At 33.5% G+C, this 59,568-nt stretch overlaps 1 protein-coding gene across 1 annotated transcript; it reads right to left on the reverse strand.

The window, feature by feature from the left end:
- Positions 1 to 3,234: 3,234 nt before the first annotated feature.
- Positions 3,235 to 53,519, reverse strand: LOC142355409 (uncharacterized). The gene is made up of 7 exons (XM_075407598.1): positions 52,971 to 53,519; positions 23,592 to 23,986; positions 23,128 to 23,257; positions 16,966 to 17,223; positions 9,720 to 9,850; positions 3,756 to 4,040; positions 3,235 to 3,444 (listed from the first exon to the last, which is right to left on the reverse strand). The coding sequence occupies exons 1-7, from the start codon at positions 53,002 to 53,004 to the stop codon at positions 3,268 to 3,270; spliced, it is 1,410 nt and encodes a 469-aa protein (XP_075263713.1). The 5' UTR covers positions 53,005 to 53,519; the 3' UTR covers positions 3,235 to 3,267.
- Positions 53,520 to 59,568: the final 6,049 nt, after the last annotated feature.

The raw sequence follows: 59,568 nt of genomic DNA on the forward strand, positions 1-59,568 counted from the left end.
CATAGAAAGCCGCTAAGGTCTGCTAGTATCTACAATTTATATTACGACTTTAAAAAGAACAACAAACAAATTAACAAATCCATTAAAATCTTCTAGAAGACGGCGTCAAAGCAGTTAAAAACCATAACATATTAACTGAGAAATTGATGCCAACAATTATGCCTCATCTTGAACGCCAATAGTGTAACATCTCATGTGTCAATAATGTGACAAGACCAGAAACAGAAACTGAAAGAGAGAAATGTCCAAATATCAAAAAATTTTTGTGTGAAGATTCGTAGTATCTAAGCAGAAAAAACTATTAATTAAAAAGTAAAACCAACAAAACCATCAAATTGAGAATAAAAAAATCAAAACAGTACCAAAGCTCAATAATTCAAAATTTATTTGGAAAATATGTATTTTGAAAATCAAAAACGACCATCAGATTTCGACCGAAAAACTAGATAGGTTTCCCTGCAACTCCTTAGCAAGCTAATTGGATTGGAAATTAGTACGTTTTGATTTGAATTGTTCATTTCTTTAAATAACGTACAAAAAAACAAGAAAGTAAATATTTTAATGAAAAAACTTTGACTGATTACAATCCGAATATTTCGGACTCTCGAAAAACAACGATTACAGCAAAAATAGCCTGGCTATTGCTGTTCGACCTTTAGGAAGATGTACTTTTTTTGAATTTTATGGATATGGATCATTTGAAAACAAAAGGTCAATATATCAATTATGAATGGGATATTTTGAATACTTATAGTGTTAAATCAGCAAAAACCGGGAAAAAAGTATCCAGGAACACTCAAAGAATTAAAAACGTGCCATCTTTGGAGGTAAGGAAGATTTCGCCAGCAGTTTTTAGGTGTGTTAATCCGGCAAATTTAAACAAAGTGGACAGAAAAGATAATTTTGTGCAATTTTTGATAAAAAAAGACTAAATTTTGAAAAATTTGGAACTAATTTTAGCCAAAAATTAGATCAAACTGTCCAACAGCACTATTCTGCTTGTAGCGGTAAACACAAAATTACTATTTGCGCATTTTTTTTCGGCAAAATTGGTGAAAAAAAATTGCATAAGAATACCGTAATTACATATAAAAGTTTTTTTTTATAAGAGTTCTTGAAAGATCTTAAATGATTTTAAAAGTAAGTGAATTAAATTGCAAAATTGCTGCCAGCTTAATTCTTGTTTAAGTTAGAATAACTAATTAGTTCGCTGGAAAACATTCAAATTTTCGATGATTCTTTGTTTTTATTTAGCATAACGACTTACTCTCTGGTTTGCAATCAGGTTTTTACCAAACAAAATTCTTTAAATGAAATTGTACGAGCTATTTAAGGCAGAATTACAGGTCTTCATTATTCTGCACTCTGTTTCCGAGATCAAAACCCGATCCATAGCTTCAACCTAATCTCGGCACCGTTTTTCTTCTTGTAAATGTTCAAGAGAGTTTTTTAGAGAAAATAATTATGTTCACTTTACAAGATGTTCCAAAATGCTTATCTTGTTATATCATGTAAGACGTGTAATACTGTGAGAGTGAACAACTTGAAAAAATAGTCCTGCGTTTTTCCAAGATTTTTGAAAATCAAATATTTAAGTCTTGTAATATAAAATAAATCAGGGATAAAATGATTTGATAAGATGACCAGAAAAGTTTTAGATAGAATTTAATCGAGTTCAACTCCTAAGTTCAATTAAAAAAACTACTGAAGTAATTTTGAATATTGCCAAATAATAACATTTATTTTACAAGATTCAAGCACAATCTTATCAAGACAAAAGCGAATTGGATAAAAGACAGAGTCTAAGATTCTGGCAATCAAGTAGGTCTTTCCACTTTTTCATTTGTTGTCCTAAAATACAGAGGCGAAAGTTTTTATCTACTTAAAAGACTCAAAAAATCTGCTTAATTTTTTGCGGGATATAACGACTTATCATTTAAAGTAATTTTAAGGAGATTTTTTAGAAGAGAAATTACGTTTAATTAGGAAATTCTCATTTTTGACGAATTCTGGAAAAATGAAATTATAATGAAAAATGGTCACATTCTATTAACCACCACGTATATTCGTTAGTGAAAAGATGATCAGATAATTTTCGCCAAAAATAACAGTCTTTTTGAGAGCATTTAATTTGAACAATAAAAGGCAATTTAATGGCGTTGGAAGCCGAACAAGGTCAACGTTATTTTGATTTTCATAACCAGATGGAAAAATTGTTGATAGTTTTGCAGGAAAAAGCCCTTTCGACGCTGGTTTTAGTTTTTGAAACAGTAAAAAATTATGGACAATTAGGGTTAGCGATAAATTTTGCTGGGGAAGCGCTGAATAAATTATGAGGTATTTAGGTAACTATTGGAGAGCGCTAAACTGGTAGTTGACAAATGGCTTGAAAACGATTATTTTTAGCGCTTTTAACGCTTAGGTATGATACGATCCTCTCATTAAGGAACGTGCCTCGGTCGAATCGTTTATCTCGAAAGTTAGCTTAATGAAACGTCAAACCGATATACGACACTGGGGAAGGTCAGGAAATTTCAAAATTTTTACTAGTCGCCTACATGCTGGACACAACAAGAGAACAAATCAACTTATTATATAAAAGAGAAAGCAAACGAAGTTGATTAACAAATCTTAGATCCTGAAAAGCGTCCAAAAGCTCTTCAGTAAAAACGTTAGTCAGTAAAACTTGTTTTAGAAACGTTTTAACAGAGTTTTCGCTCAATCTGATCAACATAAGAACATAAGAAAATACCCGTTAACAGACAAGTAGGAGAGTTCAAATCCTCTTTCTACCTATGAGAACGAGCATCAACAATTTTAAGATTATCATAATAAGAACAATACTGATACGGCGATTAATTTTTAAGTATTTGCATGCAAGTACATATTTAACCTGAGGGTTATAATCAGAACAACTTACATTATTCATCCAAAAAAATCCTTCAGTTAGCGCCAGCATTTCACCCCGCGCGAGGATGAACTTTCGTCCATTTGAAACCGAGGTCTCAATTTTTCAATAACTTTAACTGACAAAATAATGTCGAAGCTCTAGAATGTTTTGAGATCACCAAAAACATCAACAGCGGATGAAAAAAGTTATTTATATTTGTCAATGCAAAATCGATGAGTTGATTATAGGGTGGTTTTGGTGTATAGCCAACCTGAGGATAAAACTGACGGCTAGCACAAGTTAGCACTGTGCTTGCGTTTTAATATGATCGTGTGTGTTAATATATGTTCTACAAACTAGAGATGAGAAGGGAATTTTCAAGTGTGAAGTGTTATTACTTCACCATTTTCCGTCATGTAGACTCCTCCTTGGGGGGCAGCTGATGGAAGAGATGATCCGGGGGTGCTCACCCCAAATTTACCCGCTTGCTGGAATTGGGTTCCGGGAGGGGGTGTTGGACATACCATGTTTGGGGGGACACCTCCTGCTACTATCTAAAATATCAGACAAATTTCGGTAGAAAAAAGATGCCCAATTTCGTGAAATAATAAAAACAAAGTTTAAGTTTGGAAACTAAAAAGTTTCCTAAAACAAACCTAAAAAATAAAAAAATAATAAACTTAGATTACTAATACGCGTTTAATCAATGTTTCGGAAACTTAGAAAGAAAACAATTCTACTTAAATTTGACTATTTTCAAAATAAGATATTTATACAAGTGAAAATGTTTATTGGGGGGTTATTTTAGTCAGTTGGTTTCTTAAAAAGATTTTTAAATATATCCTGAATATCGGATCAACTCCACCTGTGAGACTGGCATAGTGTTCACAAATATGCCAGATGTTGAAGACGGAAGTCCAGAACTGAGCGGCAGGTACTTAATGGATGTTGCCCGCGACAATTGACCAGGACCACCGTAGCTCAAAGCAGTCGTGGCCGAGATGCTGTCTGGGAAGTCCCGACCCCCTCCGTTCATGAGGGGGGATTTTCCATGTTTGTGTTTGGGAGGGAGATGTTTGAAGATGAGGGACAACCAGAGGATGGTCAGATTCAAGGGTTGTGTGAAGAAAATGAGGGAATCGCACGTCGCCTGAAATATGCAAAATAATTTCTCCAAACGAAAAAATCGGGGTTTCAAAATTCGATTTTATTTGAGGAGGCGCGCATACTTATACCGGAAAATCATAAATTTAGGAAAAGTTTGATTATTTCAGCATTATCGTTGATTAAACGTCTGAAATGACATCACTCACATCTATCTCTAAGAAATCGACTAAAACTAAAACACTTTCAAAGCCACATATTTTTGGAAATCAGTGGTACTGCAACCGCGAAGAGTTAAAAGGAGGCGTACTGAGTGGAAGGGGATGCGGTGGGGTGGGGAGGGGAGGGGGGGGGGTAGATAACTGAGGGGAAGTAGGTGGGGGTTCTGTAGTTTAAATAAGTACGGGTTACTTTTAAAGATTCAAAATATCTCAAAATGACGTCTACACTTTGATTAATACCAGCACCTCCTATTAACTATACATTACAAACTACGCTACTGCTAAAGTCCAAAATTCAAAAACAGAAGGCAAGGCAAACAATCAAAAACAGAGGTAATGTTTCGAACAAAAGATGTCAAAATTCAAGACAAGAACGAAATTGATCTGGCTATAAAGCTTAAAAAAGCCCGTAGAGTACCAATACTACTCTTCCATTCGTAAAAACGATTAGACAATCCTTTTAGTTGCACAAATTGAATATCGGGAAAATATTATCGCTTTTATTGTCTCCTCTTTTTTGTTTTTTTTTAAGTTGATTGAAAAGTTAGATTGAATGTCTCTTAGATCTGATAAGGTTATATTTAATCAGCAGAACTAATCTAAAGAAAAATGGGAACAATTATTTTTTCTGCTTTTATGAAAAATGCAAAGCGAAACACGGTTACCCTATTCAAAATTCTACAGAAAAGAAATACGATCTTGCAATGTTTTCGATCACATTTTCACAAAAATTAGGATTTATTCTGTTTCGGCCCCCCAGTGTTCTTTATGACCCCCCGTTACCATTTATATGTTGTTATGTAGCAAATTACTAATCTCTCTCTCTTTAAACGTTTGATCTCTCTCTCTCTCTCTAACACACACACACACACACGCACACACACACACACACACACACACACACACACCGCACACCCAACCACACACCTCACCCTAAGAGCATTTTTCTTTCATAATTCAAAAATTTAGCGAAAATTAATTACAGAGAGGAACGAATCATTTAACAGAGCAAGTAAGCAATTGAGACCGATTTGTTCTCATGGAGAAACATTTCATGCCAGTAGACGATTAGTTGAATTAATTGAGAGAGATAGTTTAAATAAGCACGGGTTAGTTTTCAAGGATCAAAAAATCTAAAAATGACCGCTACACCTTGGCTATTACCAGCAGTTCCTATTAACTATACGTTACAAACTACGCTACTGCTAAATTTCAAAATTCAAAAACAGAAGGCAAACAATTAAAAACAGAGGTATTATTCGAAACAAAGGAAGTCGAAATTCCCGATAAGAACAAAATTGCTCGTGGTAAAAATCTAAAATAATCCCGTAGAGTACCAATACTCCCCTTCACTTCGTAAGAACGATTAAACAATTTTTTCAATTGCACAAAATGAAAGTCAGGAATATATTATCGCTTTATTGTCTTCTTTTTTGGTTTTTAGGCTGATCGAAAAACAGAGGTTAGACTGAATGTCTCTAAGAATTCATAAGGCTTTAATGAATCAACAGTACTAATCTAGGGAAAAAATGGAACAATTTTATTTCAGCTTATATAAATAATGCAATGTGAATAACGGTTAACCTGTGAATTTTCTACAGACAATAAATCTGATCTTGCAATGTTTTCGATGACATTTTGAAATAAATAAATGATAAATAAACCCCAAAGATCTGAAATTAAATACTTTTATCAATTTGCTTAGATTTGCTCATTGTTTTTAGCGTTTTGATTAATTGTAAGCGTGTAGTTGCCATTGTTAACGATACTTTAGACATTGCCCCCCTGTCGTCCGCTTGCTGCCTTCAGGCGGTTTTTTTCGGCTCGCTTCTAATGTTATCATTGATTTAGAACCGACCAACTTGCTGGTTATGAGAGGGAAATTGAATCAATTCGAACGTAAAAAGTTTTAAAATGTATCATCCTGAAGCGACAAAACTTCATGTTATTTTGGTACACACTGTAAATTTGAGATTCAGTTGTTGGGCCGCTTGCAAAATAATACTAAACAAAATTGGATCCATAACCTACCCTACAAGTACATTTTCACGGAAAAAATTTAACATGAATAATTATCTTGTTATGATGTACAATACTCTTTCCACATTTTTGCCCTGTTGTTGAAACACTTGATCTCTCTCTCTCTCTCTCTCTCTCACAGACACACACACACACACAAACACACACCGAACACCCACACACACCTCACTCTGAGAGCATTTTGATTTCATAACTCAAAAATTTAGCAAAAATTAATTACAGAGAGGAACGAATCATTTAACAGAGCAGGTAAGCAATTGAGACCGATTTATTCTCATGGAGAGATTTTTCATGCCAGTAGACGATTAGTTGAATTAATTGAGTGAGATAGTTTAAATAAGTCAAAATTTAAATAATAAATCAAAGTTAAATAATAAATCAAAATTCCCGACAAGAACATAATTGCTCATGGTAAAAATCTAAAAAAAGCCCGTAGAGTACCAATACTCCTCTTCAATTCGTAAAAACGATTAAACAATTTTTTCAATTGCACAAAAAATGAAAATCAGGAATATATTATCGCTTTATTGTCTGCTTTTTTGGTTTTTTAAGCTGATCGAAAAACAGAAGTTAGATTGAATGTCTCTACGAATTCATAAGGCTCTAAGGAATCAAAAGTACTAATCTAGAGAAAAAATGGAACCATTTTTTTTCTTCTTATATAAATACTGCAATGTGAATAACGGTTAACCTGTGAAATTTCTACAGACATTAAATCTGATATTGCAATGTTTTCGATCACATTTTGAAATAAATAAATGATAAATAAACCCCAAAGATCTGAAATTAAATACTTTTATCAATTTGCTTAGATTTGCTCATTGTTTTTAGCGTTTTGATTAATTGTAAGCGTGTAGTTGCCATTGTTAACGATACTTTAGACATTGCCCTCCTGTCAACCGCTTGCTGCCTTCAGGCGGTTTTTTTCGGCTCGCTTCTAATGTTATCATTGATTTAGAACCGACCAACTTGCTTGTTATGAGAGGGAAATTGAATCAATTCGAACGTAAAAAGTTTCAAAATGTATCATGTATCATCCTGAAGCGACAAAACGTCATGTTATTTTGGTACACACTGTAAATTTGAGATTCAGTTTTTCAGCCGCTTGCTAAATAATACTAAAAAAAATAATACACACACACACACACCGCAAACCCACACACACCTCACTCTGAGAGCATTTTGCTTTCATAACTCAAAAAGGTAGCGAAAATTAATTACAGAGAGGAACGAATCATTTAACAGAGCAGGTAAGCAATTGAGACCCATATGTTCTCATGGAGAGATTTTTCATGCCAGTAGACGATTAGTTGAATTAATTGAGGGAGATAGTTTAAATAAGTACGGGTTACTTTTCAAGGATCAAAAAATCTGAAAATAACCACTGCACCTTGATTAGTACCAGCAGTTCCCATTAACTATACATTACAAACTACGCTACTGCTAAAGTCCAAAACTCATAAACAGAAGGCAAACAATCAAAAACAGAGGTAATATTCGAAACAAAGGAAAACAGTTTTTTTTCTGTTTATATAAATAATGCAGTGTGATAAACGGTTAGCATTGTAAAATTTCTACAGACATTAAATCTAATCTTTCAATGTTTTCGATCACATTTTGAAACAAATAAAGGATTAATAAACGCCAAAGATTTGAAATTAAATACATTTACCAATTTGCTTAGATTTCCTCATTGTTTTTAGCGTTTTGATTAATTGTAAGCGTGTGGCTGCTATTGTTAATGATACTTTAGGCATTGCCCCATGTCGCCAGCTTGCTGCCTTGAGGCGGTTTTTTTCGGCTCGCTTGTACTGTTATCATTGATTTAGAACCGACCAACTTCCTGGTAGTGATGGTGAAATTGAAGCAATTCGAACGAAAAAAGTTTTAAAATGTATCATCCTGAAGCGACAAAATTTCATGTTGTTTTGGTACACACTGCAAATTTGAGATTCAGTTGTTTAGCCGCTTGCTAAAAAAATGGGTTCCATAACCGTTCCTACAAGTACATTTTCACGGCAAAAATTTAACATGAACAATTATCTCGTTATGCTGTACAATACTCTTTCCACATTTTTGCCCTGTTTTTGAAACGTTTGATCTCTCTCTCTCTCTCTCTCACACACACACACCGCACACCCACACACAGACACACTCTCTCACCCGCTCCCCCCCCCCCCCAAACACACACCCGCACTCGAACACAAACACACACACACACACAAACAAACACACATACACACACACGCGCGCACACACACGCACAAACAACACAAACACACACACACACCACCACCGCTCCCCCCCCAAACACACACACGCACACAAACACAAGCACACACACAAACACACACACACACAAACACATACATACACACACACGCATACACACACACCTCACTCTGGGAGCATTTTTCTTTCATAACTCAAATTTTAGCAAAAATAATTACAGAGAGGAACGAAACATGTAACAGAGCAGGCAAGCAATTGAGGCTGATATGCTCTCATGGATAGATTTTTCAAGGCTGTAGACGATTAGTTGGATTAGTTGAGGGAGATTGATAAGGCGAGGGCTAAAGTGGGGAGAGTTGAGATAATTGTATGTCACTGGGTGTCATAGAAGTCAACATGTGAAGTCCAGTCTAGAGGTAAAGTCAAGTAGTTGAGTGTAAGTAGTGGCGATGGGCCACCAATTGAGGAGGAGAAGTATTTGAAGGGTTGGTGGAGTTGATTTGAAGACTAAATTGTCAATAAATGTCAATTAATATGCCCTGATAATGCTTTACAGAGATAAAGCAAGAGCAATAAGTTGAGGCGTTGTGAATTAAGGGCGCAGAAGTTATCAAAACTCTGGAGAAACGTCCTCGAAATTGTCACGTCAGGGTATTCGAAGTCTCTTTATCTAGTAAGAATCTCGTAAGAATTCAAATAGTCCATTTGGTTGTTGGCGTTTATACAAACACAAGTTTCAACGTTTACATTTCAGTTCAGATCATTTCATTTCTTGGTAATCATCTCATATTTTTTAAAAGAGAATATGTTCTTTTTTTAATATTAATCTTGTGTTTTATTTTGAAAACTCAGCAAGTGTGAAAATTCAGCTTTTAATCTTGCGCAGAAATTTTGAAAATTCAGCTATTTTATTCGTAAAAGCTTGCCGTAGAGAAAAGTGATAGGAACAAATTCTCAAATTTGTTCACATCAATTGTACATTTGCAAGCTATGAGAAAAAATTTACAAGACAATGTATCCTCCAGCAAAATCTTTTGGATAATCGTTTGTTCCTACAGCGATGTGCTTTGATGTTGTGTTGAATTTATAATTGCACATCCGACGCTCAATTTACAAGACTCACTGCAGGTTTCTTGCAAATAACGCTTAGCTTGCAAGAGTCTTGGAAGATCAACGTTTATCTCGTATGATTTGCAGCAACAGAAATAGATTTGTGTTTTTATTACGTATACCTGGAAGTATCCGCAGTAGTGTGGAGTCTTTGATCCCTTCAGGAAGAGACAGAAGGAGAGGAGGGAGATGAAGAAAGAAGGGAACACCACAACTGCTGTCATCCAACTCCATCTGATGAAATAGCTCCTCACTTAAAAACAATAACACGCATACACTTGCACTTACCTATTTACACTACAGAATCATTTCACGCGTGGGGCCAACTCACCTTAGTTGTGTTGCAATTTTGCCCCAAAAAGGTATAATTGATGGTTTTTGAACAAAATTTTTTTGCGGGAAAACTTCCAAAGATCTTGTCTATTTTGACCGGAATGATTATTTTGACAGTTTATAAAGTAATCAAATGAAATAATCACTTGTGACAAAAACTTGCTGGAAATGACGCCCAGACATTTGATGAAAAAGTTTGGGCATCATGTCAATTCCAACAGAGAGCCAAACATCAACAGCTAAAGTAGAGGCAGTTCTAGCAGCCTATATGAAAACAAAAACTTAGACAATAATGATTTGAGAAAGAGGAACATTATTATTATTCGACACAAACTGAATCTGAGGAAAAAATATCATAAAATACATTTATATTAATTTCCTAAATCTTTCAAATTACTTTGATGCCTCTCATGATTCAGTTTTACTCTTCACATACCTCTCTTTGATAAATGTGTTATTTTTGTTACTTTTTTGCAAACCTCCCAGAGTGAAAGTATTTTCTATCGTTCATTGCACACCATGTAAATTTTTTTAAATTCAATTATCGGAGTTTTTAATCTGCAGTGTCTCGACTCATGTTTATGATAGGTTCAAAAATCAGTTTCCGCGATACATTTATTAAATGAGTCAGCATAAAACTATCAAACACTCTCTCTTGCAGGATCTTTTTCTTGTAATGAATATTGACACAATTTTTCTCGCGGCTGAAATTCTAGTTTGCATAAAAATACCCGGCTGCCAGTTGATTTTCTTTTAATTTTCACACATTTTTGTGTGAATCGTACAGAAATCATATAATTAAGCCCGAGAAAATGCGATGTTTTCGTGTGTATGATTTCTTACCCGTTATTCAACAATAATATTTCAAAGTGAAGTCACCGAGAATTATTTATATCAATAATAAATTGTCTTGGAACCCGATTTACGGGGATAACTTAGTTCACTGACTCAAACATGACCAATTTGTCGGATATTGACAATGATAAAAAAAATTAGATGTTGTTTTTTGAAGCGTATTCAGCTGTTTCTTAAATAAATGGTTATGGAGACTATAATGTTTTTGCATAATCGCATTTACGTGCTCTACAATTCTCACCGCAAAAAATTTGCCCAATTTTTTCATTGAGACCATTCGATATTTGTTGCTATGAAAAGTTTTCCAGCAGAACCGTTTCGATTACAACTTTTGTAAGACTTCCAACGATCTGTAAATTTCAACAAACGCACTTGCAAGATTGTAACTTCTATTCGCCATTTTTAGACAATTTCTAACGAGTAAAAAAACTAATTGAGAGCAAATTGTGATGAATAATGCTATCTTTATTTTGATAATCAGAGAACGTTTTTTTTGTTCAACCCCCATCTCAGGGCACGTCTTTGAGTTTGTTTCCAAATCCCTGCCATTTGGCCGATGCAAAAACTATACAAGAATTGCCATTGTTCTTTTCCTGCATCGGACTCCTATTATCAACTGGGTCTTTGGATTAGGGAGACCTGATTTTTCGGCCAACTGAATTGCTCAACTTATGAAAAGATAACTCCTAGCCAAAGGATGGTATCGGAAAATTTCTTTTGAAAACACCTCTTTTAGTTATTTTCAGCATTTATTATTTGCTTCGCATCGTTTCTTTATTCTTCATTTCTATCGATCTCGCGTTTCATGTAAATCCGTTAATGATTACATATTGACTTCCCTGGTCAAGCTCACATGTATTCTTACAAAAATCATGCCATCAAAAACTGGCAAAAATCCAATCAATATCTTTGAAGCGCTAAAGGTAAGCGAAGAGACTAGAACCAGATTTATCCACTTTTTCCTTGATGATTTGTCATAATACAGTATTGAGTGCGATGCTGGTAATAAATACCATCCTCTTCCTTAATTATACCGGTCGAATAACTCACTAGTTACAACTAGTTATAAGAAGGCCTCAGTCCAATCTGGTGCCTCTAGCCAATATGCAGCACGCAGTCGGTGTGAAATTATCAACCGGACTTTTTAATAATTCCGGCCGGGTTTCCAGTCCTCTGGGAGCAGAAGAGATGGGGCAACCTAATTTGGGAATAATGAAGCGGGGCTAATAAAGGAGAGCGCCTGAGAAGGGCTGGGTGGTCGGATTAGTAAAGAGATAAAGTTGGCTTACTATTCTCCCTCATATAGGGCTCTTCGTGAACAAATAGAATTTTATTTAGAGTTTATGCCCCCACTCTTTTTGAGGACAGGAATATGATTTAAATATAGATATACTAGTCTCAAATGCAGAACCAAAAGGATATAAATAATTCAATCTCTTTGAGGTAAATTGCTCCAAACCATAAAATTAAATTGTGAGTTTTAACTGTATAACCAGCAGGGCAATAAAATCGTGTTTTACCGACTTGAAGGTATTTTAATCATGCATTAGTACTTTTGCCGACAAAAAAGAATTAAAATTTGACCGATTTTTAAAAATTTATCCAGAATTAAAGTCATCATTTTTAGTTTGAAAAGATTGGCATGTATTAGACCTTCTTCTACGTCAAAATGGGGAATGCCGAGTTTGCTGCAACATAATTTTGTTATATTATTTCATATTTAAAATTCCATAGTAAAAAATCGAACTCGGATCATCGGCTCATCAAAAAAACTTTCATCCTTAGAGAAACAATGGCGCAATATGATGATAATAAAGAGATGTCATTTTTTTCCTCGAAATGAATAAAAACTCAAGAGAAGAATAGACGAGATATTCAGAAATCTTTCCGAGAATTTTACAAAAACACCTGCAATATTTTTCTTTGTAAAGGAAAAAAAAGCTCTTTGTATGACCAGTGTTTTAATCTAGATGGCCACAATTGATCAAATCTGGACCTATTGTGCCACATAAAGAACTCATGTCGAGTTTAATGAAATCAATTCTTAATTGGAAAACAAATTTGAAGCGTTTATAATCAATGATTTCATATCTCCGTTAACGTTTTTAATATTATTACTCTTAAAGTTGTCTTTTTTTCCATTAATTTGATTGAAAACATTTTATTGCAAACTATTGTTAGTATTCAAGAAGGGAAAAATTCAGTAGGGAATAAAAAATCTTTGTTTTATTTCTAATGCAAGAATCTGGAGATAATCAAAGCTTCTGTCTCAATTATATCAAAAAGGATGTCTAACTCAACAAAAAAATAGGATAATTATACCTCAAATTGTATAACTTAATCTTGCCAAAGCTTTAGATAAGCAAGAGTTACAATCATCACCAACAAAAGCAATTTTTGCATTTTTTCATACAGGAGAAACAGAAACCTTATTCAATTGTTCCGCCTCTGTCTATCATCACGAGTTACAATTTACAATGTTTCCATACCGTTTAAAATTTAAGGTTCCTCTTTCGATTATCTAGTCGATATACTTAATCTGCAGAAATCAAATATTCACATCTGGTTAATTGGTTATTGGCTTCATCTTGTTGTGTTCCGGTATCCCTACCAGTTTTGAAAAGATTTGAAAAAAAACACAATTCTCTTGTTTTTAGCAGCATTTCCTTGCAGATTTTTCGTAAAAAAACTAATGTGTTTTGCTAATTAGGTCTACCCAAATTTGGAAACAGTACTTAATCCTGTAAAAACTTTGTAACAGTTTAAAATCTGAAATCTGAAATCTGCACCCGCAGAATTTTTCTTCTCAAGGAATAAAAAGAAACAGTAACAATTATTTTAATTTAGACGGCCACCATTGATCAAATCAGGACCCATTATACCGCATAATGAAGGCATGTCAATTTTACTGAAATCAATTTATAAATCTAAGATACATTTGAAGCTTTTATAATTGATGATTTTGTATCTCCGTTAACGTTTTCATTAATATTACTCTTAAAGTTGTCTTTTTTCCTTAAATTTGATTGATAACTTTTTATCGCGAACTACTGTTAGTATTCTAATGCTCACGTTAAAATTTCTTTAGTGAATAAAAGAATCATTGTTTTATGTCTAATACAATAATCTGGAGAAAGTCAATGCTTCTGTCTCACTTATATCAAAAAGGAGGTCTAACTCAACAAAAAAATAGGATAATCATACCTGAAATTGTATAACTTAATCTTGCTAAAGCTTTAGATAGGCAAGAGTTACAATCATCACCAACAAAAGCAATTTTTGTATTTTTTCATACAGGAGAAACAGAAACCTTATTCAATTGTTGCGCCTCTACCTACTATCACGAGTTACATCTTACAATGTTTCTACACCGTTTTAAAATAAAGGTTCATCTTTTGATTATCTGGTCGTTTTACCTAATCTACGGAATTCAGATAATTAAATTTGCTCAATTGGTAGTTGGCCTTCATACTTCATCTTGATGTGTTCCGGATCCCATCTGTTTTAAAAGATTTGAAAAAAACAACAACACCTTTATCTTGTTTTTAGCAATATTTTCCTGTAGAATTTTCTTAGTAAACAAATGTGCTTTGCTAACTAGGTCTTCTAAAATTTTGTAACAGTTAACCTTGTTTAGCAAAGTTTGTAGTTTTTCAAGTTAACCTCCTTAATTAGGACATGGCTCATAGTATATTGAATTCAGACGTTTTGAGTTTATTCAGACGTTTTGGCTTATTCTTTGAGTGCAAGTTTGAGTGAGATTATTTATTTTATTATGACCACAGTTTTGTTTCTTTTTCAGTTGTCTACCGTATTCCATGATTGTATATGGACCCGAGCTACTTCGATAACTTCCTGTAACAAAAAGAATTATTTTTGTTGTTGCAACGCTTTGTATTCAAAAAATTGCAAAAAATTTTCTCCCTTCATTGTCAATTTTGAATAATTTCTGTTCAAGGTGATGAACTATTTTTTCTTCAGCGTCTCGTTCTCACACTGATTATAAAGACTGTGTGGTTGTTTATCTTTTCACAATCTTGCACGGGAGTTCTCAACAAAATGTTTATAAGTTTGATGAATTTAGTTGTTTTCTACCAAACCAGATTTTTCAATCCACGAAAGTTTTGATCTGCTAGAGGGAGTTTAAAGCAGAAACGAATGCGCCAGCAATGTGCGTTTGGAAATTTTTTGTGATCTATCATTAACGCGCACTTCCATCTCGGTTTTAGCGTGTTAAATAGTTGCTAAAATCATTGATGTAAATATATTTTTTTAAATTCAAAAACTCACGTGATGTGATAAACCAATGTGATAACCCAATGCTAAAATGGAGTTTATTTCCAAATAATGTCAAGGTGACTGGCTTCGTCATCTAACTCCAGTTTAGATGTTTCTCTTGCATGACTTGATGTGCCGAATTGATATGCCGAATCTCGCAAGATTAACATAGTTACTCTACCTTCAGCCGCTCAAAAATACCTATTTTTAAAATTCGTTATTTGCAAAATTCAAAAAAATTTATTATCAAAACACAATTTTTTATAGAAAAGCTACAACAAAAACCTTGTTGATTTCGATTCCAGACAAGTTGATTTCAATTTAGACAGGGGATCCTCCATACTAAGTTTGATGCCACTTGAATAATGCCTTGATTGGATGAGACACCACTGGTTTTATAATGGGGCATTAAGAGAATGTCAAAAGTCACGTATGAAAAACTGACTTTATTCTTAGGCAACAGAGACTAAACACTACTTGGCGCGTGAAATTTCCAAATGAACCAATGGACTATATTCCGTCATTTGGGGAAGCAAATACAATTTAGTTTTCTTGAGGTCATCGTTTTTTTTTCTCAATTGCAACGAGTTCAGGATTATTGAAAGCTTTACAATATCCAAACAACGCATCCCCTTTCTCTCAAAGGTCTAATTTTTCCAGCATTATAATAATCTTAAATAAAAGTTATAAAAGAAAGCGGTGTTATCATGAAGCAACTTGATATGGTTTGACATCATTCAGAATTTTCAGAGAATTTTAAAATAAGTCAGTTGATACTTTAAAAAGCTCAAGATTTTTCCCTAATTTCTTGCGTTTTTTGAAACTCCATGGGTGCTTCCAAAAGCTGAACCCGTGCGTTTGGGGGAGGGGCCATGTCATCCAAAAGGAAGGGTCCTGAATCCCTAACGGGCGGTGGTTCAAAAGTCGCAGAAGCAGCAGCAGGGATATCCGGGGCGGGGCTGGGCGGATCACTGGCCGGTGGTAGTACCCGAGTCGAGAAAAAAATTGGAAAAAAAGGTAAGCGGTGACAAGTTTTTTTCACCGCAATTTTCGTACCTAACTTTGCGGTGAAATGAGGTGAAATTATGTAATTTCACCACTATAGTAATCGGTGAACTTACAAAAATACACTGTATTTCACTGCCCGTACAAGGATTCGAACCTCTCACCCTCTGCATGTCATCCTCTTCTTCTTCCACTACTCCATCTCTCACGAAAGTTTAGCATTTTTGTTTTGAACATAAATCAAATTCACTCTGCTTTCTGTGAAACATGCACGATAAATTTTCGTAAGATTTGCGATTTTTAGCGATGAAATTACATATTTTAGCGGTGAAATGTGGTGATTTTTTGTAAGTTCACCGCTTACTATAGTGGTGACATTACATAAATTCACAACTTAGAACAAAGTGTCAAAATTATGTAACATTAAGGGGTAATTTTAGGGGGGGGGGGGGTTAAATCTAACAATTGCTCCCTTACTCCCCATAAATTTCACCGCATTAACTGCTGATCTCACACAATTTTAACACTTTTTTTCTAAGAGTTGAATTTATGTAAGTTCACCACTAAGTTAAGCGGAGAATTCATGTAGTTTCATCGCAACCTAATTTGGTCACTTTTTGAGAGCGGTGAAATTATGTAATTTCACCGCTACCAGGCGATAATTTTTTTTTCACCGCATTCACCGCCTGATTCATGTAATGTCACCGCACTTTTCGCTTATCTTACAAAATTTTCCGCATTCACCGCTTATCTTACATAATTTAGCGTTGAATGGCGATGACACCTCGACCCGGGTGATGACGAATATTTGTCAAGTGAAAAATCACATACAGAAAGACAACAGGAGTATTATAACTGCCAGAAATTTTGTTTGAGACTAATTAATAATGCGCATACCTAGCTGTTTAATGTAGTAATCCACACCAAACGTGTAATCCAAGTTGCCCCCCACTGATCCGGCAACCCCGTTCTTGTAAGCGACCCCTCCCCCTCCCCCCTCCTCGCTGCTGCCACCTCCGCCCAGCATGAGTGCCCTGCTGGCCTTGGCTGCCTTGGAGATATCTACTGAGATACGCAACATGAGAACTGTGCCTAGGAACTGAGGAACTGCACCCACGAGGAGAAGCAATGGAGTCGACATTGACATGTGAAGACCTGTAAACATTAATTGTCGAGAAATAACGCGATGCGCGAGGATGGTAAATTAAGCGGGGTTAAACATTCTCTAGCCCATTATGAGGTCCGCGACCCGAAAAATGCATAGGTTGGTCGGACTTGGGTCGCCGAGCAGGAGTAGGTGCGACCGAGCTCCTAGTCTGGGCAAAGTCGGGCTTTTAGGCCTGGGCCATAATTGAGTTCGGCCTCTTCGGACTCGTCCATACCTAAGCTCCATTTTCCGTCTTGCCTATAGAAAGAACAGATTGTCAGGAAACATTGTTTATTGTTCTTACTTGAAATTATGTTACAAGTAAATTTAGCAGTAATGAAATAAAGTAGAGGCTATAAAGTTCACCCAGGACTTAATTCGGTTCCTTCCTATCATAGATCCCACCAGTATGAATAATTAGACACCCCCCTACCGCAATCTTATATTTTCATTAGATGTGCCATAGATTTTCTAGTCTCACGAACCTGGGGGCTACATTGCGGAAGTCTCAATGAACTATCATGAAAAAATAGATATCATCGGAATGAACTTAACAGGAGTGCAAATAAAGTACTATCGGAAAAATAGTATAGCTCAAAGAAGTTTATTGAAGAGAGGATTAAAATACCGGAATGAGAATGTCTAGACAACTTTTGTCACCAGAAGAAGGTAGTCAAGCGGGACCTTGGAACTCGCTCCGCCTAAACTTTTTTGATGTGTTAGAGACATGAAGGCTAAGCTTGTCTGTCCTTGTGTTAAAATATGTCCGTAATGCTGCTATAGTTGTGTATAGCCTGAGGTTGCTGACGAAATTCGCTGTAACACCTTTGTTTAATAAATTTAGTTCGTGCAAGTTAAGGCTACTTCTGTTTCTATTGGAAAGAAGCAAAAAATTGTTCCTGGCATGTCATTTGTTCCTGCCAATTAGTACCAAAAGTGCAAAACGTAGAGAATTATTACATCAAAACTTGGCTGCTTTAGATAATAATAAACTCTTGACTGTGGATTTCAGCATGTGGACTCCAGAATAAGGCTCGGTAACAATTAGACAAAAAAGGATAAAAAACAGCCTAAGTTAAAAAATTGGCTTATATTTTTGAAAACAATTAATTTCAAAGTAATGAAAACCCATTAGACAGCAATTCAATACATCCAACATATTTATGATCACCAACATCTCTATAAGAAGGCATTCAGACCAGTCATTATTCAAATTTTTATGCGGTTACAAAAAGGACAACAAATAGAGACAACAAACAAAAATTCAATTAAAACTAGCGAAAAAACGCTGTAAAGCCATATTTTGCCCCTCAAAATATGTTCATCTGAGCCTTCCTCAAACGCCATTTTTGTGGTATGCGACCTCACATTAATGAGAATGAGTAAAAAGTAGACAAAAAATGGAAAAAGGGCCAAATTAAGTTATATTTTTGTATTTTTCGAAAACAATCATCTTCAAATTCATGAAAGCCATTAGCTAGAAAATGAAAAAAATAGTAAAATTCGTTTTTTCGTCCGTTGAAAGCGCTTGAGATCTGTAACTAACCAGAATTTCTCTTACGTATACAAAAATAAAGTCAAATATAGACAAATTCTTTAAAAACAATAGATTTTGTACGCTTGCACCTTCCCTTGACAAAAATAATGTAAAATTTGACATGTAACCAACGAGACTCGGTAAAAAAATAGACAAAAAAGAACAAAAATGCAAACTTAAAAAGTGTTTTTGTCAAACAATTGTTTTCAAAGGCATGAAAATCGTTAGCCATCTACTCAAAAAAGAAAATAGGCTCTTTTACTTATCCATGAATTCTTAGAGAAAGTGTTACAAAGCAGATACAAACATAGTCTATGACTTTAAATATTTTAATGTTAAATTGTGCTGTACTTTAAACGCAAATATCGTAAAATGTGAACTGTCAATAATGTGATAATGTGAAAAAACGTGCCAAAAACCATAATTATTTAAAATACGCCATAATTTATTTAAAAATCAAACAATTTTAAAGACAAAGCGACCATAATCGTGCAAGTAAAGAAAAACTAGAATCAATAAATTGGAACTGCTTATGAAATCAATTGCACCTATCAACAGTGAGCTTTGATCTGAAAGTTCTGATCTTTATTTAAAAAAAGATCAAAAATTTAAAAAAAGAGCAACTGATTACAATCTCAACTATTTTCTGAATGTAAGAAGAATTAATGAAATCTGCCATGCTATTGCTTTTTGTTCACTCAGAATACCCAAATGTTTCGAATATTACAGATCAAAATAATTTGTTTGTTAAAAAACAAAAATAAAGGCAGCCTTTTTGACAATCATAGAGTAAAATTAGCGAAATTTTATATTTGGACTATTCTCAATGGAAGTGGAAATAGTACTCCCTTGTTTTGTGGTTTACAAAGGTTGTGCTAAATGTTTTTGGGTGTGTACTTGCGGCAAATTTAATCCAAGTGGATTAAAGAAAATTATTTTGGTTAATTTTTGAGGAAAAAGGCTGAATTTTGAAATACTTAGCCAAAAAAAACTAAATCAGAAAAATGTTTGTGTCTTTAAGAACGAAATCAATAGCATTATTGTTAACAATTTAGCAAAATTTAGAACATTTACGCAAAAATTCCCGATAATGTGAACAAAAATAACGCAAATCGGTCTAATATTCAAAAAATTGGTCTAATATTCATAAAACACGACAACTCGCGCTAGAAGGTGAAATTCAGATTATTTTTAAATTCCCTCTTCCATTCTGGAAAGGCTTATAAAAACAAAACTTCAATCCTTGATAACTCCTCGAAGAAAACGAAAATAAAAAAAAAACTTTTTAATTTTGAATTCTACGCTGGACCTGCTTTTTAATGATACCACTCAGAACTCTCTGCAATGAATATATCAATCGCTCAAAATTGTCTGAACAAAAAAAACTCATTTGAGTATATAGTTCTTCCCCCCTCAAGAGGCGTTGGAACAATAAAAACTACAATTACAACTTTGAGATTTCAATGGAGTTTATTGTAAAAGTCTAGATCTAATCTATTTAAGAGCATGCATGTCTTAAAAATTTGTTCACGTATTATGTCTTTTGGTAAAATCAGATTGACAATGTCTTACAATATCTTAAAAAACCTTCTCTAACTGTCCACAGTCCTCCTGAGGGGGGAGGAACTAAAGAGTCAAATGGGTTTTTTTGTTCTTTTTTAGTTTTTTGTGGTTTTTTGTAATTTTAACCAATCGATATATTTATCGGAAAGAGCTTTGATTGGTAGCATTAAAAAGCTCGTCCAGCGTATAATTTGGAATGAAAAACATTTTTTGTAATTTGGTTTTCCAAAACTAGTTTTCGTGATTTAAATTTTTGTGAATATAAGACATTAAAAGTTGCCCGAAAAAAACTTCTTTAGTCCACTTTCAATAAATTTGCCGAAAGTGCACAACCAAAAAGATTTAACGCAAACTTTGTAAATTGCAAAGGGAGCTAGTCCTACCTCTACTTCCATTCAAAGTAGCATGAAATTAAAATTTTGCCGATTTTTGCTAGGTCTACTCTATGATTATTAAAAACGCAGCATTTTCAACAGATCTTTTTACAACAAACTATCTCGATCTATATCATTGGAAACATATGAGTGTTCTTAATGAACAAACCGATATAACATGGCTCAATTTGTTGAATCTTGGACTCTTACATTCCGAAAATAATTTGGATTGTTATCAGTCGGTATCTTTTTTTTTTTAAAAAATCGATCGTTCTTTTTTAATTTAGTTAAAGAACAGAGCATTTCAAATCAAATCTCACTGTTGATAGGTGCAATTGGCTACCTGAGCAGTTCCAAATTAATGTTTCTAGTTTTTTTACTACAAAGCTTTTGGTCGTTTTGAATTTTAAAATTGTTTGATTTTTAAATAAACAATGGTTCATCGAATTTTTCCACCATTTTTCTCTTAATTTGGTCAACTTGTAGCTTAATGTCTAAAAATAAAGAATGCTACTTCTTGCTTTTTTCCTACTGATTTAAAATTGAATGGTGGTTTTTGAACTTATGGTTTTCTGACCTAGATACAACTAAATTTAGTTTTGTTTTTTAATTTTAGGCATTCGATCATTCTTCACGTTTTTCTCCTCTTTTTGTCACATTATCACGAAACTGACAGTTCACATTTTACATTATTGGGTATTAAAATAATGCAAACATATAGAAACATAGAAAACATATAGAAATCGTTGAAGGCGTAGGCTATGTTTTTAACTTCTTCGACAGCCCTTTCTCGAAGAATTGAGTTGAGTTTTTTTTACATTTTTCTTTAACTGTCATTTTACTTGGTCTTTTCAGTCGTTTTAAATCCCTTGGATAATGGCAGATTTCATTGGCTGAGGGTTCATTTCTTATAGGAAGAAAGGAGCCTATATTCTGGTTTGAGTAGATAGCTGTTGGCTCACATGATTTTGAAAACAATTGTTAAAAAAACACTTTTTAACTTCGCGTTTTTTCTTCTTTGTCTATTTGTTACCTAGTCTCGCTAATAACAGTTCAAATATTAAATTATTGTCGTCAAGGGAAGGTGCAAGCGAACAAAATCTAGTGTATTTAAAGAGTTCGTTATGAATTTACTGGTTTCGACTTGAGTTTTTTTTGGAAAAAAACAATTCTTTATTTTTGTCTATATTTGACGTTATTTTTGTATACGTAAGACATAATCTGAATACTTACAGAGCTCAACCGCTTCCATTGGACGAAAAAAACGAACCTTACCATTTTTTTCATTTTCTACCTAATGGTTTTCATGACTTTGAAAATGATTGTTTCCGAAAAGTACATAAGTATTACCTAATTTTGCCTTTTTTCTCTTTTTTGTCTATTTTTCATTGGGGGGTTTTCTATCTGTTTCTCATTTGGTAGACATTTATGCCAAAAATGTGTATGAGCGGGGTCGGAACATTATGTGCAAACACACATTACCGAGCCTCCTCGTTGAATTGGTACTTATCAAAATTTTCACACCTACTCAATCTCTGCTCGCCCTTCGTAGATTTTGTCATTTGGATCGTTTTGCTCATTTGGATAGGTGGTGTAAACAATCAGAGTACTACCTTGAATGCTTGATTGATTAGTAGGGGGCTTTGCTTCAACTTGGCTTCACCTAGTCTTAACTTTGACAACTGGTGCAATGACCAATTCATCCGTGCAGAAGTTGGTCTTTATTTATTCCTTAGAAAGCAAAGAATAATCAAGGTTAAAGGGGGACATGAACGCATTTGATTCATTGGTTTTTCACCTGCATCATCATGCGTAGATAAGAATGATGTTAATTAAGAAGGTCTAATTTGCGGGTGAGGTTGAGATGCTGCATTAGTATTTGAGAGAAAAAATTGAGGGGATATTAGGGTTAAACGATGTAAGAGTGGGTCTGCATAATGAGCTGAATTGCCCTGCACTAATGGGACTAGGATTTAGATAGATGAATTGGTAAGGTTTAGTTAAGCAGCGGTGATCTTCAGGTCACACTATTGATTGTAGGTGTTACCTCTAGACAGATGTTATGGGTTCAAGGCTGGCCGGATTAAAAATGGAGCCATACCAGGCCAGAAAGATGTAAGAGTGGGTTGCCAAGGGGTGAAATTATTGAAGAGAGTAGTAATTGGGCTTTTGGGACTTTTAGGGGCATTCTTTAAAACAGAGCGCCACTCTTAAACAATTTTACCCCCTGGCAACCCATCGAAAATTGAAACCCAAACCAATGTTAGAGTTTTGAGTGACATTGTCCAAAAATTTCAGTCCGTTGGAGCCACTCCCCGCCCCCTAGAGCTCCTACTCTCTTTCAGGAGCAAACAATAGACATGGGTTGTCTTTTGTTACAGTTTAAGGATCGAAATCGATGAGAGTAAGTAAGGAATATGTTTGTATGATGTGGTAACCTTCATGGCTAGTGTGTTGGGTGCCTGCCTTCTTGTAGTCGAACACCTCATTGGCAGGACTTATGATCATGACAATGTGGAATATGGAGAAGACACACACCCCACTGTACAGGTACACATTCACACTCGACTGAAACAACACATACAGAACCTCGCATATCACTTTCAAAATGGAAAGATTTTTCGGTTGCGTCCATGGAGGTTGTTAGCTCAGCAAGTCAGCGCTGACGCAGCTTGCCACTGTATGAACTTGATAAAACGCACACTATGTCGGTCATAATCTAAATTAAATTTTACAGCTTTAAAAGCCGAGAAATACGATACAAAATTTGTAAGAAAGCTTGAATATTGTGTGAAAAAATTATAGGGTTATAAGCAACCGGTTTTTTTACACAATAACAAAGATTTCCGACAATTTTTATCACATTTTTTTGGTTTTAAAAGTAATTTGATCTTTTTCATACCTTGTAGCCTTTGTCGAAGAAAGCTGCTGCCTTCATTAAAATTGCAGGTACAACAATGTGGTAACAAACAGGTGCAAACATTGTCATCAAGTACAGGTTCTCCCGGATTGAAGTCTGGACCAGGTCGAATAATTTAATCACGAACAAAGACAGTGAGACTAGAGACAAGGCTAGAAGTGTGAACATTAGAATGATAATTTCACTGTTGAGGACATTGCTGAGTTTTGGGAAGTATATGATGCTGATGACGTTCAAGGCGATGGCGACGCAGTCTATGGTCCCGAAGGTGTAGGTTGCGGGGTGGTAGTTTTCAGTCATGACTATGGAGTAGCTGTCGATTCCTGACTGTGTGTTGGGGTTGGATCCCTGTTGGTCTGAAGCAGAAGCACACGCATCTGAATAAAAGTAGTATTGATGATGTCACACCTCGAAGATCGAGGCAGAAATCACCTGAATTTGGTGCAAGTTTAGCTAATAGACTAATTGAATAGGTTCTATGTAGACGTATATTTAAGTTTGGCGGTATCCGTATTGTAGCCCAGGTTTCTGAAGAACATAAGAGATATATGTTGGAATGCATGGAGTTTGCATGCATGGAGTCACGTACTACTTGATACTGTGAAATATCATCCCTAAGAACTCATCAGATGCGCCCATATATCTTGACATACGGCCCATGAAAAGACCCCTATCAAGTAAAATTCGATATGAAGGTTCTTTTCTACCACTCAGAGACGTTTTTGATGTCAGATGTACCAAAAATATTTCATTTTGTGGGATTCGTTAGACCCAGAAAAATTGGTCTAAAAATTTCATGCCGTTCAAAACATCAATCATCTTGCTTAGCAAAATGTTTATGGAAGAAAACCAAAAAGGCAACGCAAACACAATCTCAAAACTTTCAAATACAGGATTTTTATTGGGTCTAAAAAGTAATGGTTTGGTAAAGGTTTGGTTCGGTAGAGCTGAGCAAAAAAATAAATTTCTAAGTATATTGGTTAAATTTGCCATTTAATTTTCCTTTACGAACAATCGAGTGAAAATTGTGAGTTCAAAATAATTTTTATACAAATTTTTTGTAATCATCCGTCTGAACTACACAAATTTTCGTCAACATCAGTTAGTGAAATAGCTTAAGTTGATCCGCTTAGTAGAGGACCTCACAATTGTAAACTTCACTTGTTTTGTCATTTAAATGGTTAGGTGGGAACAAAGATTGTGCTCCACTGAAAAATAAAATTTCGGTATGATAAGACAATTAACCTTTAATTCGTGAGATATTTTGGATATACAAAGTCACATTTCTTGAAATGTTTAAATCCAAACATCAATATGAAAAAAATGTTCATTTAGTACGTAAAACATATGCAGCAAATCAGAGCCGATCAGTATATTAAAGAGGATAATTTTCGGTGGAAAAAAGTATCGTAATATAAGCTTTCTGATTTTGCAAAAAAAGAGAGAATTAGACATTGACATTGACAGCTTCACGCTAGGATTTATTGTCGGAAAAGTTCCATATTGCAGCATGATTTTTTATTTTCCGTTCTGTCTTAAAGTGGGTCCATAAAAGTCAGCTCCAAAACAGCATTGAAAAAACTTTAAACAGCTTCTTTGAAAACACTTTTTTTCAACTCTGTTTCCCAGCAGCTAAAACTACATAATAATTTATATTTAACGTTTGAACAATTGATGCTGGATTGAATCTATTCCAGAAATGCAACCAGTACATTTATTGAACGTGAAATAAACAGGTTACAATAGTGCTTTCAATACATCTAAAAAAAACAAATAAAAATTAGGTGTGAGTTTAGAGCAATTCTAGTTATTTTTCAATTGGAATTACTCTGATTGAAATGCATTATACTTTTGTGTCAAAAGCAAACCCTTCATTTTTATCACTGACATTTTCAACATTACTGGCATCAAAATACCAGCAACCCTACCTTCAAAATAAATTTAAATTTCGATTATGAGCATTTAACATTTAATAGCTTAAGAGGGAAATGAAAAGATTGTTCTTGTCTGACAAGAAGCGAAATCAGGAGGAGACCGATATAGGAATCAAGGTAATAAAACGATAATTAAAATACATTGTGGAAAGTACAATCCCAAACCCTTAAACGTGCCAAAATGTTCATACCGGATCTCAATCTTTTCACCCTGATTCCTTTAACCCTGTATAACTTGACCGCACATGATTTAACCCCTCTTTCGTCTAACCCATCTATCATTTAACACCTCACACATTTCATCCCGCCAATTAGCAATCGAAAATAAAGGCACATTATGTCATAATTCAGCGGATGGATAACTTAATCCCATGATCGGTTGTGATAGTTTCATATCAGGTACCGCGTGCCGTTGAGACATGGCCCTGGCCCGCGAGGCATGGCCAAGTGGTTATTGTACTAATTTAATAGTCCGAATTTTGTAAAATCGGGGTGAAATGATACAGGAGTTAAAGGATAGTGGGGTTAACGGATAGAGGTTTGAATAAATCGGTGTGAAGTGATAGGGGGTTAAGTAAATAGGGGTGAAAAATTGGGACACCATACATACCAATTAATTACCTGGAGAAGAATTCAATTCTAGCAAGAATCTTAAAACAAAAATAGAATAACTATGAATTATCTTTCAAGATTTCTCGCAAAATTCTTGCAAGATTTCAAATTTTCCAACCGCCAAGGTCCATCACTAATTCAAGTATCATAGCTATTAAATTCGTTGAAATCCACCCTCCTTACTGTAAAGAAAAAATATTGGGATATGAAAACCCAATTTTAAGCTAAAGCCAGGGCAAAATGATAATACTCGACCTTGCAATAGCATATTCAAAACGTAAGATAACTTACCGTTGTGTTAAAAGCTTCCGAAATACTTTCAAACCAAGTTGGACTTTATGAGCAATAAAATTATGTTATTTTTATTCCAGACTTTCTTCAGAACCAATTGAACACGCATTTTCTAGTTAATACGCACCAAACGAAATTTATTTATTTGTTCATTGTAAATGTTTTTGACAGCCGTTTCTTTATACTTTTAAGTTGGATAGGTCTTGCTGGGGGAAATGTGTTAAAAGGGATTAATAAATCACGTATGGCCAGCCAGACAAATATGAAAGGGGTGCAAAACTGGCTACAAACGTGGGATCAACAAATTCAATGAATCCAAATGTGATAGCAAACTTTCCCAAGTTGGTGACAGATTGAATCCTTGGCCATTGTCAGTCAAGACACGTGAACAGTTACAATTTCCCTGTTTACTTCAAAACCTTGGTCCGGTCAAAACCTCCAGTCAAAACCTTGGATTAGTACATTACATACAGACAAGCGCATTTCAAAAGATAAGCCCAATGCATATTACAGACAGGAGTACAGAAATATAGACACAGTCAACAATGGAAATGCTAAAGATTATGTTTTTTCCTTGTCTGTCTGTCAAGGATTGATAGGATCGAAAACCGGATTAGGGTGTGTTTCTATTTCGATCTTGATGATCAGAAGGGGGTGCATTAATAAGCGGGGAGCAAAATTGGAGGCGGGTGGGGGATGGTTAATTTATGCGTTTAAAATTGCACCCGCCAGTTGCTAGTTGCTCTATAAGATGCTTGATCAAGCTCTATAAGATGCTGTTTTTTTGTTGAAGCAATTTTGGCCGATCGATATATTCATCGTAGAGAGTAATGTGTGGTATCATTAGAAAGCCTGGTGCAGCTCAGAATCGTTATCGCGGTTTAGAATTCTGTGATCATTCGAATGATATCCGTTGTTTTTGTTCACGTTCTTCGCAACTTGTGATCAATTTTTCGTCAATTTTGCTAAAGTTTGTCAACATTTTTCACAATAGTGTGATTGCATTTACATGTAATCATAAAATAAGTTGTTGAATGGTTTGATCCGACATTTTTATAGCAAAAATGTTTGCTAAATTTGTCAAAATTCAGTCTTTTTTCATCAAAAAGATGGCACCAAATTTTTGCTAACTTCATGAATTTAAAACAATCATAATACAAAGCAATTTATTTTTTTGACATAATGAAATTTGTTGCTGCCAAATTGTCTTTTTCGTAGGCACTGGAACAATTAATTATTTTTTACGAGCTCGCGACAAAATTGAGGCAAGTTTTGTTTGTATTGTGCATTTTGAAAATCGAAAATTATTTTGAAATATTGGGGTGGCGTTGTTTTTTATATATTTTTTATAATTTCATTGTTTTAATGTTATTTAAAGACCAAACAGATTTCCCGTCAGAATTCAATTATTGACAAATCATAATTACATGGGCATGTACTGACAGACGAAATGAGCATATTTTTTGCGCTTTCAGAGAAATCAGTGTTTTTTATCGCATCGACATTGTTTTGTATACTTTAATTGAATTCTTGTTTCGACCGCATTTGCTGTTCTTTTTGCAGTCTCGTAGCCTGGGTGTATTACAAAACATCCAATTGGCTTCCGTGGGGTGGGGATTTCAATTTTTTAAACGCTTTCATTGCTACGTAATGGCTCAAATGACATTGAGTATATTTGACTAAAAACGTTAGTAGCTCTGGAACTTTGCCCTTGTTTCTTAGTTTTGTTAAGCAAGAGATTATATTCATCAAGAGCAGATGCTATTTCTTTCTAGTGAATTAAAAATTATCTTTTTTGATGTATATGTTTAAGGTTATCATGACTTTTGGAAATACTTTGCTTGATAAATATGTGAATTTTAGAAGTTTGCCAATTTATCAACTTATTTGATCAGAACAACCTTAGTGGGGGGACGGACCATATGCTCAGCTGTTTTTTTGGTCAATCAATTATGGCCGATTGATATGTTCATCGTAGAGAGTAATGTGTGGTATCATTAGAAAGCCTGGTGCAGCGTAAAATCCTTATCGCGGTTTAGAATTCTGTGAACGTTAGAATAATATCCGTTGTTTATGTTCACGTTCTTCATAATTTTTGATCAATTTATCGTCAATTTTGCTAAAGGTTGTCAACATTTTTCACAATAATGTGATTCGATTTACCTATAACCATGAAAAAAAGTTGTTGAATGGTTTGATCCGTGATCCGACTTTTTTGGGAAGGTTTTGGGAAAAGGTTTACTGAATTTTTAAATACTCAGTCTTTTTTCATCAAAGATGGCACCAAAGACAGTCGAACTTCATTAATTTTGTGGCTCTGGATTTTTGCCCCCCGTTTCCGAATTCTGTAAAGCCGCAGCTTATACTCATCAAGAGCAAATTTTTCTTTCTGGAGAATCAAAAATTCATGCTTTTTATGTATAAGCTTATGGCTTCATGGCTTGTATACCACGAGTCTCATGTAACGTTTTGATTATTCGGCTTCTGCCTTCTTTTTGAGATCTTTCTGAGTTCTTGTCAGATAATCAGATTAGTGACAAATCTCATTGTTCTTTGTGTTACATTTGAAGTGCAATTGAACCTGTCTAAAGTGATAAGCAAATAGTTTATTGACTATCAAATTAATTGCTGCCGCAGAGGTCCATATGCTTTCAAGAGAAGAACAAGTTTTTGTTTCCTGAGGGTATTTTTTAATATCGCTATGGGATGCTATTTTGATGACTTTTATCTGGTTTTATCTAATGCTATTTTGACTTTGTTAATCAGTGTTTTTTAAATGACTTGTTAATAAGTCTCCTTGTTCTATTAATGGCAGGTGTGATCAGCTCTACAAATTGTCATTATTGTTTGCATTTAGTGGTTTGTGCTTGAAACAAAATTTTCTAATTCAGTTACCAATAATGTTCGAGCAGTATGTGTAATTTTGATAGTTTTTCTTCGCTTCCCCATTTTGTCCAAATTTGAGCAATTTGAGGTGCTTATGAAGCGTAAATCGCGCATTCCACAATTCCATGGATCTTTTCCTTAAATCTCAAAACTGTTCAAGATAAGATGCCTGAAATTATCGAATAAAGTTCCAACTAAATAAAAACAAGCATGATATTACCCATGCCGATGTTAATTTATCAAGGAAACTGGTGTTAATGTCCACTTAATGAAAATTGTTTTTTCATTAATTGATCGGATCTTTTCCATTTTTGCCCCCACCTTAGTGGGTCCGTATTATTTGCAATCCCCACACGCACGTGACATACGTACATATTGATTTACTATGTGATGGCTGGATTGATCAACAAAGTCTTGATCCGTAAAAAAACGAGAGCAGGAGCCTCAACCATGCAGTTTAAGTCAGATAATTCAATCCAAAAAAAAAACAGGTATAGCTGCATAAATTGAAAAATCTAAGCCTAAATATTATACCAAATAAACCGATAAACCCAGATGTTACTTTCAAAGCTCTCTAAGATAATTCAGTAGAATTTCAGATGAAAAAGCAATAGAAAAAAGTTAGAGAAAAGTTAGAGTGCAATGGTTAGAGAATTCTAACCGTTTGTAAGGCTCTAACCGTTTGTAAACATATTAGCTAAATTGTTTCCAAATTAACCGTAATAGCAGACCAGAAATTATAGCCAAAATCAGAAAAAAAGTATTGAGAGGAACGAATTATAGAGTTTAAAATAAAAAGGTAAAAATTAAGATGTGTGCAAAAACTGTCCGTAGTTTTTAATTTGATTAAAAAGACGTGTCTTGTTTATGACTGTAATGTCTGAGGACTAAATTTTTCATTGTTAAACATTAAACTCTTACCAAACATTAATTGCTCGCACTTTGTTCGCTATGCGAATTTTATACTCCTTTGAGCTAACTGTATGACATTACGAGGCAAATTCCCGAGAAGGCAAATTTTAATAAATTTTGCGTTTTGTTTAATCGATTTCTCAAAACGTGTCCCCCACTTTATATACTTCTTTTGTTCATATACTTCTTTTGACGACGGGATTTAACCCTTTTCCACATCTTTGAACGTGTAATTAGCCTAAAACTTCTTTTCACGAATCTTTTTTTAATAACTTGAGACGAAATTCAAAGACTTGATGGTTCGTGTGAACAATGATATGTGTAGCCGCAAAACTGCTAACTGTCCTCTTAATCTGCAATTAGCATCAGTTAGGTTGGTTTTTTTTCATTTCGGTCTAATTGTTCCGACCCTCTTGAGGGGGGAGGAACTATATACTCAACTGGGTTTTTTTTTGTTCCGTGAATTTTCGCCGCTCGATATATTCATCGTAGAGAGTTGAGACTGGCATCATTAGAAAGCTCGTCCAGCGTAGAATATGGAATTAAAAAGATTTTTTTAATTTTCGTTTTCTACAGGGAGTTATCGAGGCTTAAACTTCTGAGAAAAGAAGAGTGAATTCACGTTGTTTTTATTCACATTTTCCGGAATTTTTGCCTAAATTTTCGTCAATTTTGCTAAAATTTGTTAAAATTTTTAAGAATAGTGTCGTTGATTTTATTTTTGAAGACGAACAAGCATTTTTGATTGTTTTGATTTAATTTTTTGGTCAAAAAATCTGGATAAACATTTCAAAATTTAGACTTTTTCATCAACAACAGCACGAAATAAGCTAATTTATTCCACTTTGATTAAATTTGCCTACAGTACACCCCCAAACAACACTCATACAATCTTTGTAGACTCAGAGGGGGGCTATTTCTACTTCAGAGTCCGCAGAGAGTGGCTTGTAGTTAAAACTTTGCCGTTTTTTGCTAACTTTACTCGTTGATTATCAAAAATGCAAAATTTATTTTGAGTTTCAACTCAGAAATTATCTATATCTACAACATTCGAAAAATCAATTGTTCTTAACGGACAATAAGTATTAACAGGGGTAGTTTTGCGCCATTCTTGGACTGTTACAATCCAAAAAAAATCGGGTTGTAATCAGTCGGTCTTTTTTATTTTTAAAAATAGACTTTTTTATAATAATAAAGAACAGAACATATCAAATCAAAGCTCAGGAGTGATAGGTCCAACCAATTCGCTTGCTAAACAGCTCCAGGCTAATGCATTTAGTTTTTTAATTGAAAGTTTATGGTCGTTTCTTTTTTAAAAATAATTGACTTTTCAATAAATAATGGCTTAATTAACTTTTCCTCTATTTTTTTCTTAATTTGTTCAACTTCCAGCTTAGTGTCAGCAAAAAAAGACTGCTTCTTCTGTCTACTGAGTTAACATTTATTCTCGGCTGCAGTTTTAAGCCTGAAATTATTGTTTTCTGGCTTTGATACTACAAGATTTTTGTTTGTTTTGATATTTGCCAGTTTTTCACGTTTTCTAATTTTGTCACATTATCACATTATTGTCAGTTCTCATGTCACCTTATTAGCATTCAAATTAAAGCACAATTGAACATATTAAAATCCTGAAAGATATAAATCATCGTTTTAATGGCCTCGACGCCTCTTCCTTGAAGAAATCAATTGAATTTTTTAATTTTGTCTTAACTGTCATTTATACTTTGTCGTTTCGGTCGTATGAAATTTCCTGTATAGTGATAGCTTTGGTCATTGGCTTTTCATGGAAGAATAGAAAAACCGATATTCTGATATTAGCAGATAGCTGATGGCTTTTATGACTTTCAAACCCATCGTTTTCCAAAATTAAAAAAAAACTTTTTTAACTTCGCAATTTTGTTCTTTTTATGTTTCTTTTTGTTACCTATTCTCGTTAGTTGATTACAGGTCAAATATGACATAATGGGTGTCAAGGGAATAAAAAGGATTGGTGTCCCAAAAACTTTTTTTTAGAGATTTTGTTATGACCTTACTGGCTTCGACACCGCTTTTTCACAAAAAAAAATTAAATTAATTTGATTTTTGTCATATTTGACGTTCTTTTTGAAGATGCAAGAAATATTCTGGATAATTACAGGTCTCGGGGGTTTCCTTTTCATGAAAAAACGACGATATTTAAATAGCTCTTTTTGTAATTAATGCCTTTCATGACATTGAATGTAATTTTGTTTCGAAAAAAAAATTAAAAGTATTACATACTTTAACACATCGCTTTTTTGTCTACTTGTTACCTAGTCTTACTAATGAATGGCCACGTACTACATTATAGCTGTTTGAAGAAGAGGCAATCAAATATATTTTGAGTGCCAAAATTTGGCTTGACGGTTTTGACAGCGTTTTCTGGCAAGTTTCAATTGAAATTTTGTTTGTTCTTTGTTGTTCTTTTTTAGCCGCTCTAAAAAATGAATAAGGTCAGGTCCTAATGCCGTTCTATAGAAGCAGTGGTAATCGCAAATTTGTGGTAATATTAATTTATTCCTAATGGTATTTATTACTTTGAAGTTAGTTGTTTCAAAAAAATAAGTTAATTTTTTTTACTTTTCTGTTTTTGTTCTTTTTTGTATAATTGTTACCAAACCTTTTTACGGACTGGTTGCATATGTTTTCTGGTGATTTATAAGTTATTTTTGTTTAGTTTCAGGTTTATCTGACGGTATGTTGACTTTGTTATTAAATTTAGTTTTTAAGAGGGACATAAATTTTTTGATGTAATTAATGTTTGTTGTTGTTGTTGTTTGATTTTGCTGTTCGTTTTGACTCGGTTTCTTAATATTGACATATTACAGCAATCTAATGCATCAATTTTTACTCCACTGAGTTATTTGTTTTGGAGGTTATCTTATCGTTCATACAGAATTTTTTGAAAAAGACTTGGGCTTTTTTGGGATTCGCAAAAAATAATTTTTGGGTTTTTCTATCTGTTCCTCATTTGGTAGACAATTATGCCGAAATTGTGGATGGGCGGGGTCGGAACCTTATGTGCCATTGCACATTACCGAGCCGCCTTGTTGATATTATGTTAGTTATTTGGAAAGAGCTACTTATAACTGGTGAGAGTTATGGCGTGTAATAAAGAGACAAAAAGGTCTCCCAAGTTTTTAGGCTAGCCACGAAAACACGGTTTGTCAAAAATATGAGCTCATATATCCAAATTTTAAGAAAAAAAACTAAATAACCCTAGTGTCAGTCGATTAAGCACACGCTTGCAAATCTAACCTTAAAGGACTGTTCGTGAAAAAATTGAGCAGTGAAACTTGATTTTTTTTCTGCTGTGCTCAGTTCCCGAGCTAACTCTGTTGGTTTGATTTATTATTTTAACGAAGCAATCAATCCTCGCACAATTTTCTGAATGTTTGTCTGGAGGAAAATTCAAATAAAAAAAACGTTTAATTTCAGAGCATAATATCTACACAGGGAACATAACTGATGTTCCTTGTGTAATAAAATTTTTAAACTTGAAACAATCTACAACCAACACGACGCAAATCACTCAGATGAATACATGTCGCCTATTTACTTGAATGTGATTTCTATCAAGCAAAATTGAAAAGAAAACTTTGTGCTAGAGAAAATTCAAGGCAACTTTGTGAGTTTATGAAGAATGTTGATGTTGAAAAAGGATCAGCAGGCCGTGGTAAAGAAGTTTTTGCGAAATGCCTCCTAATTGCAAGTCAACTTTTATGTTGTTTTCAGTCATTTTATTAACATATGTGTTTCTTAACATGTGACGCTTGCATTTACGACACTGGCAGAACGCGCCAGAAAATATTTTTTTGATCAAGACGAACAGAAATTTTATACTTGAACTAAAATTAATGATGAAAAAAACAAAAACTTCACAAAATGAGAACACACAAAAAGTTCAATTAACGAGACCCTTTCCAGGAACTGCTTCACTTACCTCACTTTTCTAAAAAGTAAAGCAACAAAATTTTTAGTTCATAAATTTTAAGACCGCAATTTTGTGGTTATTTTTTTATCGAAACTGCAGGCTGCAGGCTAAATCTTTTATCGTATCTTTGCTATTTTCATTTCTTTTTTATAAGAGCAATAGTTTATGATTGTGTCAAGTCTCATAATAGAGCGTACAATTTTTCACATTGAAAACTGAAGGATTACTTCAAAATGGTTTTAAAACATTGATTCTGTATATCAGAATATTGAAATTCGCTAATATCAAATTGGACGCTAAAAATCTAAATTCAACTTTTGGCAAAGTATCAGCATTTGCTTCCAATCTGAAAGAGAAGAAAAAGGAATCATCTGGTCAATTCGCTATAATAAACTCACAGAATAATAACTGGCTATTTATTTTCGAATGAACTTAAATTGTTAACCGTCGATCATTGTCTGTACATTGGGTTTGGCGAAGTTTGCACCCATCGCTAGATTTTTATCCAGTCAGTCATAAATGCCACGGAAACCCAGTACACTTGTCTAGACTGGCCCCTGCATTGAAGACACCAGCTACTTTTAAATTAAGTCTTATAGATAAGATAAACTAGACTGTAATTGTCGACTTCACAAAGAAAACTTATTGCGCATAACAAAATAATTGTCAATAAAATTTCGATAACTAACACGCTCGAAAGGTAAATCAAGTTCGATTGCTAAAAATGGGAAAATTACAAAATAATGATATCTAAACCTTATTGACTAATGCAAAATTTGGAAAAATCAAATTTATTCGTTATTGTAAGCGTATTTTGGAGTTTTAACTTTTGGTGCTGAAAATTGAATAACACTTAGTGAAAGTTGCTTCGACTTCACCCAGAGACTCAGCTCTTTTTACCGAACTTCAGCTAACAATAAGTTGAGAAAGCCTATATGGTACTCATAAAATATCTTTATATATACTCATGGAACAGAGCGAAGTTGGCTATTTCAGTTTTAGCGGAAATGGGCTGTTAGAAACAGTATGTACGCTTGAACAAATCTTAGTAACTACCCGAAAATTCGGCTCTAATTAAAAGTGAAATAAAAACAGGGGTAACGGTTCCAGTAATTTCCTGGTTCAAGGTTGTGCGAATTGCTCAGATTTATGAAAGCGTGTTGTGAGAATGCATATAACATGTTAAAACGTCACCACACATGAAAAACAATTATCAATCATCACACGTGATTGCTTTTAATTCCCCCAGATTTTGAACCAAAACGAGCTGATTGCCCAGAATTTTGGGTTGTTAGCGATAAGTTTAACAAAGTTTCTTTCGGTGAAAGTACACTTGGTTCCGGCGTTTACAACTATCTTGAACTGTTCAGAACCATAGCGATCTATAAATGATTGGATTAGGAGATATAGAAACATATAACAAGGATTTACGGTTTCTGTTTGAAGTTTGGCTTAAAGCTCTCTAAACCGCAAACAGAATTTTGTAATAGCCAAATTAAAGAAAAACGTATTTAAATTTAGTCAAATATCGGTACTGATTTAATCTTGACTTCTAAGAGCTTTTCCGGTCTATCCGCAATAAGGAAACGTTGCAATAAATAAGTATTATCTAGTCCTATCGGTTTGACGAGAAATTTAAGATCAATTTCAGTGAAAAATATTCAATTGAAATGAGGTATGACTTGATATTTACTCTCAATTTTAAACAACTTGGAAGAATAAGAATAAATTGGCTGTATAAATATTCGTTTATTAAGCTAACTATAGAAAACTTCCAAAAAATCTCTTTGAACGGTCTATTCAATTGGAACTGATTTAGTACCAATACCTAAAAGCTAGTTGTTCCCACTCCCACTTTAGTGGGGAGGGAGGAACTATATACTCAACTGGGTTTTTTTTGTTCAGTCAATTTTGGCCGACCGATATATTCATCGTAGAGAATTGTGAGTGGTATCATTAAAAAGCCCGTCCAACGTAAAATACGGAATTAAAAAGATTTTTTCGATTTTCGTGTATTACAGGGAGTTATCGAGGTTTAAAGTTGTGTGAACATTCGACTGTTTTTGTTCACATTTTCAGTAATTTTTGCTAACATTTGGCACAATTTCGCTAATAGATATCAAAATAAGTTAAAACTTTTGACGGCAGAGTGTTGTTGTTACCGTTAGAGATAGAAAGTTTTATTGTTACTGCTAGAGACAACAGAGCGTTGCTGGATTGTTTGATTGAAGTTTTTTGTGGCAAAAATTTTTGAAAAAATTTTCACAATTCAACCTTTTTTCATCAAAAATGGCACAAAATATGCTTTTTTGGTCAATTTGTTAATGTTAGCCAGAATTAGTGACCCAGAAACCTTAACACAGACTCCCTAATCAAAAAGCGCTGGTTGCACTTAGGCGCCGTATAAAAGTCTTCTGGAATTAAAAATTTGACGTTTTTTGCAGATTTAACTCAATAATTATACAAAACGAATTTGTTTTTCAATATTTGAAGAATTCAACTCAACAATTGGTCTAATGAGCAAATACTTGAAACAATTGCTTGGTATGCAGGGCGCACGACAAAATCAAGGAGAGGATTGATAATATCATGGACTCTTAGAATCCGAGACATTTGGGTTTTTCTTTTGATGCTGCCTTTATTCAAAATATTTTGCTTTTGTTCTTTTAATATTAATTACTGACAATATTTTTTTATTCACAGCTCCGTTAATGGCAGCTCCAATTCACATAAATTTGAGGCCAAAGGTAGATACAATTTGTTCTCAGAGAACCAAAGGGTTTTTATGGCTTTGAGGAAGAATTTTAGCAAAATTTAACTGAATTCTTGTATTTTGCCTTCAATTGTTATTCTTTTGACAGTCTGATTTTTAAGTTTGACCACTCAAAGATCTAAATTTCTTCCTCAAGAGGTGCAAGTGAATCTTTTCTATTCATTCGATTGTTACCTAATGTCCCTTATGTTATTGAATGTATTTGTTTTAAGGAAATTTCGGTGATTTTTTGAACTTGTTAATTTTTTATATTATTTTAGTCAACATTTTGCTTATTCTCAGTAAGTACAGGTCGAACTTTCCTCCATATAGAATAAAAACTAATTTTGTGGCCGAGTTGTTTAAAAAGAAGGTTCTCTTGCTGTTGGTACTACGATTTTTTATACAAAATTTTCTGATTTCTGTTCATAATTGCCCATTTTTGCTGTTGTTTTTGTTTCTTATGTTAATTGTCACATTATTTAACATTCTAACTGAAAAAAGCTATACAACATTTGAAATTGAAATAATTTTTGTTTTTATAACATATGGTAGAGTTTTTTTATTTTTGCCCGTTATTTGTTGTTAATTTTTTTTGTCATATGTCAAATATTGTGTAATTAAAGCTCTCAGTAATGTTTGTAAAGTTGTTTTTGGAACTTGTTAGTTTGCCTTGTTTTTAATGTTATATTATAGTCTTATGATTTAGTCTCATTAATAACAGTCGCAATTAGTTTTCCGAGTAGTTGCAAGACAAACTGTCTACTCTTTTACTCGAAAGCTTTTGTTGGCTATGAATTTTGAAAATATTTGTTTTTAATTGGAAAAAGAGATAGATTTGTGAGATCGGCCAATTTTATTTCTGTTAAATTTTAGCTAAGCATCTCTATATACAATTCACATCATTTATCTTTTGAAAAACCATTTGCTCTTCATAACGGTTTTATTTTGCTCAAATGGTATTTCTTCTTAGAACAACCAATTTTCAGTAACCAATTTTGGTGATTTTTCTCAAATTTGCCCCCATTGTGTTGGTTCTTGTTTTCTTTTCACAGTATCACAATAATGGGCGTCATTTGACTTATAAATGTTGTCACCTGCAAAAAAAGCAAACGAAGATTTTTTTTGTATTTACTGATCACCTTAATATTTAATTGATTGGGGGACATCGTTTTCGTGCATAATTTGTCGTGCAAATGTTGATTGTGTTTTTGGATCGTTTTGTAGTCGTATGAGATATTCTTGATAATGAAAGGCCTCAGTCGCTCTCTGTTGAGGTATAAAAGACTCTCTCAATGATTTTTTTTGATGCGTAATTTTTCTAATCAGTTCGAATTTAATAATTTTCTAAAAAAGCGATGTTTCAATAAACGTTTGCCGCTTTTGCTCTTTTCTAGTCGAATTGTTGCCAAGTCGCATTGAGAAAAGAACCAATATTTTGCTCCAAAAAGTGCCGGTTAATCTTCTTAGTATAAACTTTATCTGATGCCCTTTTGATTTGGTCATAGTGGTTTTCATTAAATCGACAAGGAGTTTTGATTGTATTAATAATTGCAACTATTTTATTTTTATTGCCGTCCTTTCTGTTAGTCTTATTATGGTAGCCACAGGTCTCATAGTTCCTCTAGAGTAGATTGTTTTATTCTTTTAGTAGTTTGTTATGTTGATATGTTGATATCTTCATTTTTTTTTATCTCTTCCTCATTTGGTAGACAATTAAAAGAAAAAAGTAGATGAGCGGAGTCGGAACTTATTGGGCAAACTCACATTACCGAGCCTCCTTGTTGAACAGGTATTCAGAACCGCTTTGAGATTTCCGATCTAAAACTAAGTTTTTGAAAAATCTCAGAATGATCAAGCTTTGTATCCTCCAAAATATCCGTTTCAAGGAATTCCAAATATTTATTGTTCCAACCCCACTTGGGTGGAGGAACTATATACTCAAATGGTTTTTTTTGTTGAGAGAATTTTGGCAGATCGAGATATTTATCGTAGAGAAATGTGATTGGTATCAGTAATAAGCTCGTCCAGCGTAGAGTTAGGAATTAAACAGTTAGGATTTTTGAATTTCGTTTTTTTCCTAAGAGTTATCGAGGTTTAAATTTTTGAGCGGACACAGGACATTTGGCATAATTTTTTTCACTGTTAACTTGATTTTCTTTAAAATTAAAACCTTTTCTATAAAAATATCAATCCAAGATTACATTTCACGCAACTAAATGAAACAATTTGTCATTTCTGACAAGGCAAAAAAAGCTAGTTTTGGTCTCATGGGTAAAATTACTATAGCAAATAAGACACGAGTTCTCATTTAGAGCTGATTTTTCAGAAAACTTTTCCAAATTTTTTTGTTTTTTGCAGTCACTTATAGAATAGTCACTTTCCATATCAAGATTTCGTTAATGAAGAACCTCATTTACAGTCAAATGATGCACAGTGAACAAAAATTTTGTTTTCGAGGAATGGCACATGTTTTCTTTTGGCTTCTACTCTGACTTTTTGTAATTTTTTGAGCAATTTTGATTTTCTTGTTGAGATTTTACTAAATTTTCGAAGTCCTATAGCATAGACGAGTTGGCTAAAAGCGCATTAGGCTCCCCAAGGAGCATTCAGTGAAACTATCTATTGCTTTTAGTCGACAACTAACATTAACCGATCTTAAACCTTTGTTTTTGAACTGTATGCCTTTTCCACTGATGACAGGACCTCTTTCTTTCTATTGCAATGAAAATTAATCTGGATAGCGGTTTTGTCTTCTAACTATTGGTTTTATTACTTCGATGCCACGAATTTTTTTTTTTGGTTTTTGAATATTTTTTATGACTATTTTGGTTCATTTTGAAATCTTTTAACGTTATCATTATGCTGATAGTTGTCATTTACTTAGAAGAAAACGTTCAATAGATCATAGAGAAAATTTTCAGAGAAGATTATGGTTTAAATGTCTTCGACAATTTGTTCGCGCACTTTTCTATTGAAATTTTGGTTTTTGCCTGCATTTGTTGATGTTTTTATAACCATTAGACTTGTTGTGATGTCTTATTGATGACTTAAGAACGAGAAACGTCGTAGTCTTCCCATCGAGGCGTCCCATTTTTGTTTTAAAAAATTGAAGATAGAAAGTTCTTACTGAAACGTCGTAGTGGTAAAAAAAAATGAGAGCTTTCATTAGCTTCTAATTGAGGATTGAATGAATGAAGCTACTCAATGCAGTCATTTTATAGCGAATAGCCTTAAAGTTGATGATAAAATTCGCTTCCAAAGTTTTTAAAAAATTTTCAGTTTTTCTTAATCTTTTCGTCAACTTTTAACTTATTCTCATCACTGAGAGCTCCCAATCAACTCCATGCAATTCAGAAATTAACGTATCTATTGATATTGTTTCGTAAATGATGTTTCATTTAATATTTAATATTTAATTGATTGGGGGACATCGTTTTCGTGCATAATTTGTCGTGCAAATGTTGATTGTGTTTGTCGATCTTTTTGTAGTCGTATGAGATATTCTTGATAATGAAAGGCCTCAGTCGCTCTCTGTTGAGGTATAAAAGACTCTCTCAATGATTTCTTTTGATGCGTAATTTTTCTAATCAGTTCGAATTTAATAATTTTCTAAAAAAGCGATGTTTCAATAAACGTTTGCCGCTTTTGCTCTTTTCTAGTCGAATTGTTGCCAAGTCGCATTGAGAAAAGAACAAATATTTTGCTCCAAAAAGTGCCGGTTAATCTTCTTAGTATAAACTTTATCTGATGCCCTTTTGATTTGGTCATAGTGGTTTTCATTAAATCGACAAGGAGTTTTGATTGTATTAGTATTTGCAACTATTTTATTTTTATTGCCGTCCTTTCTGGTAGTCTTATTATGGTAACCACAGGTCTCATAGTTCCTCTAGAGTAGATTGTTTTATTCTTTTAGTAGTTTGTTATGTTGATATGTTGATATCTTCATTTTTTTTATCTCTTCCTCATTTGGTAGACAATTAAAAGAAAAAAAGTAGATGAGCGGAGTCGGAACTTATTGTGCAAACTCACATTACCGAGCCTCCTTGTTGAACAGGTATTCAGAACCGCTTTGAGATTTCCGATCTAAAACTAAGTTTTTGAAAAATCTCAGAATGATCAAGCTTTGTATCCTCCAAAATATCCGTTTCAAGGAATTCCAAATATTTATTGTTCCAACCCCACTTGGGTGGAGGAACTATATACTCAAATGGTTTTTTTTGTTGAGAGAATTTTGGCAGATCGAGATATTTATCGTAGAGAAATGTGATTGGTATCAGTAATAAGCTCGTCCAGCGTAGAGTTAGGAATTAAACAGTTAGGATTTTTGAATTTCGTTTTTTTCCTAAGAGTTATCGAGGTTTAAATTTTTGAGTGGACACAGGACATTTGGTATAATTTTTTTCACTGTTAACTTGATTTTCTTTAAAATTAAAATCTTTTCTATAAAAATATCAATCCAAGATTACATTTCACGCAACTAAATGAAACAATTTGTCATTTCTGACAAGGCAAAAAAAGCTAGTTTTGGTCTCATGGGTAAAATTACTATAGCAAATAAGACACGAGTTCTCATTTAGAGCTGATTTTTCAGAAAACTTTTCCAAATTTTTTTGTTTTTTGCAGTCACTTATAGAATAGTCACTTTCCATATCAAGATTTCGTTAATGAAGAACCTCATTTACAGTCAAATGAAGCACAGTGAACAAAAATTTTGTTTTCGAGGAATGGCACATGTTTTCTTTTGGCTTCTACTCTGACTTTTTGTAATTTTTTGAGCAATTTTGATTTTCTTGTTGAGATTTTACTAAATTTTCGAAGTCCTATAGCATAGACGAGTTGGCTAAAAGCGCATTAGGCTCCCCAAGGAGCATTCAGTGAAACTATCTATTGCTTTTAGTCGACAACTAACATTAACCGATCTTAAACCTTTGTTTTTGAACTGTATGCCTTTTCCACTGATGACAGGACCTCTTTCTTTCTATTGCAATGAAAATTAATCTGGATAGCGGTTTTGTCTTCTAACTATTGGTTTTATTACTTCGATGCCACGAATTTTTTTTTTTGGTTTTTGAAAATTTTTTATGACTATTTTGGTTCCTTTTGAAATCTTTTAACGTTATCATTATGCTGATAGTTGTCATTTACTTAGAAGAAAACGTTCAATAGATCATAGAGAAAATTTTCAGAGAAGATTATGGTTTAAATGTCTTCGACAATTTGTTCGCGCACTTTTCTATTGAAATTTTGGTTTTTGCCTGCATTTGTTGATGTTTTTATAACCATTAGACTTGTTGTGATGTCTTATTGATGACTTAAGAACGAGAAACGTCGTAGTCTTCCCATCGAGGCGTCCCATTTTTGTTTTAAAAAATTGAAGATAGAAAGTTCTTACTGAAACGTCGTAGTCGTAAAAAAATGAGAGCTTTCATTAGCTTCTAATTGAGGATTGAATGAATGAAGCTACTCAATGCAGTCATTTTATAGCGAATAGCCTTAAAGTTGATGATAAAATTCGCTTCCAAAGTTTTTAAAAAATTTTCAGTTTTTCTTGATCTTTTCGTCAACTTTTAACTTATTCTCATCACTGAGAGCTCCCAATCAACTCCATGCAATTCAGAAATTAACGTATCTATTGATATTGTTTCGTAAATGATGTTTCATTTAATATTTAATATTTAATTGATTGGGGGACATCGTTTTCGTGCATAATTTGTCGTGCAAATGTTGATTGTGTTTGTCGATCTTTTTGTAGTCGTATGAGATATTCTTGATAATGAAAAGCCTCAGTCACTCTCTGTTGAGGTATAAAAGACTCTCTCAATGATTTCTTTTGATGCGTAATTTTTCTAATCAGTTCGAATTTAATAAATTTCTAAAAAAGCGATGTTTCAATAAACGTTTGCCGCTTTTGCTCTTTTCTAGTCGAATTGTTGCCAAGTCGCATTGAGAAAAGAACAAATATTTTGCTCCAAAAAGTGCCGGTTAATCTTCTTAGTATAAACTTTATCTGATGCCCTTTTGATTTGGTCATAGTGGTTTTCATTAAATCGACAAAGAGTTTTGATTGTATTAATATTTGCAACTATTTTATTTTTATTGCCGTCCTTTCTGGTAGTCTTATTATGGTAGCTACAGGTCCCATAGTTCCTCTAGAGTAGATTGTTTTATTCTTTTAGCAGTTTGTTATGTTGATATGTTGATATCTTCATTTTTTTATCTCTTCCTCATTTGGTAGACAATTAAAAGAAAAAAGTAGATGAGCGGAGTCGGAACTTATTGTGCAAACTCACATTACCGAGCCTCCTTGTTGAACAGGTATTCAGAACCGCTTTGAGATTTCCGATCTAAAACTAAGTTTTTGAAAAATCTCAGAATGATCAAGCTTTGTATCCTCCAAAATATCCGTTTCAAGGAATTCCAAATATTTATTGTTCCAACCCCACTTGGGTGGAGGAACTATATACTCAAATGGTTTTTTTTGTTGAGAGAATTTTGGCAGATCGAGATATTTATCGTAGAGAAATGTGATTGGTATCAGTAATAAGCTCGTCAAGCGTAGAGTTAGGAATTGAAAAGTTAGGATTTTTGAATTTCGTTTTTTTCCTAAGAGTTATCGAGGTTTAAATTTTTGAGTGAACACAGGACATTTGGCATAATTTTTTTCACTGTTAGCTTGATTTTCCTTAAAATTAAAATCTTTTTTATAAAAATATCAATCCAAGATTACATTTCACGCAACTAAATGAAACAATTTGTCATTTCTGACAAGGCAAAAAAAGCTAGTTTTGGTCTCATGGGTAAAATTACTATAGCAAATAAGACACGAGTTCTCATTTAGAGCTGATTTTTCAGAAAACTTTTCCAAATTTTTTTTTTTGCAGTCACTCATAGAATAGTCACTTTCCATATCAAGATTTCGTTAATGAAGAACCTCATTTACAGTCAAATGAAGCACAGTGAACAAAAATGTTGTTTTCGAGGAATGGCACATGTTTTCTTTTGGCTTCTACTCTGACTTTTTGTAATTTTTTGAGGAATTTTGATTTTCTTGTTGAGATTTTACTAAATTTTTGAAGTCCTATAGCATAGACTAGTTGGCTAAAAGCGCATTAGGCTCCCCAAGGAGCATTCAGTGAAACTATCTATTGCTTTTAGTCGACAGCTAACATTAACCGATCTTAAACCTTTGTTTTTGAACTGTATGCCTTTTCCACTGATGACAGGACCTCTTTCTTTCTATTGCAACGAAAATTAATCTGGATAGCGGTTTTGAATTCTAACTATTGGTTTTATTACTTCGATGCCACGAATTTTTTTTTGGTTTTTGAATATTTTTTTTGACTATTTTGGTTCCTTTTGAAATCTTTTAACGTTATCATTATACTGATAGTTGTCATTTACTTAGAAGAAAACGTTCAATAGATCATAGAGAAAATTTTCAGAGAAGATTATGGTTTAAATGTCTTCGACAATTTGTTCGCGCACTTTTCTATTGAAATTTTGGTTTTTGCCTGCATTTGTTGATGTTTTTATAACCATTAGACTTGTTGTGATGTCTTATTGATGACTTAAGAACGAGAAACGTCGTAGTCTTCCCATCGAGGCGTCCCATTTTTGTTTTAAAAAATTGAAGATAGAAAGTTCTTACTGAAACGTCGTAGTCGTAAAAAAAATGAGAGCTTTCATTAGCTTCTAATTGAGGATTGAATGAATGAAGCTACTCAATGCAGTCATTTTATAGCGAATAGCCTTAAAGTTGATGATAAAATTCGCTTCCAAAGTTTTTAAAAATTTTTCAGTTTTTCTTGATCTTTTCGTCAACTTTTAACTTATTCTCATCACTGAGAGGTCCCAATCAACTCCATTCAATTCAGAAATTAACGTATCTATTGATATTGTTTCGTAAATGATGTTTCGTTTTGTGGACGATATGCGTTTTCATAAAAGTTTCATGGGTGGTCAAAATTTGTGTCTCTTTTTCTGTTTTTTAGCATATTCGCGTAATAACAGATCCCAAAGATTTTCAAATAAGAACCGAAAGGACTTATTTAATCATTCAAAAAAGTTGTAGCTGAATTAGTATAAATAATAATTGAAATAAGATAAACAATATTCAGATAAAGCTAATGATTTTCGCAACTTGTTCGTTTTTCTTACAAAATTTTCTGCAAAATTTAGTTCGTTTTTATGGCTTAATCTAAACAAATACAGGTCCTAACGGTTTCGTAATTTTTTCAAGAATTAACCTAATCGTAGCTTTATCAAGGATTATTTTGTTAAAGGCTAAAGGTTTTTGAGACGTATGAAGCTATGAAACGTTTTTAAAAATGTTTATTGATTTTTGAATTTTGCCTCATTATTTCTTTTTGTCGACCTGTTGCCTAGTCCCTTTAAGGAAAAATACCATCTGCTGTGTAGTTAGGAAAGTGTAAATTTCTGTAGCTAAAGTTGTATTTGATTGCATTTTGACGTTTTTACAAGGTGCTTCTAAATTTAGATATTGAGTTTGACGTGAAATTTTTGAGTTTGCTGATTTTGTTGTTTGTTTTTTTTCCTCGTAGTCTTTTTAGTCGCAAATCTCGTGAGCGTTTTAATGAGGCAGGGCATTATGCAATTCAACTACTAGTTTGGGTGTGTAAATTTGTTTTAATTCAAACAAATATTTTTGATTATCTCTTCATTTGGTTAACAATTAGGTCAAAAATGTAGATGACCTCGGGTCGGAACATCAAGTGAAAACGCACATTAACGAGCCGCCTTGTTAAACTCTACTTTTCCAATAGTTTTCTGCAGCACACTATTGGCTCTGCTTTGTCCAAAGGAAATAATGTGGCACTCGGGGGGCAAAAATTGCCTATACAACAGCTTCAAGATCTTTTAACTGAATCGAGAAAAAAATTAAAGACAAGGCGAAGTTCTTTGTTGTATTATATACAAACCAAATTAAGTTTTACAGATATCACAGTGATAATAAAACAATCATTATTCGATTAAAAATGTGCCCGATATGAATGACATAAAATATTTCTTGACCTAAGTTCTCAAAGGCCGCTGGGTTTTTTTTTTGTTTTCCAGCTTGAGCACTCAAAAATGATGTTCAGACTTGTTTTCCTTTCAGTGGTATCTAAATCGAACATTACTTCCACTTAGGTTTTAACTTTTCAAACATTACCTTATTATCATAGAAGTAAATTGGAAAAATTGGTGAACCGTAAAATTTTGCTTGCAAGAGAATAATTTTTAGGGGGTAATAAAAGATTTAAATAAAAACATTTAACAAAAAACAAAAATTTAAATATAATCGAAACAAGCTTACTGTTTGGGGATCAGTTCAAAAACTTAAATAGAAATTCAGCAAGAAATGTCCTTGTATCACTAAGAGATAAGTAAACTTGATAGAATTCACTGTTGTCTATTGTTTGGAAAATTATAATGGTCCGTTTTTGTGAAAACTTATAACAACCTATCTTAGTGACTAGCATCAAGAATGGCTAGCAATCAGGCATGATGTTCGACCATTTTTACCGAAAATGAAAACAGAATGAAACTAGAATGAGGTATTTCTGAAAATATTGTTTTGTGACAACTTAGCTCAGTTATTACGTTGGTGATATCAACAATTATTTTAAACTAAATTCTAAAGTCAGTTAAATTTTTTGATGAGCAATTGATCAATTTTAAAAAACGCCAAATAAGGGAAAACGTGTTTGCGCAACAAATCATTTTTTGAATTTACGTAAACAGTTGATTTTGAACGTAAACAGTTCGCAGCCGAAAAGCGGATAAACTGAAATGCCTAAATTTGAAAATTAAAATGTAAACCAGAATAATAATAATATTAAAATACTCAGGAGAATAAGAGAATCAGATGAAAAAAAAACAGGAATCAGTGAAAAAAGATCATCATCACTACGTGGCCAATGTCCAAGAATGCAAATTTAAATAACTTTTGCGTTTTGTGAGATTGAAACTATCCGTTCATTTCGACAATTAGATCTCGTATCCCCAGAAAAGGGATAAATTTAGGCAGATTTGAACTATATTAGCCTAGTGTTGCTCGGTTCCACACACGCGTACAACTCTTATCTAAAATTGTTGGTCGCAAAAAAGCCCGACAAAATCGTCAAGTATGTATACCCAATCTTTCCTACGTTGACCGCGCTATAATTTATACTTAAGAGCGCATTTCAAACAGTTGATAATTTCGGCAATCATCAGGCATAACTTATACTATGAGGAAAACATGGCGGAAATGCTTATGTGCAACATAACGGAGGGAACGACAAATGTTAAGTGTCATACGAAATAACATTCAAATTACATAAAAAATTCAGTAAGACTTTTGTCAACAATCGATAAATAGTTACTATATTATATTGAATAACGTTGATTTTGAGCTGCGAAGTCGTGCTGAAACCGAAGTAAATAGCTTTACTAATTTTGATAGTTCTAAACTGAGAGAACGCTAAAGGGTCTTTATTTTGACATGATTATGGTAGGCAACTCTTGTAACTTTGTAACTTATTGTTACTTTTTGTGCACTGCTTTAATATTTGTGGTAGCTCATGTTAGCATTATTTAGCCCTCACTGAGCAAATTTCCTGCGGTCAAATCTTGCATAGCATGAAGTTTTTAAGACACATTATAAATTATGCGGACTTCTAACGTATCGCTCTTACAAAGAAGTACATAGAAACCATTCAAAAACTCTTTTCAAAAAAAAGTTAATTCGAAAAATCTTGACTGATATATTTGAAGATCTAATACGAGGTTACATATTTCGAAAAGAAATTGGCTAATCAGCCAGGAAAAACTTCGAACATGCGCAGTGCTGTTCGATGCAGGTGCAATTAAAAACTGTGTGCTTTTTTATAGTAATAAAACAATTAGATGAATTAACCGTCTATCATTGTCTGTACATTGGGCTTGGCGACATTTCCACCCATCAATAGACTATCCAGTCACGTGACCACACCAATAACACACACGCTTGACTCTCTGACAAGAACTCTTTAGGGACCAAAGACTATTCGTAGCTGGATAGATAAGTTTTAATGGATGATAAATCAGAAGTGAAAATAAGAATTAACTGCTGAAAGTGTAACGTTTCTGTTCACTAGAATAGAATATAGGTCACAAGTGAAATTAACTTTCTCTGAAAACTGCAGTTATCGAAACTGAAACTGAAATTATGGAAACATTAAAAAAAAGACGTCCACACAAACTTATTTGAGGCAAAATATTTTAGGCTCTTCAGTTTTCAATTTTTGCAGCGTAAATACAGACGACTTGCTATGTCCGTAAAAGTGAATCAAAATGCTTTATAACAAAAAAATATATTTTCACCCAGCCTTCAAAATTCTAGACGCCAAATAGAATATACAAAAGTTCTTTTATGCTTCAAAGAATGCTCAATGAAAATGGCTTGAATTCTACGCTTTCAGATTTGCAAAGTGCGTCTTTTGAGTCTTTCCTTAACCATGAAAAAGAATGGTATCTAACGAGAGCCACAAAAAGTAACAACAAAAGATATTTGTTTTCCTCTTTCTGGCATAAAGTTATATTCTACCACTATGCGCTCAAAATTATTAATTCAACACAAATATTAAACACTCTTGTAATAACATGTAATGGATTAAAGTGTCTCCAACGAGACGTAACTATCAATTGCTGAACTAAATTTCGTTTATGTTTGATAATCAATGACAACAAATTTTGAGAAGCGATTCAACACTTTAGCCACGAGGACCAATTTAGGGTTAAATTTTGTTACCCTATAATCCCTAAAAATTGTCAGAAATAATCTCGAAAAACAAAAAGAAAACTATCGAGATACATGTAGCTTCGTATTTTCTTGGGATAATTTTGGTTGCTCGTTTTTATGTGAAAAGCTTGCTCAAAAATTACATCAAGCACGTATAGAAGTATAGTGATTGAAATTGAACAGCTCTGAAACGGTGCTCAAACAGGCAAAATGCTTCCTAGCAGGTTCTACTTCTTTTCACCCCGATTCATTTAACCCCGCATATTTTAACCCTGTATCTTTTAACCCCTCTATCATTTAACCCCTCTATCATTTAACCCCTCTATCATTTCATCCCGCCGATTAGGAGTCGACATTAAAGGCATATTTTGTCATAATTAAGTAGATAAATTAATCCCACGTTCGGTTGTGATAGTTTCATATCAAGTCCCACGGGCCGCTGAGGCATGGCCATGGCCCGCGAGGCATGGCCAAATGATTATATTGCTAATTTAATAATCCTTATTTTATAGGGATTAAAATCGGGGTTAAATGATAGTGGGGTTAAAAGATAGAGGGGTTAAATGATACAGGGGTGAATAAATCGGGGTTAAATGATAGGGGGTTAAATAAATAGGGGTGAAAAAACGGGACACCTTCCTAGCATCCGTTCGGTACCTCGCTAAAACGAATAATCAAATGATAAACATTTGTTCTTATTACAATCCTCTGGAAAACTATATTATTTATTTATTAGTATTATTGTTGAAAAATGAATTGCTTGCAAAACTGTGTTCAGCTCTATTCAAAATAACAATTAACTTGATGTTTTTTTTGAAAAAAATAAGAATTAAATGGAAGCCAGATTCAGCTACAAAAAATTTGAACTAGCAATATTTACTTAGGTCACTGTGCACTGCTATCAAAAGCTCTCAGCAAAAGACTGGTCAAAGTTTATTATTAAAAACCCAAAGTTTTATTTTGGTTATGCTCATTAAAATCTCTTGCTAAAAATGACGCTTATCTGAGGTCCGTAACAAATTCTTGCAAGTAACATTTATCAACAAGATTTGTTAAACATGCGTATATTAATTAACTCACATATCTTTTTAGTAAAATAAGAAATTCTTCTTAAAAAAAACTTAAACAAATTATTTAAACGAAATTTTTCCATTACATATACATTCCTAGATCAGGTTTTCCTAATTTGCCCTCATTTTCTAAAACTTATCCAGATTATCGACACTTACTAAATAAAACATAATAAAGCATGCTATACAAATATTTCCATAAATTCTCTTACCTCAAACAAATTTTTCTGACCATACAACATATGCAGCAGCCTACTTTCTTGTTTTCGGAACTCTGATAATAACTTAAAACAATTCTTTGTTGACACCGCAAAGGAACCAATCCAGTATATGTAGGTTTAAGTTCTAATAACAATCAGTAAACAGTTTTTCTTTTCTAAAATAAATTTTGATGCTTTGAAAGAATTTTTCTTTAGGACGATAATAAAACCAGGTCAACTGATTTGAGCAAATACATTTTTAGATACATATTACATAAAACGTTTTTACAGATAACCAGCAGTATTATTTTTTGGTGATGTTGAAATAATGCGCTTAGAAGAAAATGTGACGGTATATTTTGATTCAACGACGCTACACTAAAAAATTTAGCTGAAGCTCAAACGCTCTTAAAAAAGTAGTGATATTCATATCACCGTTGTTTAAATGACGCAACAAACTTTGCAGAATGATATGTAGGTTTTTTTGTTTCCTGAACAAAGCCATAGTTATTTTCGAAGCAATTTAAATTGCATGACACTAAAACTTGAAAAGAATTCGACTAGACCTTCTTAGGACACCTCGAAGACTGTAGTTTCCCACCCAACAAAATACAAACAATTGAACTGTTATTGGTGATCATGTCAAGATGTGACAAAAGTCGATTGTAAAAAAAGATGCAAAGATTGGAACGTTGTCTTTTCATGCTTTATACAAAACACACTGTCCAAATACGTATGCAAAAATAAAAAAAATGCTTTTGTAGGTTTTCCAATTTTAATTAGTTTTACAACTAATAATTTTTACAACTAACAATTAATTTTTGTAACTATTAAAAAATAGAATTTATTTCAACTAGTTTTTCAATATCATTTGTTCTATTTGGATTTTTCACTGAACCGTTGATTAGGCCTTTTGAGTGAACAAATTGTGTTAAAGAATCTTTGTCCGCAATTTTCTAATTTTTAATCGTAGTGTGAATTTCCAAGTGTTAACTCTCAACATTTTCCGTTTAAAGTTTTGATGCGAGCAGTTTACTTGTTCGTTGCCAGCATATTTTTTTCATCATACGAAGCTGACAAGCCAAAAACGTTCTTATACTATAAAAAGTTTATAGTAAAAGCAGTGATAGTTGTTGAGATCAAAATTTTCAATAATTTGGTTCCCCAGGGATCAGCGATTGCTAATAGTACAAGATTAATATTATATCCGATATTAGAACACTACTATATTTTAAAAAATGGTCATAATTTATTTTGCGAAAATGATAAGGTAATATCTGCAAACTTAATGAAAACATATAAATTGAAATGATTGGACTATGCTTAATTTCTATACAGTAGTATGTAAATAAACTGTTCTAACATTTCATGAAGCGTAGATAATAATTTGAAAATTATTGATGCTGACCTAATAATACAGTTTCTTTGAGGAAAAGAAACTTAAAAAAACAGTTTCACAATATCTCTCAAGATTGATTTCTATTTCAATATTGTTCTCACAGCCGGCCACTACTTGGCCGAAATACAAAGTACTTAATCCTTCGAAAGAACAACAACTTTTGCTTTAGTTTAAGCGGATATATGAGGTTAATTTCTCTTAAAACTCCAGTATTTATTCGTGTTTCCAAGAATCTTGATAATATTTCACCCGGAACGTTTTAGTTACAGTAATATCAAATAAGAACGCCAGTGTAATCGAATGAAGCCGAGCAAAAAGTTTGCTAGGTCAAATTATGGCTCCAATTTATTTGGCTATACGAGCATTCGGCTTAGCTCAGACTTTTTGGTACTATTATCGTCTCTTGGTGCTCTAACTACAAAGCTATTCCTTAAAAATTGACAAAGTTGCGGCATGTCGCCAAAAAGTTTACGTCACACTTTGAAAACAATTGAATTGTGCCAAAGCAAACACAAAATTAATATTCATTACAGTTTCTACTTCTTTTTCTATTCCAATAAAATACTCAACTTTACAAATCCATAACATGCTGTTGCAAAAATGGTCAGTTATCCGTTACAAATATCTCCTTATTTTGGCTATTCCCAGCTCAAGTTTTGCTCGAGTTAGTAAACTATAAAAAAAACAAACGGAGAATGAACGGAAAGTTCAAAACCAAATATTACAGCAGCTTAAAAAAATTGATTAAATTTTTCGGAAGTTTTTAAAATTTTGTGTTGATATATAACATGTATGATCAAAACTAAGTTTAACAATGGTGTAAACCTATTGGCTGTTAAAGGCTAACTAATAGTCGCGAAGATCACAACCAAACCTTTCAGACTAAAACATTAATAGTAACTGTATGCGCGACTATATTAACATGTTGGAAAACAAATGATTGTACAAAAGCTATCCCGGCACAAAAGTTAACTCAAAATGAAGAAATTTATTACAGTTTTATGTATGGGGAAAATTTTCACAAAAGTTTTTGTAACAGAGACGCTTTTATGATTCTTTGAACTCTAATCAGATTAATTTGCAAATTCAATGAAGAAATTTAGCAAAATAAGGAATATATTAAATGATTGGATATTTGTTGTCTGGGTACATAATATGAAGCGCCCCGTTTATTCAAAGCAATTTGGAAAAGCCCGGGGAATTATTAATCTGCGGGGATTTACAATGGCAGAATTTTGGGCAAACCCAAGGAAACCCGCGTAGATAACAAGCCGCACTAATTCAGGCATATTAAAAATTAGTCTTACTTTGCGTCATATATAATACCCATACACCAACAAGAATTACACGACGCCATACGATGAAAAAGTCAACAATAAATTTGGTTGGTGGAAAAATTTTAATTTTTTGTGCTTATTTAAACCTTAAAGCTGTAAATAAATAATGAGCTCTAATCCTTTTGTGACTTTAGGTTTAACTGAAGACTTTAGGTTTAACTGAAAACTTTAGTTAATGTTGGAACAAGCGGGCTTGACTGTTTGTTCACAAACAGAGAATGAATAATAAAAAGGTACATTTACACATACCTGAACCGCCACAGTTGCAATTGTCGTCCGCCATTTCGGACTTGGTTTAAATTCCAATTTCAACTTTGACTTAATGTAGCAACAAAATGTTCCTTCTAAACTTGAAGAAAGGCACGAGTTAATAACGGAAGTCAATCAATATGAGGGAAAGTCGAAGTTTTGTATTTTGTTTGGGTTCAATCACTCAGAATGGGATTAAGTGTTGCAAATGGGCGGCGGAATGAACAAAATAAAACTTCCTTATTTCATAAACTCAATTCTTATCTATACATCACACAACGCACTTTGTTATAACAACTTTCCTCTCTGTTATAAATTTGCAAGTTATAAGTTATAATTTGGTAATATAAAAAGTTAACTAACTAAACCAGTTCAACAATACTGTTTACTATAAAAGTGTTCAAAACATTCAAGCCAACGTTTTAAATGGAAAAGTGGCTGGATTGTATGTGAAATTATAGTCACAGGGACAGATAAACAGGAATGGAACTGAGTCGAGGCTTAAGTTTGAAACTGTAATAACCACGGGCAACTTTTGCTATGCCCAAAGCAGGAACAGTTTTACAAATGTAGCCCACTTGGGACCTGAATTCCCCTAATTTCCGTTTCCAAATTTCTAACTAATGCCAGACTTGACCATGTTTCAAATACTGCAACTGACCGGATCAAACTTAAACTGTATACTAGTAAAATGTACAAAATTTGTTTAGCTTCTTTAGCATGGTATTCGCGAATTTATAAAACTAAAGGAAACTATTTTGAGCTCGCCTATACATGTACGATTGGCAAGTCAATTTAAGCGCATATTCACTTCAAAATTATTAAAACCCTCTAAAAAAATTCTTTTTCCACGGCCATTTTATTACTTTAAAAGTTGACTTTTTGTCTTTTGTTCAGCTATGCCATAATTTGTAATAATTTTTAAAATCAGTTTCTGTTAGGCTCACTGGACAAATTCCTTTCAATAATCTGGAAAAAATATTTCTGTCCGAGTCAACGCTTCTGAAGAGACCGACTAGCAGTTGAATGAATACGAAATAAATCAAAACAATAATAATAATATCACTTTAAGTTAACCTTACAACTTCGCATGTCTGAAACTTTCATGAGGCACTAGTCACGCTACTATAAACTTATTTGACTTAAAATCTGAACAGGTTTCACAAACCCTACCATGTTATAGAACCCTAAGGGGTTTAGTTAGAGTTTTGTTGATAAACAACAGTGTGATTAGTGGGAAGTTGTAGCAATAAATGTAGGAACTGGAGTGATATATTAGCTATTGAGTCGCATGTGTGGCTCAGACGGCGTCTATTGGCGAAGTCTCTTAATATTATCACTGCTCCATATAACAGGAAATTGTGCCAAACGGTATAGTAGTTAAAAGGAAGTCAGGAATTTGAAATGATGCTAATGTGCATCTTGCAAACACCAGCTCAACAAAAAAACAACGATTAAATGTGCCTCTTATTAAGTTTCAAATGAAAATGCAGCGACTCCATAACAGAAACAGAAAAGCAAATCTTTTTAGATAATATTTCATACCTTATGTAAAGGTACATCAGATCTTACTCGTCAAAACAAAGCTGAATACTTTTATATGAGCTTTTAAGTCTTGCATTGCAATTAGGTAAAACACGTCTTTTCAGACCTTTTCGAAGAACAGAAAAAAAATTGTGCGATTATACTTGTAAATCAATCGTAAGTAATGGATAAATAGCCTTGATTGGACTTAATTACTAAGGTCAATTCAGAAAATTCTTTTGTTTTCCGAATTTTAAAAAACCTCTTGAAAGTGGATTACAGATGGATGGAGTAAATAATAGGATTAACCGGATGGGTACACCGACTGGTTGTTACAGTACTGAAAATTAAAATTATCAACTGAAAGTGGAAATATATTTGAAACATATTGAGTAAAACGCTCGAAAAACTATAACGCTCGAAAGTTGTCACGAATAAGCCACTCAAATATAACCCTTAAAAATGCTACTGACGATTAAATATAGTATTTTAAATTAGATATCTGGTTAAAAAATTATTTGATATTGAAGATATACAACTAATTTTTAGGCAAATAGGTTCACCCAGGCCCTAATCGAGCTATGGTCAGACCCATTTGAACGCACAACCGTGTGTTCCCAGACCGAAATTACAGGGTCTGGACAGCGGTTCTAGAGCACAATAGTCTGGACCACGATCTGGGTTCGGTCTCATCAGAGGTCACTTCGGTCTGAATTAGCAACAACTATTGGTCTTGCTAGATTAAAAGACTTGAAATTTGTCTGGAATTTACCGCAAGAAATCTGTTTGGTTGCGTTGCGCAAACCACCAAAAATGCAAAAAAATAACAGGAAAAAGGTGCATTTTTCTAAAATTGGTTTAGATTGAGACTGATAAGCGGCCAATTTGGTCTGGAAGGGCTGATCATAGTTTTTTTTATAGTCTGAACAATGGTCTGAAATTGAGTCTGATCAAATCTCAATTTGGGTCTGGACCTAAACATGGGCACCCAATACTGCGCAAAACATGATTTCATTTTTTCACAATTATTATACCAGTATTTTTTGTCACATTCTATCTTTGAAATAATATTTAGTTTTTAGTTTCAATATATAGCAAACCGTTTTGAAATAACTCAATACATTAAAGATGATGAAGCTAGATCGTTTTTGATTGCTCACTTTTGCTATAAGAGTTAATGACATTTTAGGCAACGGTGCTCCAGTTATTGAAAGAGTAAAATTTAAATAAATTGAATTCATTCTTCTTTGTGTGCAATTTTAGTTACGGTAAAATTGATAAAAGGGTACCTTACGGAAACTATAAATCAATAGTTTTATGGCCAAATTTATTTCCATAAATTTTGTGTTGGAAAACAATTAGATGATTTAGTTATAAAAAAGCCAAATTATTGATTAGCTCCCTCAGAAAAATTGTCCAAAGATTTCCATATTCTTTTAATAATCGTACATATTTATTATCTTGATTTAAAAATTTGTAGGTTGTTGACTCCCACAATTTTCAAAAAGAACGTTGACTGTTAGCTACTCTAGACAAGCTAGCACGGTTATATTGCAACATCTTGAGAAATTATTTCACATGACGCTTATCTTGCAAGATCTTGCACACTTATGGGACACTTATGGGACACTTATAAGCGACCTTGGACGCTTATCTTGCATGTTAAATGTAAAACCCGGACAATTATCTTATAAAAATTTTAGCAGATTCTTGCAATATAAACGTCAATTTTTTTTGTGAAAACAGTAGCATCCTCAACCTAAGTTAAACTACACGAAGTGGAAAGCGTTTTTACTCACACCCTCTGGTGTTTCGCTCCTTTTGTTTCAGCGCTTAATACCCTGCATTATTCCCCCTTATCGTCATGTGCTCGGGTTTTGCTGATGACCTTATTAATTTGGTGTCTGCTGCGTCAGAACACCCAACCAACCATTTTGTGACTTTTTGCTCATTTTGCTGATGTATTCATTTATATGTTTTAGTGTCTCCTATAATATCTTTGGCGGCTAGAGATTAAGTCCAAGCATTTTCTCTATTTAAAGAACTTAATGAGGCTCATGAATCTGCAAAGGCAGTTGACGGTCATCTTTCCAGACGGCTGTCTTGTAAGAATCCCGAAGGATTGTCGTTTATTTTACAACATTCTTGCATATCAGTGGGCTATCTTCTAAGATCTTGCAGGAATCTTGCAGCATGAAGTATGAAGTTGCAATATTCTCGCAAGATTGATGCAAGACCTTGCAAGATAATCTTCCTCAATCAAATAGGATACTACTCTGTAATTTTTGTGTTACCTGACTGTGGGATAAATATGCAACAAATGGTAATTTAACCTGAGATGAGTAAGGGACATTTTTTGTGACCACTTACTCGGAGAACTTCTAAGTGTTAATGTATATTTTATATATTGTAATACAATTTAAAATAATAATAATATTGTGATAGGTAGAAGTTATTTGCTTCTTTTATAATTGAGATCCTGTTATATGTTGTAAAAACATAGTTTCTTCTTAAGAACATTGATTATCTGAATAAAGGTATTTTATATGTAATAAAGGTATAAAGAATATTTTTAGGTATGAGTATTTTTTACTTTTTGACTATAAAAAATTTTCGGTGCAACTTCATTTCAAAAAGACACCGAGAATTAAGTTACGGCCGTGTTGATGGTCACAATTGTTTCCGTAGAAAATCATTTGAAATTGTAGATGATTGAAACGGCGTGCTTTTATTTTTTTGAAGTTAAGACCATTTTCGTTAAAGAACAAAAAAATTTATAGGTTTCATGGTCTCCTGCAAAAACTATTTTGTTCTTAGAAATCCTGGCAATATTTTTGTACTGTCAATGCTTATATACAGTCAAAAGGGCAGGATTATGTTTAATTAGACAGACTTTCCTCGTTATTGTTTTTTGGTGGTGCTTAAGTGAGTCTGACTTGTAAAATAGCACACTGCATAGCGTCTGTTGAGTCAATGCGATCATTTGATTGTTATGTTAACTACATCTTGTAGAAGGTGATTTGTTAATTTTACTGTTTGAATGTTAGTTGATTGCCATAAATATTACATATTCGTTCTGCTTTCAAGAATAAATTTCAGGTAGAACTCTTATCAAGAGTAACTACCTTTTGTTTTGCTCCAGACTGCAGTAAAATGAGATCAGGAGACCGCACGGCATCAATACTTAATTGGAAATTGAGGATGAGAGTTATCTGAGAATGGAAACCCTTCGTAGTTAAGAGGTACACGACACCCTAATTGAGAATACGGCACAAAAAGGACAATTTTTTCACGAAATCTTCGTTATGTTCGGTATCAAATGTAAGGACGCGTTGGTACATTCGATTTGTTTGGTATTGTCGGTTGCAAACGTAACAAAGACTCGGTATCGTCGTTTTTGGACGCAAGAAAGATTCGGTATGTTCAGTTTTAGAATATTCGGTATGTTCGGTATTTAATTGTAAGAGATCGACGGTATGCTCGATTTTAGACGTAAGAAAATGTCGGCTTTTCCCATAAGAAAATGTGATTTTTCTTCTGTTTATAATGTTGTCAAACGCTATGACTTTTTCTATAGGACTTTCAATCGTACTTCTCAGACAAACATATTTCAAAATGTGCAAAATTTTTGAAAATTCTTCCACAGCTTGTCCACAAAACTAATTGAACGAATATAAATTTCTTGTTTGACTTTGAATTAAAAAATGTAACATACGTTGTTGAACATCGATGAGAATTGAGTTGATTAATTCATATTCATTGAGTGTTGACATACATTCGTGGGGTTTACAAGCAAAGTTGTTAACGGCTGGTTACGTTTGAAACGGAAAATGTCGGCCGTTTTTTGCTCGATCTGCTGGATTAGTCCGCTTTTAAAACCCAGAAGAAAAATTTCATGGTATTTTTCTCTGCAATGCGGATGGAACCTCTTTTGTGTTTAAGAACGACGATACCGAGTCGCTCTTATGTTTAAAAACCGGCGATATCGAATCTTTCTGATGTTAAATAACAACGATATCGAATCTTTTTCAAACAAAAACAATCTTAGGAACTTTTGTCGTTTTCGGCTAGAAAAAAGACGTTACCGACTATTTCTTATGTTTAAAAACCACATATTTCTCGACTACAGTATTGATGGACTGTGATTAACGATATTGTGTATGAAAAGACCTTGTGTCGACCATTTGTTGACGGATAAAATTGTAGACGGTCAGGGTCAAACTGAGAAACGTGCTCGACCAACCAAATCAACTTTCTAACAGATGGCATCGGATTCAATGTGTGTTCTTTTCTGCTGGACATTTTTTTGCGATAATGCGAAGCTTTACTCTGCAAAAATCCTGTATCTATGTTTCTAGGGAAGAGATGTTTTTATCTATTAATCAAATCAGTGACAAATAATTTTAAAAAAGAAAAAGACCGTGTTCGACCGATATGACCCTTATTGACTGTCAACAGACCGTGCGCTGACTTAAGAAAAAAGCTTTTGTCGACGGGTATTGGATATTGTGTATGAAAAGACCCCCGGTGACCGATTGGTTTTTGAAAAGGCCGTGGGCCATGTATTGGAAGAATTTGAGTGGAAGCTCTTTGTGGGTGAATTATGTAATATGGCAAGAAAAATATCCACGACTCAATTCTACCAGTTTTCAAATGGTCAACTTCTCAATCTTGGCTAAAAACCTGTCTTGTCATTGATCAAACGCGTTTACCTTTGTTTCTTTGCTCACTGTGTGTTTTTTCTGAAAAAAGCAGCTCATCGTAATGTAGAACAGTTTTGAAACTTCAGCATAGAGTGATGCTGCTTGCAGGATTGAACTTGGAGAAACAAAAAAGTCACTAATTTGATTTAGAGATGTTCTTGATAGTTAAGTTTGCAACATTACGCATGTCATATGAGGGGTTTTTTTTCAGGATCGTGGAATTCTTCTCGTGGGGTCATGTACTGGGTCCCTTCAAAAATTAACCCCAAAAATAAATTTCAATTATTTTTGTGAAAGCATGTATGCATCATCATTTTCCTAGTTGTTAGTGATGTCGTCTTAGAGTGACTATCTTAACTCCAATGATTTAT

Source organism: Convolutriloba macropyga, unplaced genomic scaffold (genome assembly GCF_964194025.1).
Source record: "Convolutriloba macropyga unplaced genomic scaffold, txConMacr16.3 SCAFFOLD_1240, whole genome shotgun sequence".
In the NCBI taxonomy this organism is placed as follows: domain Eukaryota; kingdom Metazoa; phylum Xenacoelomorpha; order Acoela; family Convolutidae; genus Convolutriloba; species Convolutriloba macropyga.

Excerpts from the sequence above, each read along its gene's own strand:
- LOC142355409 (XM_075407598.1), bottom strand. The coding sequence starts at position 53,004 with ATGGCGGACGACAATTGCAACTGTGGCGGTTCAG. Across the intron at positions 17,224-23,127 it reads CCAACACACTAGCCATGAAG|GTCTTCACATGTCAATGTCG; the intron begins GTTACCACATCA and ends TAATGTTTACAG. Across the intron at positions 9,851-16,965 it reads TTACTACATTAAACAGCTAG|TGAGGAGCTATTTCATCAGA; the intron begins GTATGCGCATTA and ends ATTGTTTTTAAG.